General features: G+C 39.9%; 4 protein-coding genes and 1 long non-coding RNA gene across 7 annotated transcripts; 2 read left to right on the top strand and 3 right to left on the bottom strand.

Moving 5' to 3' along the window:
• The first annotated feature begins 21,673 nt into the window (after positions 1-21,673).
• On the top strand, positions 21,674-23,072 carry LOC147754292 (uncharacterized). The gene is made up of 3 exons (XR_015317360.1): positions 21,674-21,971; positions 22,101-22,198; positions 22,618-23,072. It is a non-coding gene; the product is annotated as an uncharacterized LOC147754292 (long non-coding RNA).
• Positions 23,073-43,976: 20,904 nt separating this feature from the next.
• Positions 43,977-69,144, top strand: LOC147754291 (uncharacterized). Of its 3 annotated transcripts, XM_086974664.1 has the most exons (7): positions 43,977-44,937; positions 45,365-45,556; positions 46,147-46,204; positions 46,777-46,981; positions 61,404-61,641; positions 62,017-63,963; positions 66,031-69,144. In XM_086974664.1, the coding sequence occupies exons 2-5, from the start codon at positions 45,412-45,414 to the stop codon at positions 61,431-61,433; spliced, it is 438 nt and encodes a 145-aa protein (XP_086830790.1). In that variant the 5' UTR covers positions 43,977-44,937; positions 45,365-45,411; the 3' UTR covers positions 61,434-61,641; positions 62,017-63,963; positions 66,031-69,144. The 3 variants fall into 3 exon arrangements, 2 of the variants coding, with proteins under 2 accessions (XP_086830790.1, XP_086830789.1); XM_086974663.1 differs by having other exon boundaries at positions 62,017-69,144; XR_015316875.1 differs by lacking the exons at positions 45,365-45,556; positions 46,147-46,204; positions 46,777-46,981 and having other exon boundaries at positions 44,021-44,937; positions 62,017-69,144.
• On the bottom strand, positions 47,538-49,231 carry LOC111254099 (histone-lysine N-methyltransferase SMYD3-like). The gene is made up of 2 exons (XM_022814603.2): positions 49,016-49,231; positions 47,538-48,709 (listed from the first exon to the last, which is right to left on the bottom strand). Exons 1-2 carry the CDS (start codon positions 49,229-49,231, stop codon positions 47,558-47,560), a joined length of 1,368 nt encoding a protein of 455 aa, XP_022670338.1. The 3' UTR covers positions 47,538-47,557.
• On the bottom strand, positions 51,031-53,099 carry LOC111254112 (histone-lysine N-methyltransferase SMYD3-like). Its single transcript, XM_022814634.2, has 2 exons — positions 52,757-53,099; positions 51,031-52,606 (listed from the first exon to the last, which is right to left on the bottom strand). Exons 1-2 carry the CDS (start codon positions 52,937-52,939, stop codon positions 51,176-51,178), a joined length of 1,614 nt encoding a protein of 537 aa, XP_022670369.1. The 5' UTR covers positions 52,940-53,099; the 3' UTR covers positions 51,031-51,175.
• Positions 59,589-61,542, bottom strand: LOC111254836 (histone-lysine N-methyltransferase SMYD3-like). Its single transcript, XM_022816090.2, has 2 exons — positions 61,408-61,542; positions 59,589-60,926 (listed from the first exon to the last, which is right to left on the bottom strand). Exon 2 carries the CDS (start codon positions 60,840-60,842, stop codon positions 59,589-59,591), a length of 1,254 nt encoding a protein of 417 aa, XP_022671825.2. The 5' UTR covers positions 60,843-60,926; positions 61,408-61,542.
• Positions 69,145-72,089: the final 2,945 nt, after the last annotated feature.

Raw genomic sequence — 72,089 nt, 5'->3', positions numbered from 1 at the left:
ACTATTCATTTTTTCCTATAGCACCAGTCTCAACGTTAGACCTATGAACTAAATGTAGAATTTGTACCAGCATGCCACGTCGTAAATAATGAATCAATTCCTTAACTAGATTTTTTATCACACGAAGTGTAACGAGATATCCATTATTTTCGCTTTTATTGATTATTGTCATCCAACCATATATCCAGTGGTGCACAAAATCGCAAATAGGTACAGATTTTGAAGCGCTAAATGGTAAAATTACTCAGTGCTAACTTTAAGGACAGCTCTTTCGGGTGTTACGATGGGGTTTTATGCAACAGGACAGAAAGCAATAGTCTTCCGCAACGGAACCTAAGGCCCAGCTTTCAATGTTGAGTGACTACGGCAAGATGATGTATTTAGAAATGCTATTTATTCAAAAATCGAAATATGGCGTGGAGATTGAAAGAAGATTCATTCCGGATCATTTTCACACTACGAAATAGTTCCACTATCAAAATCTGTTTTTGAGCAAGCAATATATGAAAACAACGTTCATATTCCCAATTTCATTGGCGACACGCGTCAAATGCGCGGAAATCGTGTATTTGAGGTAAGAAACACGTTATTTTTACTACACTATAGTCTATGCTTACACTTAATTGCTTACTTATATTTTATAAACTCACCTTATACAACTTTAAATAGGGAATAATCCTTTGATCTAAATGCATATAAATCAGTGTTTATTAACTTATCAGTGACTGCAATGCGTTGACCTTGAGTTAATATTTTAAAGCTCTTCCTTTAATCCCTCTTGTCCTAATGAGATAGGTTGATCTAACAACCCTATCTTTACCACTATGGAACAATTTGCCCCGCACACTTAAAGGACAAGTAACTGAAGGTATTAACGTCTCTTATCGCAGCTCTTGATGGTAGATTAAAACTATAGAGGTCTAAGCCATGTTTTAGAAAAAATGTTGTCAAGGCTGGAAAACTTATCATCTACAAAGTCGAAATTCGAGTATAGTTCAGAAAATGCAGACACGTTTTGAAGTTCTGTCCTAGAACGGGTCTTCTGCTGTTATAAATGTAATTTTTGTAACATTCACGGCTGATTTTACGATGATGAAAAGATTTAAAAAGTGTCCCATTAAGTAATAGAATACATGTGCTTAGATCCACTTATGCGTTAGTCTATATGAAAACGTAAAGATAAATTACGAAGACGAGGTAGTAGAGTTTGTCATCTACTTTCATTCTTTATGGCACTTGGTCGTATTATAACGCTCTTATTCAAAACTGAAGCAATCTTTGCTGAACCCCCTCTGTGAACAGACCTTGAGGGCCCGTCTGTTACAAAGTAAGATACACACATACCCTCCCGCCTCGTCCCTGTCGCGTTCGCTCAAATCAAATACCAAAAAAAAAAAAAAAGCAAAAAAAACTACTAGAGTCGGCGCAGTTTATGCATTTGGCTTACGAAAGTTATCAGTGACCCGCATCCAGCAAAAATAGTTCATTAAAAGCTAGAGCTATTGTGCTGCTACAGCTACTTTAGCGGGTTCGGCCCAGTTATGCGGTCGGATAAGGTAAAGAAGTCGAAAAAAAGGCCAACAGTGGGAACTTTTCGCCTTGTAACTCGCGGCTGAGGGGAAAAACGATCGTCGTCGCTCTTCCGTTGATGCTTACAGGAGAGAGCTAAAGGGATCTCTTTTGTCTAGGCTATATAGCAGACTTTGGACGTTGACGTCGTTAGCGTATGGTCTTCTTTCTACTCGTATAGCATAATATATATATATAAACTGAATGTCACATAACGACTAAAAAAAGGTTTTCGCCACGTGAATGGCAAAAAAGTACTGCAAAATAAATTGGTCTAGCAGACGATGAGCTATTAAAACTTTGTTAGTGTCGTCAGCTTTTGAATTACCAAAGGTCGTAAATAGACGAAATAAAGGAGCTATACGGATGCAAAAAAAATAGAGATTTATGTGATCTGGATGTTAAGTAATTTGTGATTATTCAGCCTCGAACTTTGGTTTGAACAGGTGATGATAAATTGGTGTCTGATTTGTTGAACTTAAAAGATCTCAAAATGAACAAGCATGCCATAAGCCAGATTAGATAGAGACGTGCCGTCACAAAGCTTAGTGGACTACGCTGTAGCAACGGTGACGTACGTCCCGTTACAATGTACGTCCCGGATTACACACAATGCTCTAAGATCCGATTTTTTTGCACCATTCAAATCCACGCACTCGCCGTACGTAGATGGCCATATAGTATGAGTTAAATAGATGAAATACATAGTTGCAAATATTGAATAGCCTTGTTCTTTTATTTACTATATGGCAGTCTTCTATTTACCAAGTGACTCTTTGTGTCATAACGGCGCAATGGTATTTTTCTTCAAACACATGCCTCAGCTCATATCCAGTCAGCTGTTTCCGTGTTAAACCATTGGGATACCCATTCTGCTATTTTGTCATTACAGCCTGAATATATAAGGGCTCGCCAGGCAGCAGTGAAAGGCACATAGTTCAACTAATGAAGTAACGTCTATTGGACGACACAGGCCTTGTATCAGCATAACGCTTTCCGAGATGCAAGCTCATCTAATTTGAGAAGTGCGTCGACTCTAGTGACTAACGTACAAGCAGTTTCTAGAGGCGCTACGCCTGTGGGACAATTAGGCAATTTGACGCAAGTTGTTACCCAGACAGCGCTAAAGGCCTCCTAAAACAAGGCCTTTGGACATGAATATTACACAATGTGGCAAGGAAAAGTTCGTTTCAAAGGAGGGCCATGGCTAGTAACATAGTGGACTAAGGCACATTATAATCAAAATTTAATAAGAATCGAGAACTACAGAACGACCTGCTTTTTTTCTAAACAAACTGTCCGTGTTAAACAAAATCGCCCATAGTGCTTTAGTTATTCAGATGGCAAAGTCCTATTTTGGAAACCTCTTGAAGCGTCAGAAAAGCTGCAATTGAACGAAGGCGCTTACTTTTATAAATCAACTTATGAAGTAAAATTCAAATGTACGACAAATTTACAACCAGCCTTCAAAACATTGATTGTGAAATTCCCCAAGTTACAGACTTGGAAAGCGAGGCAGACGTTGAGAATAGGCCTTCAGAAAAACATCGATAGGATATTAAGACTCTTCGGGAGCTTCTTTCGTCGCCAAGCCATTTCGATAAGCATAACGCTACGTAGCCTTCGTTTGGCGTAAACCTCTACTGTAAATAGTAATGACTGGTTGCTTAAGACGTCGGCAATGAGATAGGTGCTGGCCTAATTAACAGTACATAATGATTTCCACTCTATCTCTGGCAAAATAGATTTTTGAGATCTTGTCGCCTTAAATACGGGGGCACAGTAAGGCATCGAAATTTGTAGGCCCGCATCATATCGACGGTTACGCTCCTCATGGATCAGCGGTTATAGTAGGCACCTTATATTTTAACCTTGTCGCATGCAACACATTATATAATCTATGCGGAATGCTATAACTGGAAAACATATTTTATCATGGTTTGTAAATATACTCTTCTGCCATTTTCGTCATAAACATAGCATCCAACGTAAGATATTCGTTCGTTACGAACAATCAAAATTAGAGTACTTGATGCGTTTTTGTCAATACTGAGACTGTTCGAGTTTAAAAAATGACATCATTCACTGATGCCAGCGCTATGATAATATGTTAAAAGTCTTCCAATATGACAAACCGCACTGCATTGTCTCTCAATGACTCGACAGCATCAGTCTAGTCTCGTGCCCAAATTTGACGGCCTAGAAGCCAACATTATAGTCCAGCAGGGTATCGGCAGCAATGGTGTCATCAGACACGGTGTCAGGAACTGGGCCACCGAATTCAACACAGTATGTCTTGGCTATTTCTGATCTAGTATCAGAAAATTCACCGATGTTAAAGAAATCGCTTGTTTGGTTCTGCTGCGGCACCTCACATAGCAACAGAATTGAAAGCGATAGTAGTAGGAGTTCGTCGACGGTCTTTCTTGCTTCGCCAGCGGCTATAGTCCTCTCAGGTTTCTATTCGGCAGTGATTACAGATGGTGTTTTGGTTTGCAAAGACCCATCAAGCACAGGCTTTTTTTTGCACCAGCGTTTCATCTCACATACAACATTGCAACCTAACGGTTCTCAAACGATTTCGATTTTAGCTGGGGTATTATGAATAGGACAAAGGTGTCTAAAAATAACGAGAATCCATTAGTCGTTGGGCGTTTTGAATACATTGAGCAACTATTATTAGTAAACGGTTCTAAGTAAGATCACTGGGGCACTGCACTATATGTATTTATCTATATTGTAGGTGCATTAACCTATAATGATAATGCCCAGTGTTTGTACAAATTATCCTAACAAAAATTATTCAACCGTTAGTATAACATTGATACTGACCCTTCCTGCCCCCCCTCCCCCCCCCTCAGTATGTCAATATTTCAGATATTTGCCACTGTACTGTGGGGAAGAGTTAGCCAACTTTTTTTTGTTTTACCCGCATTCGAAGGCATAGAAGATTAGGCGATAACTTTGTGTTTGAGTTATCTATTTGAACGGGATTATAGAAAGTTGCCCACGATTACGTTACCGAAGACCCTCACGGAAACAGGAATGATAGATGAATTATTACCTGGTAAGATTGCACCAGGTATAAACGTTGCACACGCCTATTACCTCATTGTAAGCCTGCCAAGAGCATTTTCGGCGTCGTTGTTATGGTACAGAAGAGAAACGTGTGAAAAGTGGCGAAAGCAAGCGAAGGCAAAACAATATTACGGCCACAAAAAGTTTACGTTTTGCCAGTGATATTTTCCTCGAAAGTTACTTAATCGATTCGATCGAATGGAAGTTATAATTATTAGCCAATAACACTTTCTCATGGCATAAAAGACCGACACGCAAGCTAAATGTGACCCTCTCTATGTTGTGACACACAACTCGAATGACTTTTACAGATCGAATGTTCAACGATATGCATATGTAAGCTTTTATCTCACGGTCTCGATGCAACGATTTGCTTATGAGTGTCCTTTAATCTGGAAACAAAGTAGAGGAATATATTCCGACTAGTGTGAATCACATAGTGGATTCAACAGAAGAAAAATCTCAAGCAAAAAGGCACAGAATGTTACGAGAAGGGCATAAGAAGACGTTTTATACTTTGTCTGACACTTGTGCCTGCGGTCCTGAAATCAATATGAACTAAACCTCTTTCTGTTATTACTCCAAGCAGCGTGTCCAGTTATTCTCATGTGGGGGACTGCACTTGCCACTAGTTGATATAAAGCATTATCAAAAATCTCCATTTCATCCGGGTAGCAATCAATATGGCTGCGGTAGGACCGCTTACAGAGGCGGCCGTCTCTAGGTTCCAATGAACGACGACAGCTGCTAGCTGAATCAAGATCGTACGCTAAAATGCCCATTTACCCGATGTGTGCCATCAGCGCTGCAAAAATTGGTTGTAGTGTGCAAATCTTCTACAAGCAATGTGTCGGATGAATCATCGCTTTATACGCCAACGATTTAATGACGGGAAGCGTTATTGGTCAAATCGCCCATTTCTACGCCCATTGACGTAAAAGAGGTCGCGGCCCAAATTCTGGGCGTTGAAGTGTCGCAAAGCCGGCACATATGTTACTTATCCGAAGGATCTGCTCAGTTCCGTATTTTGTGTACATTCGTGGACATGCACAGAAAGAATATCAATGCTGTTTTTTTTTTGCTTCAAATGATATGATGACGACTTTTATCAGGAGATACTGAAGGTTATTTGCGGCGCGGCGGTGATGAGTGGACTGTGACCGGATGTGAATTATACCACGACGCGCCTCCAAGCGCTAATATGAATGATAGCAGATACAAGAAGATTTGGTTTTGATTTAAATAAATAGATAAATCGCACGCGTTCTTTAGGGTCAATGCGTAGAAGACTAAACGTGTATTTTCTTTTGTGTACAAAGCAATCATATTTCAATTACATTTAGTTTTGCTTTTCGTCTGCTAGAAAGATAATTTAGGTAAAAAACATAAAAGGACGATATGTCTTACACAAGTGCCCTCTGTTAGGTCAATCAAGATATAAATGTAATATCTATATCTATCTATATATATATATATATATATATATGTATGGATCTGTCGTTTCAGTTTCATATTGTTAGCGACAGGTTTATCATAGTTACGATAGAGAAAATCTTCTGTCATAGCAGATCACGTCAAAGGTAACGTACCTCATGTGGCATGTTGATTGACGTCGAGCTAGATGAACTTATAGCGTAACAAAATTATGAAACTTCCGAAACGATCCGACTATGGTAATAGTTCGATTTCGGAATATGCGTATCTCAGTTCCTTCATTTGCACGGTCCGTTTGATTCCAAAAGTCTTCATTTCATTTCCATCTAAAACACCCGCAGTCAACATCGGTGAAGCTGACTAATCAAGATACAGTATTCTTCATTTTTGGCGCAAGAAATCCCAGTCTACTAAGAGAAGATTTTAGCTGGCGGCGAGCCAACGAGACGACGCAGAGAACAGTATTAACGGGATATCTCTCGATATCTAATATTTAAGGATAACTATTACCGCAATAGCTAGACTCAAGCGTTTCAGTAAACATAAATCAAAATTTTACTAAAATTAACAACGATGAAGAGGCAATTTGTCATTTGCTAGTTGTTTGACTATCCTATCGGCTATAAAGCAATCAAATAACGCCATCTAGCTTCTTTGGACGATACCCTAGAAAGGCGAAGCTTATTGCTATCCGATTACTGAAGTTCACTTAAGCTTTCGATATTGCATACAGTTACAATGGATATTGAAAGAAATTGATATTTTATATTTAGCGCATAAAATGTTTCTCCCTAGTTTTGGTATTAGGATTCCTGAAACAAAGTTTTAGACTTTCCTGCAATCTACAGTTAGTATGTATATTCGCTGCTCTGAGGCATCATCTAGAGGAGGAATTCAAGCATCATTCCTATTACCTTATTTTTTATTATTCTTATTATTAAAGTTACTATTTAATTTCATATTTATTCTTCGCACCCCCAAGTCATAATGAAGATACACAATTTATAAAAAAGGTGCTCGATAATAATTGATTACCGAACCATAAGTAACCGGTTCCTCTTGTCCAGGCTTACATTGACGAAAGCGGCAATAAATAAGGAGAGCTTTACACATTTGCGTGTCCGTTGGATTCCGGCCTCTAATTACCTCGGTGGGTCGGTAACTAACATCACTACGACACCGTAAGAGAAGTGAAGCACAGGAAGAATTTTATCTAAGAATTTGAAATTTCGCGGGAATGCCCGATACGTCCCATTCACCTGTCACAGTTTAAGTGCGAACTCCTCAAGACTTATGAGGACACCACCTGGCAGATGACGACGACTAGAAATTGTTCGATTGTTGATCATTGGTTGTCCAGAAAATTGGGAATTAATCCTGGTCGAACCCTTATAAGTTTTAGTTGCCAATGAGGTTGTGCGAATGCTTTGTACTGCAAGTACGTAGCGTAATAATGTCTCTTGTTTGGCATCACTGACCATACTGGAAATTCATGCCGCTCCCTTAGGCTACCGATATTAGATAGAAAGCAAACTATCAACAAATAACAATATGACGCGGTATTGTATTCAGGCCATGCACGTTAAACTGGTATGACAATTATTCAGAAAATTGGCAAGAAGTTAGATTGTTTAGAGCGGAAAAAGAAAGTTACGCCGTATAAAGGTTTACTGCTAAATCATGCTAGTTGTAATATGTATTGACACGGAGGAACGTACCTTGAGAATGTTCATCTGGGTCCAGAGAAAAAAAAAATTGTCCTATTGGACAGCATATAATGTCTATTAGATTCCCTTCGAGGCCAAACACTATTGCGGAATTGAAATCTGGCGACGCATGTATAAATGAGTTTCAACCTGCTTCATAGACACGATTTGGCGATGTACAAACGAATGCTGTAACAATTAGGATTTATTATGTTGTAGACCAGGTTTTATCAGTTCGCTCATTGGGCTGATCAGTCGTAACTGTGTTTTAGTTGATCATTTGTTAATTGAAAATGTCGCATACAGTCCACAGCGGGTCTACTATAAGGCCGTATTTCATCAATTTTTAGCCTTAGAATAGATAGTACCATTCGCTAATATGGGCGTTGACCGCACTCTACCACCGTATCACGAGAAACAGAAGCATAACAGCCAATTTTTTCCTAGCCAATTTTATAGTCTACACACCTGGAATTAGTTGCTGATTTGTCAACTTTTCAATTTTTGACGATCCTAAAAAAGCTATCTTGGCCGACCGATGCTCGCTCACAAAATCCTAGCTAGACCTCTGACACACTAAATCAATCTACAGATACCCCATAAGGTAAACTACGTCCTATCTTCGCCGCCGTCAGCCTTCGAAATATCCTCTCAGAAGTGGCCATACGTTGTTAGGTCAATTAATCTGAACGCAGAGACTAGAAATCTCCGAGCTAGTAACAGAGCTACGTTTAGAACTCGTTGCCATAATTTACCTGCTGCATCCAAACCAGAAAGCATTATGCTCGAAGTTATTTAAGTTCATCACATAATACGTTCACTAATTATTATTATTTGAGCTGGATATGTGGCTAAAACCGTTTTTATCTAGGGTCAGTTTTTTCAAACCTCTGCACGATCTCTGTTACGCCAAGATAAAGCTTTTTGAGATCTCGAAGTTAAGTGGTAACGTTTAACGTATTTGACGGCCAAAAATGTAATTTCAGTCAACGAGCTGTGATAAGAAACCAGGCAAGCGATGGCTTTTATTATAGCAGATCACGAAAAAATTCATATCATTTAAAAATCACAGGAAGGTTTTTGGTATAGGAGGCTTTTCCAAACCTACAAGTGCCCATTGAGAAACGTTTCGGACTTCTTCTCTTCCTTTCAAAAAACAAATACGAAGAAAACGGCTAATGGACACTCAATCACAATGGTAGTATTTGACTCTTTGAAGCCAATGCGTTGACATCGATCGGGTTTTACTGCAATTATAAAGCTTCACATATTTTATTGCATGCACGAAACAGATGAATTTGTCAGATGATTTTCCAGCAACCTATTTCAGACTATGCCTTCATCAGAGGAAAATTCTATCTGTATTTCGGAATATTAAGTAAGTCTTTTGTATCTGCATTTGTTTATTCACGTAACTCAATAAAAAACAGACCACTAAAAAGGTCTGTAATTTCCATGGTAGGTCATTGGCGCACACTGTTTCTTTGCTCGAACGGAGAAATTATCGATCATCGACTTCGCATGGTCAGCAGCACAAAAAACCTATTGTATTCACTAGAAGTTAATCAATTTCGTAAGAAATATGTAGCTATACCATAACACTTACAGGTAAGATTGACTGTATTGAAATATATTCGTTTGTCCGGACCCTGTCAAGGCATGGTTTTTTGACATTTTCAGGTACCTCCTACGAAGGATATTTCGACCTATATGGTATTTTACCTTGTTACTTTTAGTATATATGAACAGAGATTTTAAAAACGCACCTAGATCCAACTAGATTATGCTTTTGGTAATATAATATATACTACCCGGCAAAGCTACTCGGAGTTAAATATTCTTTTCCCTTTCCGTTGAATAGCAGAGGGTCATATTTAGTCCAGGGCTTATAACACAAGCCCGTTTAACCCATAAGAAAAACACTGGGCAAGCAGAGCTTTGTGTCGTGTTACAGATGAACATCTGGGTTTTTTTACGTTTGGGTTCTATTGACATATGCATTGAGAATACACTGAAGATAGCTTTCCTTTATACTTGCTTAGCTACCAATGCGGTTGCTCATACACGGCAATGAACAAAAACACAAGGAATATTAGTTTACTATAACAAGATCAGTTGCGTATATATGTTTATCAGATCAAACAAAGAGGGATGAACACAAAACGACTACCTGGTAACGATATTTTTCTATTTATCTTTAACCAATCATCTACACGACTTTAATTAACGTAACGATTATACAACGCAACGGGTTATGTTTAGGGAGGGAACTGCATGTAGAAGACGCTAGTGCATGTAGACATCCTTCGGCCCCTCTAATGGCGGTGCAATCGTCGTGTGAGACGGCTGCGCCGCCATTAGCAAGGTTGGTCAAAGTAACTGACGCCCCCCTCGACATACCCTCTCTGACGTAGCCAGTTAGATCGAAAAGCGGGGTAGTCGGCTACCTTCGTCAGCACTTATATAGACGCTCACTATGTTCATGGGGACTGGGTAACCGCAGTCGCCTCACGTGCCATCGGGGTGCCACACGCTGGACCCACTTCCCAGCGTTTCCCATAAGGGTAAGCAGAAAACACGCTCTTCGACGAAAGCGGAGTAGGCCATAACCGTGGAGGCTCATACGCTGCCAAGGCAGACCCAAACACACTCACACACAGACCAATCAAGCATTAGTAGGTACAGCTCGCTAAACCACGAACAAATTCTGGTCGCTGGAGGTACCGAGGCAGACAAGGCCGCCTGAGCCAAATCTACCCTAGGCAAAACACCGCACGGAAAGCTGACAGAAGGGAAAAGGTAGACCAGGGAAATTACATCCCTTTGTTCTGATCACCTTCCAACACCGGCAGACCGATACCTTCCTGGCAACGCATGTATCCCTTGTTAGCCCGCGACCTAAGCTTGCTCACTCGGTGCTTTCTATTCGAGTCATCCCTACATCAGAACGTTGTCTGTTTGCCCCACTGCTGCTGCTGTCAGACATCATATATTACTGGTACTATACGGCACGGCCAGAGGTAAGACACAAAAGAGAACTATGGATGGTGGCGCATGGAGTCTGCAAATGTTGCCAATTTAGCATGTATTACATGGTAAGAAACACCACGAATCAATGCATTTTTGAGAATATCATTGGCATAGATGTGCAGTTTAAGAGATTGCTTAAGAATGCAGCGAAATTTGAATGAGCGGTGTCTAAGTTCTATGAACAGACATACACTTAAGTTGAGATAAGAGAAGGGTACCTCTGTACACTTCCACAGAGATAGCCATGGCACAACAAACGGGCATGATGACATTTAACTGGCCAAAAAAGTAGATATGACTAGAAATTTGACAGAAATAACTGGTATAAATGTAAAGCATTTCTTTCAGTGTTATATAATCTTTCTGGACCAGGACTTTGCGCCTAGTAAATTAGTAAACTCTCAATTGTACATAATGGTAACAGAGCTTGAGCATGTTATAGATCTGTTATTCCTTGTAACTAGGGCAACGTATACATTCATCATGTGTTACTGCATGTAAAGATACGACGTATCAAAATATTGAGCTTGTAAGTAAGTAAAACAACGCCAATCCCCGATACCCTAATCACCTATCGGTAATTAGTTAATGTGCCGTCTCAGGTAAGATTACGCTAGAGCTGTCCAGGACAGAACCACGAGAGGCGGAAGTTGTAGCAACATGATTTCATTAGCCGAAACGTGTAGTTACTTCGGGTAATGAGACAATGCGATAACGAGAGGTTGACTGAGACGAAAGCCTTTGTGGTAGGGGTCCAAGGCGTCTCGACTTCTTCTACCTTTTCCTACAGAAAAAAAACATCTACGTAAATGCGGAATGCTTTGGAGCAGTTTGGATCTTTTCGAAGTTAGTATTCATAGTGACCTTTATGCAATGGTTTTTTTAATATTGGTGAAATAGTAATAATAATAAATTTAGGTTATCGCACTGTGTACGCCTATACCGCTAAGCTGACCTATATAGATTTAAAATAAACTTTAGTCAAAAAATTAACAGAATTTTGGTGTTCTCAATTTTCCTAAGAAGCAGCAAGGCAAATACTAAAGGGTACGCTTGAAAAAGGATTTCGACACACTTCCGCGCTCCGCAAAGGTGAACTCTGTTTCTCTTTCTGCCATTTATTATATTGTGGATTTTACTGCGGTCTTTGCAATTGATCAGTTTCACTTATTTGATAAGAAGTTTTCGTAACTTTGGTGCAACTTGACTTAATAGAATAAGATCACAAAGGAAGAGTTTCTTTAGAATCGGATTATTCTTCCTTCTGACACTGAAGGGCGACGTGTTCTGAAAAGGGCCGAGGAATAACTTCTTCTCAAATAATATGACGGACTGAAAACACTGAAACACAAGCGAAGAACCAGCGAAGTAAACCGTTCGCCAAAGCTTTTCATACGAAAAAAATCTATTCATCTTGGCGGTAGCCTCTGTTTCGGCCCCCTGAAATAATCGGTAGAAAAATAAGGGCATATGAAGCTTTCTCTTAACATACCGCATTCGGTTTGCTGGCTTTCTGATCAATTTCGGGCGGAACTGGAGGAAAAAGCATGTTTGACTCTTTAGGTAACATCGGCCATAATAGCATCGTCGAGTTGATTGTACGGGGCGTGCGGAATACTTTGTTCTATATAATGACCTGGCAAGGTACGTGCTAGAAATAGCCAAGCAAGGATAGCGCATACGGAAGTGATCATGGGTGGTTGACGAAGTTCTACGGCCGAAACGTATATAGATCATTGGGCAGTCTACAAATACTGTCTTTGTCTGTATATTGATGTCGCCGGCACAACGAAAGGCTTTTTCGATAACGTTCATAACCCAATAGGTTTTGTCACGTTGCGTATCTTTGTCAAGTATCAAAAATAAGGCTATATTTTCTTTCATGAAAGGCGTAAGGTGCTAATGGACATTTGAAGTTTCATCTGAAGTGACATCTGAAGGATTTTCAGATTCTTTTAAGCTGGCAAATAAATACATTAACCGTAAACATAATTCAAATGTCATTATATTTTAATACAAACAGTTAGGTTAGATCTAAGTACATGCAGGTAAACGCCAATGTGAATTTTTCAAGTTGAAGAAATTCTAGTACTTTTAAACGTCGCTAAAACATTTAGTATAAACTGATTGGTGAGAAACGTTTTCAAAAATGAGTACTATACATTGCACCACTGTATTTTTCACCGTGTCTAGCGCTTTCAAATAAAATTACTTGATATGCTTGAAGTTTTACGTCCGGTACTACTACTAGGCATCGCCTTATACGGGTTGGTTCCAGCCAGTACGAGACAAAGTATATCCGCGACCGGTCTGAAACCTTGACCATGTTCCATATACTTAGGCTTAGTAGGCAAGCACATTATCACTGCTCCATCCCGGGCCAGAAGCTAGCGTTATGCCTTTATTTCAGAGCAATAGGTATATATCATAGATAGGTAATCATGAAGTCCGGCTCTGGCAGGCCATTTTCTACGTTTTGCAAAAAACTTTACCCAGATGTTTTAGAGCATGATACAGGTGGCTCTTAAAGCGTGTTCGGAATTGATATATGGTTTATCTAAGGAAAATGACCGTAATCAAAATATAATTTCGTGTTACCCTGCACAGTTTTGTTTAGGAAGATGCGCGACAAAAGCTAACATGTATTTTCATGCCGCATAAAGATACATGCTAGTATCAGTACCTATATAACACAGCGAGATATAAACTATCAAAATTACCACACTGGCAAAGGGTCACCTATTCTTGATGTATCAACTTTATCCAAATGTCTTGTATTACAATCAAGCTGCGGATCCATATAGTGCATCGCTTTCTCATACACCTGAGCCTGAAGATTTAATTACCCCGCATTTTGAAAAGGTTTAAAATAGGTGAATCTGCGTATACAACACAGTCTTTTAAGCACGCCAGAAAAAAAATATCACAACCTTTGAAAATTGTAATTTTTTGGTCATTGCAACAATTGTTCCGTATTGTACGGAAATTTTAATGTTCGATTTTATGAGGTTAAATTCAATTAGGAGCTCAAGTCGACAGACAGTACACAGTGTTATGTGTTTGTTGCAAAGGCCAAAGTGCAGACGCGATTTTAATCATTGCAGGAAATTCATCACTGGACTAATGGGAAATAGAACTGCCCTATGTCAACCTTTCCTATAAAGAGTCCGTAACACTATTAGGTGTCCGACTATTCCTGCATCCGGCCTGCATCAAGGAGTGACGTATAAAAAAGGAATGGGAACTAAAAGGTAATGATCTTGGTTTAAAAAAATCCATTCGTCAAGGTCGAGTCCCACACTCATCCGTTTCCGCCCCATCGTGCGTAAACAGCATTACGTAGACCTACCTAGAAAAACTGCGGGTAATGCTGCTCGTTCTAAATACATGTTAAGAGAAAAACAGAGTAACTTTAAACAATAGAGTGGCTCCAAGGAAATGGTGTTACCTGCCATTTAAAGATAAAATCATTGAAATAGAAAGTATTCTGTGGGCATTCCGTATTCCACGATGTATTCTGGCGGCTTTATTTTGCTATCTAACGCGATTGGGACTTCAGCTGTAGTATTTTCCCAACACTGACATACAATTAGATTTTCAAACTGCCAAAATATAAGGTTTTAGCGATTACACTGGGTCTGTGTAGACCAATCACCAACAATTGTGCGTTTCGTTTTGAGACCCTTGAAATCTCGAGCCTGAGTGACATAATACTTTTAATTCAATGACAACTATTGTCGTTCATGATATAATTGTGCATACTTAATAAACTGGCATTACTCGTCACAGTTTTTTTTACATATTACGTCATGAATTATTATATTACTACCGAAGAGACATCACACTGACCGAGTACCGACGCTGAAAGTAATGGCATCTCTTAAAAATAATATTTCACATAAGAGTTGGAAAGTATCGAATTGATCTTATTTCTTTTAGACATAGTCTTAGTTACACTGTTGCCAGTACTTTGCTTAACAGTTAAGAAGTTTTGCTTTAGTAGTCGAAACTTAAACTTTACATTTAAGTTTATGTCAAATGAAGGGACTTGAAATACAATTACAGTAAGTAAACAAGCAACTGTACCGCTAACTACATTTCTAACTTCCACAGATTCAAGATAGCTTGGTTGAAGACTCACAAATGGCCACATTCTACAATTATATCGTCATCAACGCCTCCCGTAACTTCTTCCTACCCTATGAAAAACTTGGAAAAGATGCGCCCAACGTGTAAAGACAGCCCTCAAACATCAGCGATTGAAGCCATATCTACGACCACTTTATTTACAAGTGAGCTTTCAGTTATCGTGTGTACCATTGAAGAGTATTCGTCTATCGTCTGGATCGATTGCCAATTAAAGGATCGTTGCTAAATAGACGAACGTCCTGTAATATTCCTGTTATTCTAATCACGCAGTATTATATATATATATATATATATATATATATATATATAAGAGATAAAATGTATAGGCATTCTTAATGATGACTTTGTATTACGATTAGTTTAAGTTTGATCTTTTTTTCCGTGCAAAGTTCATCGTATTTGTCTCTATAGCAACAATTTTTTTTGACGCTCAAAAAGGTGCTGGGTAAACGTTTGACGCTAGATCGCTTGTACATGATAACCGAGCGAAAGACTGTTCATCCTAAGCTATTCTTTTGGTCGTATACGCAAGTACACCTCATAATTGTGCTGCATTCTAAAATACTACACATATTGAACTATATTGGTTTCTTTTGTACATTGTTGATTTTCTTTCCAAGGGACATACCTGCACCCTGATACAAGTATGGTGATATTTTAGGAAAAATGACAATTCCTCTAATTATCTCAGACGAGTCGTAAGGACATTTGCGGAGTTTTTGCAAGAGCAGGCGAAAGGTAGTTTTTTAATGTCAAACCTAGAACCAGTACAGTGATCCTTTTGAAGTTTGATTCTTTACATCTGATCGTCTGAAGCAGGTGCTCTGCAAAGATTGTAGGGATCTGAAAGCGTTAAAATGAGATATCCGATAGGTTGATTTGTTGAGAAAGTTGAAGATAAAATAGTCATCGAAGCTGGCGAGAGCCTAAACATCTTAATAAACACGTCTATCAGGGACATCCCTGTTGGTACTTATATAAAATTGCGTATAGATACCTGATTTCTATTTATGAACAAACAGTGTATCAAGGTTTTAGGTAGAACCATTCACCCTCCTGTATCGAAAGCAAACACACGCGCATCGATTTATTTATATACACCTTACTAACACTAGTGTTAAAAAATAACTGCGGATAATTTTAGATCGAATGTATCGATTGGCCTACGAAGGAACCAAGAAAACATACACATATCCTTCGTTAAGGGATTTCTAACTTGGTAAAATAACAACTCGAAGTCTTCGTCTAGCAAAAACAACTAACACAGATTGATAAAGCACCGCGACAATTGTGCATTAGCTCTGTCTTGCAAGAAAGCCATCTCTAGAATCTCTAGAATATATATATAGAAAGTCATCTCTAGAATCTTCTATATATATCAATCACTTCGACCACAGCGCCGTGGGTGCACAAGCGAGATTTTTAGCAGTAGTAATATTCCGTCTTTGGAAAACTTCAGATCAAGCCTGCGTGTCTCGTACGCTCGAACAATTTGTCGTCCTTAATATGACACTTGACCTGTCTAATGCATCTGTACGAATAAATGAATCGTTTAGAGTCACAGGACTTCATTTACCAGCTTTAGCAAATAGGCCGCGATTAGCTATGGACGGATAAACCTAGGTACTGGATCGTAACTTTGTCTCCTATTGTGAACATTAGCTCTATAAGGACGTCTTCCATTGAATATAATAACTTACTGATTGATTAGATCTAGATCATGTATGAACAGTTAAAAATTGCAGCTGCGAATTGATAAAAATGAGGTAGGCAATGATTCCTTTTAGGATATACGGAAAAAAATCATGCGACAATTATATCTTGCAAAATAAATCCAAATGGAACTCGGTAAGTTTTAAAAGTGAGCGGACCCAGTAGAATCTTTTAGTTTCTTGAAGATTATAAGCATCGCTGACCTAAGGTCGGTGTAATTATAATATGTGTAAGCTTGAGTAAAACCAGTAATTTTCTAAGTATATTAAAATACTTTTTAAACTAAATTATTTGATAAGCCCAAGGTTCGCTTGAAAAGTGGCTCTGTCATATGTATTCCAATAGGCGACGTTTATCAACTACAGTTGGCCGGTTATAAATGGGTTCTCACGTCTTGTAATCGCTGACACACTGATAGAAGTTTATATCATTTCGTGACAAAAAAAAATTACCAAAATCTTCACTTTTTCCCTACTATATATCTACATCGTTTTCTAATTTTGCCAGAGTTGATAAGTGGTGGTCGATTACTGCGGTAAATAGGGTTTCACCAGGCACCACCGCCATGTTGACGGAGACGCCGGGCAAACTTTTTCTGCCTTTCAATGCATGACAGAGTCCGCGCACGACCCCTGTCACCGAATAGCTCGCAGTTTTTAAACGTTACACAGTTCCAGAGGAGCAGAGGGCTATCATAGGACGATCTTATATATGTATATATATACATATATATGTATATATATATATATGGTTTTGGAGCTACTTGTATAAATAAGTAACTAGACTTGTTCAAACAGGTCCTGCATCTCGACGTCGTTGGCAGGAACTAAGGCAGCCCCCCTAAGTATTTTTCTGCCAAAGGCTTAACCGCCAAAGTTACCGTATCGACCAATTTATTGCAAAAGTCTTAAAAAAGCTATTATTCGCTAACCAGTTTGATTATTTTCGCCGTAGCCTTTAAAGGGCACGGACCGGAAATGATGTGTTGCTGTGGCCTCATTTATAATGGAATGATATTGAAATCGGCCCTCGTACACAGAAGTGAGCAATTACAACCTACGGGAAAGCTGCATGAAAAGAAGGAACTTGCCAAATCTCCCATTGCAAAATCAGCACGAAACCGCCAATGAAAAAATGACAGTTCGTAATGAAAACATCTCAAATCGAAAGATTTGTAAAAGAGACTGCTGAGCTTTCTTCGGCTAAAGTCATTTAGTAGCTAGGAAATACCGGGTAGTCTTGTTATGTGCAGGAATCAGCTTATTGACAGTTATCTAGCTAGCAACATAAAACCGTTTTTTCTGCATTGCGCTTATAAACATCCGCAAAATCGATAACCCTCATTAGGATTACATATTTCTAAGTGTAAGAATCTCTCAGAGCTAATGCGCTGCATAGTACGAACTAATCCAAAAGCATATATCATGCTTGTGTGGTAACCTTATGGTAGTCATGATTCTTGAAAATTGTTAACTGTAAGCTCCGTATCGACATTTATGTCTCTGTGCTTGTCCCTATCGGTAGGGTTTGTTTGCAAGCTAAGATCTATTGAATATTGTGTCGAATATGCATTACTCCATAGAGGTAAAAAAAAACGTCCAAACATATAGAGAGATAAGCACGGGATCAGCCCGAGCGTAGCTCTAATTAACAACTAAAGTGAGTAAGATCCTGTCGCGATGGCGTGGAAAATTACTACGGCTATTGAACCACCTCAATTTTAATCTCTTTTGCGAAATGATTACCACCAACAAAAGTATAAGCATACCAATTTTCAATAAGAATAAATTTAATTAACGAAGCGGATACAAATTTGCCCATATTCACACATCCCCATGGTAGAATAATGTGCCGCCACTAATTTCTAAAGAATATTAGCAATAACATTTACCTATTCGTTTGCTTGAAAGATGAGCGTTATTTAGTGTAGGGGTGTTCGATTTTTTCCACTAGCCCGCTTTGTGGTTTACTCTATTACTCACGTTCTTTCCGGTTTTCCGGCGAAATGTTTAAATCCATATTCACGGAAACTTTACGATTTTTGTTTAGCAATTGTTTAACTAGGGTTTGAAGAATTTTCTTACTTTTGAAAATTTCTACTAAATAGCGTTGACGGTCCAAATCAAATGGTTAAGCAGAAACGGCAGGCCTTGAGAGCCCGATCACATATAGGTCAGTGTGTCATTCTTCGGATCTAGGACACTACTTTTTCTCTTCTATGATGATTCTGCACAGAAATCTCTTACTGGACAGAGTGTTCTAGTGTCGGGCAGAATGTTGAGTAGCAATGTCCTCTAGCAGTGACCTGTCCTGACGCAGCTAACTCAAGCATCAGCTTTTCAAGTGAATTCTGTCAAGTGAAGATGATAAAGAGGACGCCATGGTTACAGTCTGCCTTATTCCGCTCAACTGACGGCCATTTTTTTTTTTGCAAAGATACCTGCAATTAAACCCCGCAAATCTGATCGTATGTAGTCATCGTATGTTAGACTATGTCGGAGTGCTGTTGCGTAGTTTTTTCGCAGCAGCTCCTTTTATGCCGTCGAACTAGCCAAGTTTATCGTAAAAGGTAATAGCGACGAAGGCAGGTATTAGGGCCATTTGTAGATGCACGATATCACTATATAATTGATTTTCGGTCAATCGATATGGTAATACTTTTTTTTTTATTAAGTTATTTTATCGTATAGCGATCGTGACATGTAGTCTCAAAGGGCGTCACTATCTATTGGCTCCAAATTAGAGTAACTGGACACAAAACGTAGATGACTGCTTGAAGCTACACGATGCTCGAACTATACAGTGATACGGTCTCGCGATTAGTGTTCTGCACGCTTTCTTCTGTCAGCTAAACGTGGGCAGAATATACGTCCACGAGATAAAGATGATTCAAATTCAAAGTTGCGTTACCTTGTGAACATCTTTTAGTACAGGATTAGCTTATACGCTAGACCGCGGAAAATTATTCAAATTATTCAGAACGCCTGTTGGATACGAAGGGCTTTGCATAGTCAACCCAACTCTATAATCATATTTTTCTTAAAGCTATAGTTAAAGGAATATCAAACAGCACGCTCGTAAAGCAAAGATTTTTCTTGCTGACATAGAAAAGGTAGGAAAAGACAATTTTCTCTTCGTACGTGGATTCAAAATCGTACGTCCTCTGCATTATGCCAACGAAGATGTAAAGTAGACGGTGTAGCATATGATAAAACCCTATCAATTTGATTTTTAAATCATGCTTTTTATCGAACGGACCATAGTCTTGCATTTACTAATATTAAAGCTATACATTAATTGTGATAACATCTATTCTAACACGTATTCTATCTATCTAACACGTATAACTGTCAGTCGTACCGACACCATACACTTACTGTATGTACAGCTAACTTTTTGGGTGGGAGACCCAAGTGGCTGGACATCATCTGATATGCTTACTTGACTGCTAGGATAAAGTGTACGTAGGAGCTCACTCGTCTCTAGCCAGATGTAAATTCTTAACGATTCGGATTTAGTTTATTTAAATCCGCTACACAAAATAGTACGCCGACGCTTTCTTCATTGTTATTCACGGAGTTAGCGGTAATTACACCCTATTTACATGATATTCATATTGGAATTTTCGGTATAATTTATGAGCCTAATTAGGACGCAACGTCGGGCACCTTTAACGATTATATTCGGGAAGATCGATGCTTAAGACAGGTCGACATTAAAAAAAGCCTATGTTAGATAGCAAAAAACCGAATTGTGGATCTATGCACGTAGCTTTTACTAAAGGATAATTGTAATATATTTCCTGAGATGTTTGCGTGGTTACAATTATTCAGGGATTCAGGTTTGTTTCACGGATTGCATAAGTGATACAAAATCACAACGCATTGTTGGACTATAGGTTAACAATTCATCATTACCGAAACAGTATGTGGGGATACTCTGCACAGAATAACTGGCCTCGTTAAAACAAACGTAGACCCTGTTTGTGCTGAGATCCCCTTGATTGTCTGATGTGCCTTGTCTGATAAACAAATCATACCTGTCTGCTTTGCATAATTTCTCTCATATCCATAAATTACTATACTGTGTGAAAATATGTGGGAAGTTATTAAAAAAAAGAACAATGTTTTTCGCTTGCCAGTGAAGAGAAATGCAGTAAAACTAGGCCAGGCAGCAAGTTTGTACGTTTAAACCTTTCATCTACAACAATTGCCACAACAAATGGTAAGATAAGTACATTTCGATAGATAGTAAATGTTTTCCTCGATCGCTCAAGCTTCTTAATAACGAATAAGTACTCTTCACAAAGTTGGTTCTATTGATTTTCCCCAAAACAACACCTGAATGTAAGCTAATGCATCTTGAGAAGCAGGATATCAGTCAATGAAATGAAATATTTTATCTTTTTTCATGTATAACTATAAAAACTATAAAAAAGATGCGACTTCTTGCTCTGAACTATTTCCGATCCGTCTCGCACATGTTATGACACCATCAGCTGAACCTGCAGGTAAACAACACGCGCGCATAAAATCGTTATTATCCTTAAACGTTTCTAACAAATAGGTTTGCTTCTTTCAGATCGGTTGAAAAGGAATGATGAAAGTTAGTGTCCATGTAGATTCATCTCTGAACGAAACTAGGTTTGTCACGCGATTAATGAGGGACAATCGGGGATTTCTGTTTTCCTGCTGTGCAGTATTATCATTCGTCGCTTGGAGACGTTATGACAATACTAAGAGAATCCGTCACGATGCCAATTATACGTTTTTCGCTCACAACTCTAGCTACAACAGCAATAAAACCACTATCGACTGGTGTCGCGATCGCCGAAGTAAAATAGCCGCATGCCATGAAGCCGCGTAAGTAGAACATATATTTGCGCATGCGCCGTTGATCAAGACCTCGTTACACAACTGGACCGGCAGTTCCCTCGTAAGAAGGGAAGGGAAACAGCTCAGCGCGTCACCGCCCGAAGCGGTATCAAAGCTTTAAGAAGCGACTGAATCAGACCATGGTCCAAGAGGCACCCGCTACGATAAAGGTGACAGCCACCGGAAAGAAGCATCGAGACGGCGAATCTAATAGAATCTGACCTGCGCTAGCCATCACCACAAGCTACATACGCTGGAACAGGGTTAAATCGAAGCTGGACTTATGTTGCGCAAGTACTTAGCCGCGTAGTGGAAGAGCACAGCAGAGGCCAAAAGTGCCCTGCTTCCTACGTCCTTTACTAGTTTCTCTTGTCAATAGTAAGCAGATAGAAGCTGACAGGACCTCGGGGCTATAATGGTAAGGCAATAACAAGAACAGGTTGGTAGAAACACTATAATGTCGCTGACGGTGACGACGACTTCGAGTGATCATGAAAACACGAAGTATTTTTATCTCTTTTATAAGACTCAGTGATATGGATTCCAGAAACGCTGTAGGATGCTCAGTCGAGTGCTAAGAATTGCAAGCTCTGACAAACGCTTTGCAGGCCATGCGTATGGGAGGCAAGTAGATGCAGATAGCAGGTAAGTACCGAGAAAATTTATGTAGCCACAACTACATGTGGACGAAGAAAGATAAAAGAAATCACGCTTTAAGAAACCCTTTAAGTAAGAAACCCACAAAACCAATAAAAAAAATCTATACAAAAATGAAAGTAATACCTTATTTGCATATAAGTATATATGGTTTAGTAAGGATTTAGTCTCAGATTTGAAGGCTAATTTTTAAAACCAATAATAGTTTAATAAACGTATCCTTTTTCTCAGTCCTATTGTAAGAGAGCGATACCTCATTCTACCGTTGAAAGTAAAAATTTGCGAGAAAATGGTTCCGGTAAATAGTTTTTCCAAAAAAAAAATATGCAATTCTGCTTTGATTGAAAAAGTTAGAACATAGATCAGCGTTAATTCTAGTTCCCATCGCAAATTACTAAAACTTACAGGCATAAGCAGGAAAATTTACAAGGTCATAAACTTATATAAGCGACATATGCATTCTGTGGCATCGAGTGTTCCTCAAACTATAACCGGATCTAGTGAATGAGGTTCAAGCAATAGATAGATGTAGACACGGCTATACGTATCTATTTGAATATGCAATTTAAGAGTTACTGGATTCAAATAAGAAATGCCTCTTACTCGACTACTACTACTACCGCCCGACACGTGCGGACATCAAGTTTTGTCCGCTAAACATTATTTTGATAAATTCGAATTTTTGGCGGTTCTCTGAACTAATGTCCTTTGGCTACAAATGGTCGGCGTCTTAGAATATGATTACTAAATTCTATTCAATGTGACCCTTATTGCACTAGTGAAGACAGGTGATTGAAACATTCATATATATTGTTCAGTTTATATAATGGCTATGCTAAAAATAAAATATTTGTGAATAAAAAATAAAATTGTACAAATATAATTAAATTTGAATTTATTCATGACTAGGTTCATAGATAACTCTCTATGAAAACAAACTATTTAACGTCTAAATTCAAACAACTTGGAACCATTCTTCGCAGACAAGCTTGCTTTTTTGTATGTTTACCAAATCCATGCAATATATTAAATATTTTACGATTTGTTTTGGAAGGCAACTCAGATAAGAGCCTTAAGAAGTTGAATTTTTTCTATTTACGTCTAAAGACGATTCCACGCGCAAACCGACCCGACCTCAGTAGCGTTTGTGTGTTTTCTCATGTAAGATGACTAAACTTTAGAACACTATAGAAATTGACAATAACACGACTTTAGCAAAATTTGACATTTTAATTACAAATTATTCAAAGCTAGAACTAATAATTTTTGCTGCTGATCTAAATTTTTGGTTTATATGGGAATCGAAATCAGGTTCCGACGTAACTATTATGGTTTCTAGATTTTTTTGTCGAGCTGGCAGCTATAGTAATAATCTTTTTATTTAAAACGATATATTAAACTGTTAGAGTATAAGGCCATGCCTTTTCAAAGAGAAATAATTATGTAGTTTGTAAAAGAACGAAAGAATCCTCCAAATGCTGGGATAATGAGCGGTCGGTATCATTCCCAAACAGACTATATACTTTCATGTTATTAATATATAGCTTAAGCCGAATTCAAGCCGAAAGAATATCGAGAAGCAAAACAGTTAATAGAAAAAGCCAAAAAATAATTCGTTTTAATTTGATTTTCCCAAAGGAAGTTCCGTAAGGGAGGGCACTTCGATAACTAAGCATATTAATTTTAACACTGAACGATCGATTCGTTAAATAGCCTCTTAGCAAATTTATGAAACGCCAAGGAACTCCTAATGAAATCAGCTCCCCAGTTGATTATAAAATCATGATGAACTTGATCGAAAATTTCGAAATAATCAAAATAAATGCATTAAAACTTCTCGAAATAAATTTTAAAAATACTCATCCCCGGACTATTTTAATAAGCTATGTTGGCGACTTATCTGGATGCTTTACCCTCCGCGAATTCAGATTGGTTAATGTCTGAAGGCTCTTCGGATGTAAAATAAGCTGAACTTTGATATGATTTTCTGTTTCATATTGAACAAGCTAGAACTGTTAAGCTACCAGGCGGTAGTTGTCCACTAATAACTTGATGCCTTTCTTGAAAATAGCGCAACTTCAAAAAAGTCAGGAACATCTTCATAATATCAGGTCTTTGTTACGCAGAGGGTCTCGACAGAGGTACTCCAGGCTTTTATAGAAGGTAGCCGGATTTCGTCATGCGTGAGACAGATCTATTCAGCGGTCTTTAAAGTTACGGGCGATAGTATCTGTAAAGGTAATTAGAAATGGATATTCAGTATTGTTTACAAATGAGGTGCTCTCCTCCCACACAGAAACCGAAGGAAAACTTGAACAAGCCTCTAACTGCTCTCAGCAAAACCTAGAGAGTTACCACCTAAGTTTAGGCATGCTAGTGCTACTCTCACGTTTTCTGATATGCGTCTCGACAAAAGTCGCTCAAGATTCTGAAACAGGAGCGATTATTCTTTCAGATTTCGAGATGAATAGGAATATTTGCTTTAACTGAGAGCTCAGATGAGGGGAGGGATCGCAATCGACCATATTATTTGCAAATAGCGCATTATTTCGTATTAATGCCGTGACGTAGCGTCTTGCGTGATCACATCATAGAAACCAATAGAAATTTCTGCCTTGTCCGGCATCAGTCTGGGCCTCTCAATTAGTGATTTGCTGGGATCCTCATTATACTCCGAGTAGACAAGCGGGTCAATTACGGATCGATTGCCAATGCGAGAGAGAGAGAGAGAGAGTACTAACTCTGTTACGATATCAAAGACTGTGCTACCACTGCTACCAGTGTGACGAGAGAACCCTGGCTAAATCAGTTACGTCCTAGACAACCTAAAAAGTACATGAAATGCAGAAAATCGGACAAGATTACATCTTCGAAGGAGTTGTCACCGACCTCTCCTTATGACCAGTCAATGTCAGCGAAATTAAATCTTTATATATGGATACGAAGTCCAGACAAATGATAGAGATCGATTAAATTTCTAATTCTGTCGACCCGTAACAAGGCGCCACCAGCATCAGAATGCATAGCGGCATACTAGCCGCACAATGCCCTTAACGACAACAGCTCCTAGGTTATGTACGATCTCAACTCGGCCGCACTTCAAAGTCTCCTTGTTAAATATTATAATTCCATCCGCTTTTGGGATTCGATTGTGACGAAAAATTTAGTAACAAGTACCAAATGACAGATCAGCGTGTCTCGTAATTGTTGTAACGTCACCTGGTAACTCATACAGCATTTAATGTTTCCTTGAATTTTTTGAATATACTATACTGCGTTTAAAAATGATATAATTATAGTTCTGCTTAACTAAAACCTATTTCAGTATTTTTCTAGGTCCATCAGTGTGTGGGCGACAGCAAGGTAAGATTCCTTCTAATCTAGGTAATGCTTAAACAATTTAATTTTAAAGCGAGCACATAAACTAGTTTGATAGCATTAGAACTTCACCATACGATTATATAAGTTTCATTAACTAAATCTGGTACGAATTTCAGATAGATTTTTGTTTAAGCGCAAACCGTGCCTCGATGGCCTTTGTCGAGGCACCAAATATAATACAACCTCAAATTTCCCAAAGTAGTGTTTTTACAGTTTTCTCACAAATTAGAAGCTTAGCTCAGGTAAAATATTTAGGCGCCCCATGGCCTCATTCCAAAAGACGCTTCGTTCACTGAACCATATCACTCCAAAAAATGATTGATCTCGGACTTGCTCCTCAAACCTGTATGTTACAAGCCTGCTTTTTACAATAGGGCGATGTATATGTTGTCATCCTTGAAAACATAAGACACAGCAGGTGAGCTGGATGTGTGCAATGTATAACAATCACATGCTGGGCAGAAGTACCGAGAACTTCTTTGCCTTGGCCGCTGGGGATATCCAGACGACTTTTCATACGATGCCTGGAAAGCGGCGTGCCTCAAAAAGTTCACCGTTGTTCTCTCTGCGTGTTCGAATGCCTGTCGGGAAGGTGACTGTTTCTCAGCGACAGAGTGTACTGACAAGGATGAAACGGTATAGAAAAGCCTCTATAATCATTTTTAGGACGGTTAACTATTGTTCCAATAACAAGCCATTATCATAGTATAGGACGCAGCTTCAAACACCTCCTTGTGAAATTACTGTTCCAATATTTAACGACAATTTACTCCCATACGAAAAGTTAGCTAGTAACTAAATCTACTGTTTGTACAGAGGCATAACTTGCTGTACAAATTAACATAGTACTTATAGTAACATAAACATATTAGGGCATACGGTACCTGTTTCTGCTATAAATCTTTCGCTACGTATTCGTTTGGATGTGGACAACGAAAGTACCGAACTCATCTTCCCACATTTCCTAATTTTAATATAAATTACTTAGTTATTAATTGATAATTGCAGCTGTTTTACTACACAACAGCCGACGACAAGCCTGAAGCCTAAATTTTATGGTGCGTTCGAGTCCTGATTCTACTAGACCGCATCAGAAGGGAAATAGTTGTAAACAGGCTAACGAGAGGTCATAGGAAAATGTATGCAGATTGTTTTCCTAACGCTGGCCATATTTTGCATAAATAACTCGCGAGTGGTTCAAAGGTGCTATGTATTCATACCTGGATCTCTTGCACGAGCGTACCGAATTTAGTGTATATAAAATGAGATGTAAATTCTATTAATTCTTTGGGTGCCGCTATATATTTGGTCGTCCGACGGATTCCCGACCGACATCGAAAGTCGCTAGTTCATAAGACTCATCTAGCAAACAGAAAGGAAACGCTTGGTAGATATGCGCGGTTTTCCCGTGCAGCTGACATTTTACGTTCCGTCGTCAGGCGTACGACACGCTACATATAGGGATACTTCTTCCCGCTCTATAAACACCGAAATGAAAAAGTGCTATCGAACGACGAACAATGTATAAACGTACAGCTTCTCTCCTGTTTATAAACATTTAAAAATACGTCTGAAAATTGAGAGGTTTTTGCCCATAGCGTTGACAGGTTATGACTTTTCTATGAAAAAAGTACGAGCATCAATTTGAGGTCTTGTCGTGTCATCTGTGTAAAAAAAAAAATGCATACCAATGTATCTATTATTCATTTTCATACATTAGTTCCTGAATTCCCGTTGACAGAACAAAGGATGTCCCACGCGGTTCATGCATAGTTGAAAGCCCTCGTCAATTTGCACACGGGAAGTTCCTGCAGGGACGTAATCTTGTATAGATAATTATATTATAAATTCCATCGAACACGTCAAATATTGGATCAAAAACTGCAATGATTGAGTGCCTTGCCAGTTCCCTATACAAAATCTGTAACCTGTAGAAAATTTCTGACTGCATAACCGACTGTGTTTTTTTGTATTGCGGTTGCCTAACTACGTTCTAGTTGAATAAGACGAAATAAGCAGGTTCATCTTCTGTTTTTTTTCAAATACCCCGAGTTGGCTTCCTCTGCCCGTTTCGAATGATGTTATTCACGAAAGCCTATCGACAAAACTGTTTTTTGTTATATTGTTCTATATAAGTTCATATATATATAAACTTAAATAGAATATATAACGTATTGCAGACGTTCAAAATACGTCGCTGCTTACAACAGGCTATTGATTTGTAGACATGTCGTCCCGTGTACGTGTTAAGGCAGATTTTTACGGCAAATTCAAGTAATTGGCACCAGTCACTGTGTTATCAAAACACGGACAGTCTGTCGTTTGCTTCGAATACGGCACTACAGTATAAGATTCATATCGTCTTCCTGTGGAACTTATGTGGATTTTACGGTTGCCCATTAAGTGCAATTACGTCTATTAATTCCACCATTAAATTTACAGGTAGCTCTAAACCTGAATTGCTCCCTGGATCAGTCAGAAAGTTATGTGTGCAGATTTTTCGTGATACGCTGCATATAATTACATAAAATAAAGGTGTGTCAAAAGGTGACGAATAGTCTGAAGGAAGTCCCTTCGTAGCTGGAGAGTCTTCACTTTTACAGTAGCATTGTACTATAAGATAGCAGAATCACGGTAACGATTTCCGTTTATGATATATAGTGACGCCACTGCACCAAAACATAGTAATAGAGCAGCATATAGACAATCATAGAATGCCCCTGCTAAAACGTATGAATCCGTGTTTACTGCAGTAATTTCAGTATGCAATTTTTTTTTTTTCATTTCATAGCACTTCGTATATTTCGTGTTACTTCAAAACAGTCTTCATTTCACAAGTGTCTACCACTTGTGAAATGAAGACTTTTTTTTTTTTTTTTAGCTGTTATGGGCCTTGTTTCTAACTATCCAGTAAGTTTTGGCTCACGTTTTCTATATACACGATAGAATATTCAACGATTTTCGCTAGTACTAACTGAGCACAGTTATTTTTGGTTTAGAGCAAGGTATAAAAATAGTTCGGAGGGTACGGCGTTGGTTGATCTCCGCCGACGAAAGTAAATAACTTTTCTTTCGTTACTTACTACCAGCCAATAACTACTATCACAATGATCACTTCCAGTAGATAGAGGGATGCGATAATTAAATTTGTTGAAACAAAAATCCCAGACTGCAGTAAAGCCAGCATGATCCAATGACGCGCCAGATGTCATCCAGAAAATTCCAATACGAAAACAAATTACGTCAACTTATATACTCAATACGAGCCATTTGGCCTCGATTCTAACGTACAGTATGTACCTGTTTTCTAATAAAATGAGTGAATGAAAATTCTTGATAAAAAAGCTAAATCAACACAGGTACTCCCGTCAACATCGTGCATCCCAGTGCTATCGACCGTGTTCCCGCAGAGATTTAGTGGTAACGTGTTTACCCGCTAATGTTAGAGGAGTGTGACGGTTACAGATTTGAAATCGAACGTAGACACACCGCGTGCTAGCAGTTGGCCGTCAAGTAACGATTAACGGCAGTACCCGGCCAAACTCGAAAGTACATCGACTAGCATCTATTGAAATCGTTGCTACACTGATCGTTTTTGACAATGGTATTATAGAACTGTGGTTCTCTTTGGGATATTTCTGAAGTAAGTATTGTATTATCCAAATTTTATTATTGCGTACCCATATGTATAAATCCTATACGTTCTTTGTCCAGCTATCTCCTATGCTCTATTAGTGGCCAGCACCGAGATAGACCCGTTAAGCTAAACGATTGTAGGTCATACGATATATTTGCAACATAGAAGCCTCGTACTACATTTAGTCAAAAAATAGAAACCGTTGTTTTCACTAGCACCACTCAATGGCGGCAGAGATAACAACGATCGGTCAAGGATGTTAGTCACGAATAATCAGTGACCGACACAAGTGTTTGCCTGTCAGAAATATACTTGTATTTTTGTTGGGTTCTCACTGTACGACGGTGGGTGTATCCCTTCTATATAACGTCGGACTGATAAGGCTTTCACTATTTATGAGCAACTCACCGAATAATTATCTAAGCGTTGTTAGTTACGTGTAATACAATTGTTTATTCAGAGATGCTTTGATATTCCATATTGACGGTGCCCTTTTTTGAAGGTTAATGTATAACACTCGCTTATAAACACTTCACGTATAAGCGTTTACCTTTACAGGGTGGAGCTTCAGCTGACATTCTCCAATTCTATTAAACTTGCGCGTCTTTCTATGCCGCGGCCTGAGTTAATGTTTACTGTAATACTACTTCCACATGTAATAACGAGAACGTCTAATTCAAGGTAGATAGGTTGCAAACCTAGTTAGTCAATAAAAGGAATATATCTGAAATTCTCTATATTGATAATATAAACGGCTCGCTCGCTTTCTTTGCTATAAACTAGTGACACAAGACAGCGTATTGTGATAGTTTACACAATGACAACAGCAACATGTTGGATTGATGGACGAACGCAACGGAAAGCACTGAAGTTCCGCTATTCTGCCGCTCGTCAAGTATTAAAATCGCACTTATCAAGTTACCTACTAAAGATTTTGCCTCGTTTTCTCTTTCTTCCAGTTCCGTTTGTGTGTTGTTCTGTTTTACACGGTACGTGTCCTTGCTTTCTTAATATATAACGGTGAGTTTTGTGAAAGCTAAAATGGTTTAAATGTTGTTTTCGAGGCCTGCTCGGAAGAGTAGGTGGTAACTTCCGTCGACTAAATGGATATTTGCCATATTATCTCATGCTTCCGTCAGAATCATACATCATCATCATCATCATCATCAGTTATTAGATACTATATTATATTTTTCGTTTAGTATACAAATATTCTGTTCGAAGAGGTAATTGCCTAATTTTACCGTTTTCACTGTCGCTAAATTTCGGCTAGATTTTTTTATTGACCTTTTTTTGTCGCGTTAATTTTTCGTTGTGTTTCCTCGAATAAACATAATTGACTCGTCCTATTAGCGTGCTGTATTTGGGTTTGGAAAAAACGTAGTATTTCAATAGAAATAGGGTTTCAAATGTGTGCGGTCCAAGTGCCTTTTCGACACCTGTTTTACCCTTGCCGAGATTAAACTTCGTTCAAAGTAGGTCTAGTACGGACCTGTGCTGAGTACGGAAGGCATTCTATACCGAAAGCGACAGGTAAGCGTTTGTTTGTGTAGTTTTAGGCCTGGAAAATGTAGCATGGTATGTGCAATCATTCGGGTTTGACAAGGATAATTTCAGGACGCTACTAAGGAATAATATAGGCCAAACGACTTATGATTGACGACAACACGGACTCGATTACGCTAAATGGGGTGTACTCGATGTGAGCTTACCCCATTCATTAACCGAAGAAACAAGGAGAGACAAGTTATAGCTGCCTTGCAACGGCTAGTATGGTACCGAGAATTACGGGGTCATTACAGCCGGTTTCCGTATATAGAATTGTTACGAGCGATGAGAGGTTAAATGATAATACGACAAAACTTATCATTGAGTCCAACTTTAAATTGTGACAAAACTCCAGCCACATGTTTGTTGGTCCAAACAGATGCCGCTGGACCTTCTCGCCTGTTTATGCTGGCAGAGTGTACAAATAGAAAACCATTTTAGACGATTGCAAAAGCGTACCCTTGAGACTAAATCGCAAGGAAAGGAAATACTATTGCTAGTATGGTCGGCCTTAGTGATAGCGCTGCCTTCCGGAAGATGCCGTTTGTCCTTCGGATTGGTTTTCTGTAGAAAAACCGTTTTTCATCCTATAGAGAGGGAAGAATATTTTGAGGGGTTTAAGAGAGCAGCGCAACTACCGACACAATGGCCATACGATGTGAAGTCCCTTTTAAGTCTGACAATAGTCAGTCTTTTGCAGGACTTGAAAAAAATAAATATTTACACTGGTTTTTGTGAGGGAATTTTTTGCCCAATTTAAAGCGATATCATGCGAGTGCATTGTAGGAGAACAGGACGCAACTTAATATCTGGAATTAATATGGTTCTCATTACATGCCACTTAGCATGTAGAAAGAATAAAATGTTTTCGGAAATACAAATCCAAATTCTTGTAAAACTCAATAAGACAGAACTGTGTAGATAAGACGACTCGTTTAGTTGGAAAATGTGCAGGCCAGTTTGGTAGTTTAGTTATACTGTTTGTCGAAAATACTGCAGACTATTTTGTGCCCAGCCATGACTGGGTTTGTTGTATGTGCATTTGTGTCATGGTTCTTTATAGCTTAGTATCTAACCCTTACTTTGTCTTTGATAACACTGTTGCATACACTCTTCCCTTCATGTATTCCAATGCGGGGCAGCTTCATATGTCCCGTAGATCTCTTGTATCTTTTACCCAGTCCTCGTAGCAGCAGTAACTCACAAATGCTTCGCTAGTCACGGGAGGTTTAACGGGTTAAAAACGCGTGATCCTGCAATTTGCATGCAGCTGACGTCTGTTCCTGCAGGAATATCATCATCATAGATTCCGTGGTACGTAAAGAGCTTTGGACGCAGAACCGAAGCAAATACAACACCGGCAATACATCGGCACACGTGTACGAGACAGTAATGAACACATGAGACTTCAACGAAGTCGTATGAAGGAACCTGTGGCCCAACGAATCAGCCGGTTAACAAACAGAAACCTGAGAGGAACTGAAAGTCAAAGACAAAAAGGGCGGGGTGGATATGCGTCCTAGTTTTATAGGCACAAACGGGTCGAAGATCTGTGCGACCCTAATCCCTTACCGCAAAAGACTGATCATTTTTTAGAGCAAGAATTACAATATATATATATATACTGTCATATTTAAGATGTTGCAATCTTTCAACGTGCTACTGAACATAGGTGGGACGGGGAAAATGAATCAGAAAATAAAAAGCAGAGGGGAGAAAACTGCATTAAACCCGGTAAAGCCCGAAATCGAGCGAACATTTCGCTTTTGTATTGGTAACTCCCTCTGTTACGCTCGTTACAAACGGATAATCTGACCTTTTTTTGCAAAGTTGAATTGGCGACATATGTACTGTGCACGTTGGAAGGCGTTCCTTACGGCCTATCGAATGGTGGCGTATGATGTTAACGCGACTGCTAAAGCAAGCGCGAGCTTAAGCTTCGCCCGGAGCTTTCAGAGAAGAAGCTTTCTCTCATATAGTGTTTAGAAACGAGGCGTTAACGACATTTTCATTTGAACTTGTCCTGTCTGTAGTAACAACGTAGTTACTGGCTATTTGTGTTTATGTCCGTGTCAACTAGCTAATTTTTTTCAATGTTCAATATGGAATAATTTTCAGTTGTACATGCCACTTAAGATACTCCCTGGAACTTACTCAGGATCTAAGTTCTGCGAACATTAATATTTTTTGGTAATAACGAAAACTCCCGAAGGATTATATAATGCTATGAATCACCTCATTCGCCATTAGCTGTGAGCGTCTTATATTTGTTGTAGAAAGCTTGTTTATGAGTTGAAACTAAAGAAGCCCAGGGGACCTGAGGTCGCTGGGCATCTACCTATTGGCCTATCGAAACAAACGTTGTCTTTAAGGGTTGTTTTGCTCACAACACATAACTCCCACTAGACACGCAAATTTCCATAATATATCTTTTACTGAATGAAGAGATTACAGATGTGTCGGAATAGTTTACATCCAGTATATGAAGAATGAAAGTTATCATATATATGCACACGCCACGCGTTAGTAAGGTACAGTAGATCATGCGTGGTAAGAATTTAGTATACTGGCAAAGACGTTGGTGTGCCTTTGTGCTCTAGAGTTTATGGCCTTATTTGGCCTGCTCAAATGTTATGCCTGTCGAGTTTCACACAACGCAGCGCCGCCTAATGAAAAACGATCGAATCGTAAAGTAATACAATAACCTAGACATCTTTACCGTCAATGTTTGCGTTTCTGCCTGATTGCACATGAGTTTAAATTTTACATTGAATTCTGCCTCTGCTCATGCTATAAGGGTACTATGCGGTCGAATAAAGGGTTTGTCAGATAATAATGTGTTTCATGCATAACCCATAGTAACTACTGTTTGTTTTTTTATTTTGCGACTTTTAAATCTGTCTTACATACATGTTCATATTGTGCAATCGAAAAACTCAAACATTCATCGACGCGTTCTTTAACCGATGGCGGTAGCATCGCACCCAGATTATACGTTAGACAGCAATCCCGTCGCCAACTGAGGTGTTTACCAAGTCACACTTTGTCAGTTAGCTCTTCCTTTTTCATCTTGATCTCCTTCTTCTGATGACTTCTGCTATTGCCGCACACTCTTAGCGCAGTTTTTTTCTGGCGATGACGCTGCTGTTCCTACTTCTCTTCCTTCTCCTGATTGACTAAATCGACTAAGGCTCTGCCGCATACGCAACCCTCTATCAGGACAACGTTTCCTCTTATCTTCTTTTAGAACCATCGTCCAGCGGGTGTCGGGGATCCGATAAGCTTCATCGACTAGCGACGAGTGCCACCCCTTAGGACTAACATAAACCCCACCCTCTGCCAGCATCCTAGCCGCTCCGCGAATGTGCAAGACTGGTTTGGCCACATTTCCTTCACCTCACCCTCAGACGCAACACATTTTCCTCTCTAGCCTCAAAAAGGACGACACTTCGTCACGTTATCGCAATTCCATTAGTGTACCGAGCGGATGCTACGAAGCGAGCTGGAATGACACGAAGGAGGATGGCGTCGTCGCAATGGGGAGTCGAATCTGAGGCTCTTGTTTTTTCTAGTACTCCTCTTTGCACAAAAATCTGCTCCCCCTTTATTCCTATCTACCGCGATAGACTCGTGATGTGCGTGGATGCATAGGAATCAGGACGGCAGCACGCTTAATTTCGCTGATTCTGCTGCTTGCGGCGCGAATGTAACCGTGTCGTTTCCGGGTGCAATAAGCAGTGCTGAACAGCTAGGCTGTATCGCTGACTCGCTACGACATGGCCGTAGTGGTAATGGAGAAAGTGGTAAGAGACCAAGGGTTGCTTTTGTTTTCAGCACGGTGTATTAGAATTTCTTCTCCAGACAAAAAGTTCATAGGACCCAAGCTGATCTCTATCTGGTTAGATCTTGCTCGTTGCTTATTATGCTTATGTGAATCTCTTACTGTATATTGTCGGTGTTATAGAATTTGTCTGTCGGTTTATAACTTAAGACTACGAAGCAGTTCTTTGTAATAACCGAAGGTAAATAGGGGAATGTCTTCCGGACAGAATCTTTGTTTGTATGATTAGAAATTTATAAATTTTTTGGTCTATGACACGATGCGGTCAGATCAAGCGACAAAAGCAAAATTAGAACTTGACCTAATGGTCGATTGCATCATTAGCTACCCTTTTGCTGTTGTCGCTCAGCAAATCTTATCGTGTTACAAGCGTACATTTTCCTGTTGTATATGGACATACATATATTAATCTATCCCAAGTTAATTCCAGATTGCTACTGTTTTCTATATCTCACAGGCTTCTGTAAAAAAAACTATCGCAGTTGTGAGTGAAACATCAAAAAATAAGAGACATAACTAGAAAATGTTTTTTTTTTTTCGATATGTCCCTTTTACGTCTCTACAATACAGTAAGGGTTCCCCTAGTCGTTTGGGCGAGAGAATCGTTGCCAGTATCGCTAAGTGAATTAGTCAGTTATTTCTCACTGTGGGATCGACACGATGACATGGGTCAAGGGGCAAATAGTGGAAATATGCAGGCGCTGGCAGAAGGAACAGCAGCAAAAAAAAAAGGGACCTCCGTCACAAAGGTTGAAGCCGTAATGAAACCAGCAGCGATAGTCTTAATATTAGATGGTGTTCGCACTATTGATGGACGACGAACGCATTTTCTCGTCTACTTCACTAGCATGTTCTGGTCATCACGGTGCACTAACGAGGAAGTCCATCGCCTCCGATGTCTGTTTGTCGGCTTTTCGGTTAGTTCGCCTGACTGATGACCTTGTCATATGAAGGTAGGCTTGGACAGCTTGGTTCTTAGCCACTTGTTAACGGTACCCATTACCCGCTTCAGTAGTTGTCTAGCCACGTTGAAAGGGTTTCAACGGACTTCACTGCACTTCCCTCAACTAGCTACTGTCGCTTCTTGACAGCCGCGAGGAAAGTGATGGCGGCGGGGGTAAAAGGTATCATACAGCAAAGCGTAGGAGGAGAACCAGCAGACGGGCAAAAGACAGATCGACCGGGCGTGTTATGACGACGCAGTAGCGACGGTCGCTCGAAAAAAAAAAACGACATATATAGATGCATCTATGCAGAACGAGTGCAAATGTGTAAACCTTTGTGTTAAAGATTTGCGCTAATGGATGCAACGGAGCGTATATCTGGTGTGACTCTACGAAAACCACCCGTGTGCACCTTTTCTTTGTTATCAAAGCTAACATGCGTTGGCTAGAATCAATTATTAGAGGGGATTGTGTGGTTGACTGTACCGTAATATGGCTTACCTAGACAGTATGAAAGAGTTTTAGCTTTACAACGAAATATCTCTATTCAAATCACGTCCTTAGCACTTTAACCTAACTAACTGTTTAGAAAAAATAGACGTTCTATAGCTTGACCTAGCTAATGCTATCGTATTTACAGCGTGCCGTGGATGGCAATGGCACGATGTACTACGACTGCTTCACGAAAATAATAATAATTACATACTATCCTAGATCAGAATGATAGCTGCATATACGTACGTTGGCCTGCTGCCGTTGGTGACATTCTATTGTAGACCGTTAATGAATTGGTTGAACTTCTTAAGGGCAGGTACATATACATTGGATTATGCGATCGGGCTACCTTTACACGAGGTACCGTTTCTTCTAATAGCTCGAGCCGAAGTCTAGGACAAGTATAATGATTTACGTACGTCTATTAGTATATGTTCGATTTGTTGCTTGCTGATGTTACTGCTAGTGTTGCACCGATCACTGTAGCATTGTTATTATTGTTCGCTAATATTTAACGAAATATTGACATACGACTGCGTTGGTGGGATCTGTTGATTCCGTGTTTATTTCGTGTTTCCTCTCAGTTTCTACCAGTGTGTAAGAAATGTGTCGTTTAGGTTTTTCTAGTTGTAGCACATTAACGATTCAATGAAAACATCAAAGTAAGAAACACGTTTACTATAAAACGGCACTCGACTTGACGTCAAAGACGTCGGGGACACGTTGGTCGTCGACGACTTTTTCCAGAGATGGCCCGTTAAGGCCAAAGCAGTTCACTGTAATATGTTCTAATATTTCAAGTGAACGCTAAACGTTTTTGCTTATCACTGCCTATCCAAGGGTACAATCGCGGGGCTCCATCGTATTTCCACTCTGATTGGAATAGCTACTAGACCTGTCTCGCCGATTTTGTTACATAAAACGCTTCTAGTTTTTTCTTCTAACACCTAGGGCGTTAGTCCGACATGTCTAGCATTTCTGAATGAGAAGTAACACTTGGAACAACTGCAGTGTTTGCATTATCATATCTCGTACATTACTGAAATAGTGCATCGCCTCTAGCGGTCATGAAATCGAAAAAAAAAAAAAAAAAAAAGTTGTTAATATTGGAACAAACTAAACCAACCGGTATAATCATAAGTGGATCAATTTCTTAAACTTTGAAAAGTTGTCAATTGATAAACTCAATAAGGTTTATCTTACTCCTTACGGCAATGTATTTGGTTGGGTTATTAAACCCACAAGACCCGTTTTCAGGTTGAACTGCCAAACTTTTTTTCATAAACAAAGTCTTAGCATTTCGGGACTTTTCGCTATGATATTAGCCGCGTTGCAAAGCAAATTAGATTTTGGGCATGCTTTGAAAAGCCCAGCAAAGAAACCATGATATCTTTATTAGACAATGAGATTTTTGATCATAGCAGAAAATTATTGGCATAATAATGAATTTCTGCCTATCCTAATCCTTCATTGAGCCTTATCCAAAATGTGGACCTGTAGCCCTATATAACCTAGAGTATGCTAACAATAGTCTATCACGTTTGTAAGTGGTCGTTGTTCAGAGTTCAAATCGTAACTACGTATTTTTTTTCTGTCATGAGCAATTTGTTTGTAGCAATTGTACGATTAGTTATAACAGTCTGCACAATAAATTAGCAAACTGTGATCCCATAACAAGAGAATATAGTGGTGATATGTTTAGGAGTATTTTATCAGAAACTAGCGACGATGACAAACGTTCCTGTTTTTATTTTACGTGTCGTACCAAACAAACGTCACCATGGATGCTGCAGTTTGTTGAAATGTTTTCTTTCTGCCCGGCATTACTAACTTCTATTAGGTGATGTGCTCGGTTGCGACCAGACGCCTGTATGCCTCTGCGTATCAGCACTAATTGTAGATGTGTGAGAATCAGGCGGATTCCTTGATTTTAATTGCATCATCCAAAAACGTGAGCTGCCTTCAAATTCTACGAGGCCGACTGATTCGACGTTTTCGTCGTCGACGGCTCGTTGTCAGAGCCTTTACTAAAAATGGCAGTACCTCATCGCAAACCTGATCCCTCGTTGTTTGTCCGGAACCCTCTGTTAGCACTGGGGTCGACCGTAAAACTAAAAACTATGTGTGCGTCATTTACATAATCAGGTTTGCGCGAGCCAGCAAAAGCATGAGATGCAGACACGAACTAAACAAGGTAAATGCCCCTTAAGAATGCGTGCTTTTGCGCGCTCGGTCCGAACGTCTTGAAAGATGTTCGATTTTAAACGAAATATTTAGAGCGTCTAAATCATTACTAGCCACTGGAGTGCCAGTAAAAGCATACAACCATACTCGTGCTCCGGAACAAAACGCGACCTGCAAGGTACCCCCTAGGACAGCATCAGTTATTCAGATGTTGTCCGCTCATGAAATGCAGGTTAGGCCTTTTCTAGCCATTATCGTATTTAACTGATTCCCATTTAGAGTATGTCAAGCATTCAAGATATTTGCATATTACTAGAATCGTATTGGTTGTTAGTTATTAGTGAAATCTACGTATCAAAACCTTGCTCTTGAAAGATGTGATCCAGAAGCGTTTCTAATTTTATCTAATTTTTATCTAATTTTATTTATGATGCGTGGCCCCATCAACCAAAGGTTGTTATCGAGTACGGAACCACTTAAGCCTGCCTTACGGATAAAAGAAATTTTGTTATTTTGGTATTAATGGCTTGAGCGGCTATTGCCTATCACTGTTAAGTGACGGGACTTAAAATATCAGACGGGCCTAACGTTAGAACAGTTCAGCGAGCATAGTTTATCCAGTTACTGTCTGTACCTGAGCCGTTAGCTTCTTTAGAGTTAATCAAGTTTACGATAACTGAAAACGTTTATTATCCAAACTTAGATATTTTCAACGTAACAAAACGCGTCAACTTGTTATGCATTTGAAATGAATTAGACACCTGCTTAAATACCGTTTAGGTGCTTCCACCTGTGCTACAGTGTTAAGCTCGCATAAGCCGAAACCCTTGAATAAGGCTGGGGAAAAGCACCTCAACTGCTGGTTCACGCAGCTAAAACATCCTGACTCTTAGTCGAACGTACTTTTCTCTAATGTGGTAAGAAGGATCTTTTTGCCCAGGGGTACCTTTATCGTTAAACGATAACCCTAATCAAGTGAGAAACCTCGTTCCATTGGACCGTTATATAGAGAATATTAATGCATTCTGATATAAAAAAAAAAAAAAAGAAAAAAGAAGTATCTTCTTAGCTCGACGACTTTTTTGGCTCCGAGTCATACCTACTAATTCTGTCACTGACACAATTTTGCTCGTAGCTAAGCCACTATATGGTTTTTCTTTTTGTTGTTATTCTGCGTATGTAATAATGGTAAGCACGCCCGTTCATGGATACCGCAAGCTGTGTTCGATTACTAACGTATGCACGAGACGTATTTTTTCAACATTAGCTTTCTTAGATGCTAGATTTGAGTCTAAGCATGGTTCGATTCGTGCTGGTCACCTGGTGGAAAGCTTAGCGGCGGTACCGAACGTAAAACTCAAAATATTTAGATAAAGTAGGCTTCGTCCTTTTAAATTGGCTTTACTTTCAATTGATTTAAAATTGTAAATTATAGTACAAAATAACAACGTTACGACCGAAGTGCTCATCAAGAGTAAGAAGAGGAAGTCAGCGAAAAAGCCATCAAAAGGAAAAAAAGGGAAGACAACAATACTTTTTTAGATATTTAGGATGAGGGATTCACGTAGGTAGGACGGAGCAAGCGTAATAGCATTGGCAGAGTGATCGTTTTCCGCAGAAGAGAAGGTTAACAAATAACCATATATATATATATATATAGATCAAAGAACACATGATATCGTTTGTAGAGTTGTTATATATTACATACTCAAAAAAAAAAAAATATATATATAGCGTGTTGAAAATGCTAGAGTATTTGGTACAATTTGTGAAACCGAGCGAGCGGGTAAGCGGCCTGTAATCATGCAAATGAGTTAGCCTCGATACACGATTCAGGAGCTGCAACAGCCGTACGCGTACGTAATGGAAACGTGCACGAACATAACCTTTAAAACAGAAACATCTCTACGACGTTTTCACTTATAAAACGCCACTAATGCACAATGGCAATGTTTGTATATCATTTGTATATACTATGTCAGAAAATGCTACTTGGAAAATTATTTTTTCAGTCAACAAAGATCAAATTTTTATTGAATTCGAGGACTGGTCGAATATTTTTTTCGAGAGAACCATTAAAACAACCGTACGTTTCATGTTATTTGCATACGGTATGCGTCACGGCAATCTGTTTAGCTAACATGAAATATACTCTACGTTTTGTTCAAGCTTTGCTAGTTGGCTGCCTCAAGACAGATAGTAGATGGGCGACTTACACGTAAAATATCGCCAGCCATAGCCAAATACCGTTCTGCCCACCTAACTTTGCCGCGTTTGAAGAAGCTCGGAAATCAAATGTCCTTAGCAGAAAAAATATGCGCATGTTTGTGTGGCCTACTGAAGTACCTTTTTCTTATTTAAGCAAAAGGCTGGCTTATTGCCTAACCTTAATAGTGTTCGTTTCACCGATCACCGAGATTGAATCTCATGACAGGGCGTTCTCGAAATTCATCAGTCGATTATTGTTGGGTTTCCTTTTTTTCTTGCTTCCGTTTCTGTTGCTGCTATCCCGAATCAAAACCCGAAGAAATCACCTATTTTGTCCCCCAGCCCTTTTTTTCGTGGGTCACGCAATCCGTCATTCCGGTACTGTTGCCATCAATGCCGCCTATACTATGCCACAAGGGCCGAAAAAAAACGCGCACCTTGACTACATCTCTCTATGTCTCGAATTTTACATCCGGTATCGCCGTTAAATATTCTATCAGACGGCTCGCTCCCAGCACGAGATGAAGTCTTTCTATATTCGGGTTTGAAGCTAGGCCTTAACGTGTCCCTGAGATTAGCGGCTAAATACGTTACCCAGCAAACTGCCTCGGAAGCAATTCCCACCTACCAAACTCTGACCTAACTGAGCATGCTCGACTCTGGTGCAGACTGCTTGGCTCTCTAGAAAGATAGCGCTCAGCGTGCTGCGTTACAGAGTAGGAAAGGGTCTAATTTGCTGTAATGTACGGAGCAACAGCGCGGTTTGTTGACGAGATGTGGCACCTTGTGTAGCAACGCAAGAGCGAGTGGCTAAACCCATCGATTTGAAAGATGAAAAAGGAGAAAAGAAAAATGTCTAAGTTTTTTCTTCTTTTTTTGTTTTGTTCTTTTCGCGTTCGGCTCTGTAGTTTTGTGGGGAAAAAAGCTTCCCATAGTTACCGTCGCAGGCATCTAGATCTATTACTTTCGTCACTAAAACAACCATCGAACTAGCCTTCAGAGCTCATAAAAATATGCTGATTCCCCAACTTGAGCTGTAAGCATTTTCAAATCTTGCTCCTTCTCGATGGTTATTACCGATACCCTGGGGTTAGTCTGTTTAGTGGGCTGCATGGCTGTGTGGCTGACGCCCCGTTGGGACGTTTAGGCTTCTCTCTGGAGTTCTCCATAGGTTTTTCTTTTCCTTCTTCTTATCCTCTTCATCCTGTTTTGACCTGTACACGCACCGAAAACTCAATTTTGTGGTCGGGGATCAGAAATTGGGATATGGCTAGATACAAGCGGAAGCAGAGACGGACATTGGTTGCCCAAGGCCATTCCCTACATTTTCATCAAATACCTTTTTCTGGACGGCGTCGTCCTCATTCTCTATTCATTCAACTGCTATGGATGCCGTGGTCGCTTATTTCCTTGCGCTTCCTTTTCTCGATCCAATTTAAAGGACCCATGAACGGGTGACAGTGGTCGCCGAGAGGGGATGCGAGAGGGGTGGGGCGGAGGGGGGGGGGGTAACAACAAAAGAGGATGACAACAAAGTGTACAACACCATAAAATGCAGATAATAAAATGAAATATCTGAATTACCATTGTATAATACGCGTACCTGGAATAGTGGTATCATGCCGCCTGTGCTATCTTTGTAAAACGAACGTCGAGTACAAAGTATTTTCTATCTTGTTTCGAGCAATTCGACTCCTTAGTGGTTCGAAACAAATGCATACAAAATGGGAGCCAATTTTATTCAAAAATGAAAGGAAAAACACTCGATACCGAAACACGTGTTCATGCATATCAATATACAGTCAAAAAAAGCTTTTGTATTAGCCAGATTTACTTCGTCACTGGCCGCTATACGCTAGAGTCGGCAGACTGGATAACTGATCTTAATCAGAAATTTCCAGAAAAAACTCCCAGATAGTTTCCATTTCTGATGTGTACTCGGAAACTGATTGGTTCGTCCTTGCAAGAGATTTGACAAAACTACATACTTCCTCTAACAACCTTGAAAAATACCTCAAAGCAGCAATTAGATCAGATAAACTCTGGGCTGTCGTCGAGACTCGAGCAAGTCGGTGCGACATGATCCGCGTGGGTTACATTTAAGACTGTTTGATTAGAACGACCAGTTCTGTGTTGTTCGATGACAGCTCAGAGATCTGCAACGTACGCCTTTGTTTAGATCTAACTTCTAGATCCGATCCATACTATTCGTCATAGTTTTCGCTTTAGTTGGGAACAAAGTTCTCATGTGATTTGCTTTACGGTTCGTAGTTAGTCCATTTGTAAAGTTCTTCTATGCAACGTTTTTTCTATATCTTAAATAGGCCTACAATGTCTATTGTCTATCATTAATAGTAGTTCATCGTTCGGATTTAATTTATATCGATTCTATGCCCAGCGCATCCTTTCATTTAGATCTGGCAGCAATGCAGAGTGCAATATGTAAGAAGATTTTTGTAACTGGGTTTTATGTACAACAGGTGGCCACTAATGGTCCACGACCTGCTAACTTTTGAAGTTCGTCGATAAAGTTTCTTAGTATGTGTGCAACGTGGAATAGGAATAGTTACCTGGATGCGGTATACACGACTGAGCTAACAAACTTAAGTTATTTATTGTTGATCCTTGATGTATTCGCGTTTCTTGCGAGTTGGCGGATTATGAGATTATGTTTTTCGGTATATGACACTATCTATAGTGTGTATTCTTTAATTTATTATTGGGCGCTAGAAGATACATTATGTCATGAGCGCCCGGCCCAAATCATGTTGAATTCGCTATCTTCGCTCTGTAAATAACACATGCTTTAAAAACAAAGAACACCTAATTAAATAACATATTACTCCGAAGACCCCTTTCAGGATTTCGGCATGAGTTATGCGCTTCATTCCGTATGGAACTACTCACTATAGTTTATACCGAAATACAAACTTATCGCTGCATATAGATAGATGATTTTGAATTTTTACATCCGGCGTCGGCGTTAGATATTAGATCTTGTGCATGGACAATCTTAAGGAGCTGGATTTTTTTGGAGGCAGACGACCCTTTTTTGACGTACGTTACCTTGGATAAGGGCCTTCAATCAGCTGATCAGATGGGCCCCGGGATAGGTTCCAGAAAAATGCACTCACAACGAGTCCATAGTGAATTAAAACAGATAATTTATGTTGTTGTGTATCAGACACTAGAAAAAAAAAACTGCACGGCATCAGATTCCGAATCCAATTTTACCACTAATCCATAGCTTCGCTCAAAAATTAAAGTATTCTAGTGCCTATCTTACTTTCCCTTTTGCTTATTCTTCCTAATAGCTAGGTACCCGTATTTATTGGCAAATATTCGACTATATCACTGAACACGAATAGTGCTTTTTCGGTCTACTGCCAACTGTTTAGCAGCAACCACGATCTAGTTTAACGCTATCCTTTCCACCTGGGACGACTAGACCTACCCAGTAGCCCAGTTTGCTTACTAACTACGCTGCCTAGCCTCGTCGAAATGCCACCGGTACCTTCCGACAACAGTGAGTTACAGTAAGTGCTTAGTACAACGGGCCGGAACATTTGACCCTGATCGAGAGCCATCGTTGTGACCCTCTCCGCCACTTGCCTCTAGTTCCCTTTGGTAGAGCCTTTGCATCCTATGTCCGCTCGTCCGGGAAGCTGCAGTGGAGGGCATTGTGCCAGCTATAAAGACACTTGTTATCGTCCACTACATCCTACGCTCCGCCATTCCACACCCGTTTCTCCTGTTCTATCCAGCTTTCTCTTCTCGTTTGGCTCACCGTTTCCCACCTATATAAAAAGAAGTTTCCGCTTGGGTCTTCCCTCGGTTGAGACCTCACAGAGCGTACACACACAGCAGTTTCCAATCGGCCTCGGCAACGCGCTAGACTGTCTGTTCTTTCGTGCTGCTGCTGCTGGTAATGTACGATGCCAGCAACGTACACCGAGGTTGTTGCCAGTTCCGGCCGCAGTCACTGTGCCCCAACCCAGTCTAGCAATGGCCGACATTTCCGCGTTGTTTCCCGAGAATCACCCAGCACTTCTCACCCAGCTGTGAAGACACTATGGTTACGCCAGGATAGCATAGCAGCAGTAAATAGGTGCATGGAAAAGAGTTGCTGAGCAAAAAAGAGAGAGAGAGAGTCACTGCGAAGCTTGAGAAGCTCTCGATTTTCTTTTGGTTGGCGAAAAAGCGGCGCGTTAGTGTAGTGAGCTATGCGGAGGCCGCCGCAACGCGACCTGCTAAAGGATGAGTGCGCGGTGGTAAAGACGGTAGTAGTGAAGAAGGGACACATAAATTACGACGATGACCGGACCATAAGACCTCGCAGATTCGAGGACAGAACGGCCATATTTTTGATGCGGAACGAATAGATTTTTTTGTGATGTGGTAAACCTATACCTACCCGTGTATACATATGTTCTGTCTATGATATACGATTACAGTGACCGCTACATTTGATTATAGCTACTGAAAACAGGTAAAATTGTTTTGTATAGTACTTAATAAAGCCATAACTCATTTATTTCAACCAACAAACCTCGTAGTTCAAAATGCTTTAGCTTTTGACCTTCACTAACAACGCTCTGAGGTACGTAAAAAATGAATATTTTCGAAAAAAAAATATCCACAGTTAGCAACCGGCATTAATATGTTCGTTGGAAGAAAGTTCAGCTTTTTGCGTAAATTTAGTGATCCTGGCAAGGGGTTCGCGTCTCCAATGGTGAGCAGGACCTCTTTTGTCGAATATATACCCGTTTTCTTAAACAGCACTTGATGAAATATAGTGATCCACTCGAATTGCTCAAATGTATTAGTTTGGCTTGCACGCATTTAAAGAGAGAGTATTAGCTAAAATGCTTTTACCATGACTGTCATCCATCTTCGCTCAACCTTATATTCGCCAGGAGAAAAGCCGCTGAGGTTGGCGAGTGTTTGATAACGATAACTCTGTATGAAGCTCCTTCTCGATGCGAACAAAAAGATCAATCAAACCGGTGAGATGGGATTCATTTGTCTACGGGTCGATGTTGGGGGCGCCACTCCTAGCAAGAAGGCGCTTCGTATGCACAAGACCATCGATACACCCGGTTACATGGGTGAGCACCGCCGGTTTTAAAAAACCTTAGCGAGCATGAATGACGTACAGGTAATCTCCCTGCCCGAACAAACGTGGATACCCACGAACGATGTCCTTTTAAAAAAGTTTTTGACGACCCTAGTGAAACATTGAATCTACTTTTTGACCTTAGCTGTGGAACCCATACTATGAGAGGACTCTCATCCCAAATATGCACGTCCTGTGATAGAGTCTACGCGTGGTTATGTTTTTTTGTTTATCATGAACAGTTTGCGACTAAACGTGGACTACGTAAATAAAGCGTGGATGGCCTCAGCACAGCGGCTAAGAGGCAAGGCGGTCTGAAGCCTACCAGTCCTGCCATACACATTTAGCAGCACACTGTCGTACTTCGATATGAGCATGTACTTCACTACGTATTGAAATGTAAATATCCGACGAAATAGTACGCACGACGAGCAAGTCAACATCCACCCATATAACCATTCCATAGGCAAAGCCGCCTAATTTGAAATTGGTTGGCCAAAAACTAAACCAATGTCCGTGTCTCTTTCTCGTAAGAAGTCTACCATAATTTACGTGGGAAATACTCTGTTTTTCCCAATGAAGACTTCCAGGTCAATCTCAGACGATCGACTGAGCGTGAGACAGCGTCTAGCTTCTGCAGGTAGCCTGATCGACAGTTCTAAATAGAGTTAAAAAAATACACAGTGTTGAACAATATACATCGCAAATGTTCACCGTCGCACCGCTGCGCGTCGCTATATTATAGCAGAGTGGTATGAAAGCAGCACTTATTAGGAACTAATCTATTATACTAGGGTGGTTGCCTTATAACTCCAAAAAATTTTATCGCATCTAAAAAATCATTGATTTTTTAGATGCGATAAAATTTTTCGTCTAAGTTTGCAAGTTTCGCCCACGTGTGTTCTCGCTTCATATATAATATAGCTTATTTTAAAAAGCTGTAGATCAATACTATGAACTTTATATTATATATATATCTTTGTAGTTGCGCTACCTGGCTACGAGGGATTAGAGAGAGGTGTCAAAAGTTTATGGGCATAACTCGACGTAACTAACCTGACAAAGATGCCACGGCATATTCCTCATCCACTTTTAAAACTGCATCTCTCGGTTCCACGGTCTAGTTAGTAGTTACACAGCAATATTATAAACGATGCTAGTGGAAAGCAATATCATGTACATCAATTTTCTAATCGAACCGCAGTGTTATAGGTCAGACCGTGGTGGAACGCTGAATGCTCAACGATTAGGACCATACAAGATCAGGCAAAAGAACGAGCTGTTCAATGCGACATGTGTAGCTGCTGCCTATCCTCAATTTTTGCTCAACACGCTCCATAGGCGCACCTTAAAACTCACGTCACCACAGGCAGGAAACCAATCTCCTAGCTTAAGCAGCAATACGGCCATACTTGTGGTTAGTGAATACGAGAAACTTCTACAGCATGTCTTGCATACCGCGATAGAATTATGATCTATGTTTACATTATGTCTCTGTATATAACTTTGGACTAGTTGTGCCGAGTATAGCCAAATACAAATGAATACACAGAGAGGCAGCACAAAAAGTGTCTCTAAACATAAACAGTGATGACTCCTTTATTAGAAAGGAGTCATCACTATAAAACAATCATTATAGTAATGATTATCTATATACTGTCTGTGCTCGAGTACAATTAACCCGCGCAGTCTCGGCAAACTCGGTAGTTTGTTCTACAAGTGTTTGAGCTTAGCCAGCCTGCCCCTTTAGAAGATGGCAGCCCATTGCAGTGACTCTAATTGTCGAATCGAAAAAAACCCGTCTTCATCGGCGAGTGTAAATTTACTATTATAGATGGGATTTTCACTTACTATTTGGGTGCAATGCTATTAATTTTATTAATGAATTTGACGTATGTGTTCGAACTGTACCTGACACTGATCCCCCCCTCTCTCTCTCCCTCTCTCTCCCCCTCTCTCTCTCCCCTCTCTCACTCTCTCTCTCATATCTGCATCAGGCCGACGCTACTGTAGTTTTACCAGTGTCATCCTTTACTACTGATTCACTTAAGAGTTTACTCGTGTCCTTATTCTTAAAAATCTTCCTCCACCATGAGCCACCTTTCTTCATGACGTCGAGCGAACGTACGATTTTGTGGTCAGATCCATGGGTAACGAGATATAAATCCTTTGCCATTTTGATAGTGCTCGCAAATCGGGGATAGTTTTCATTGTGTCGTTTATTCCAACCTAATTTTACCATCGATTCACAAATGCTAAATAGAATTGGTTCTAATGATAGTATCGATTCAGCTCCTTCTAATGCCCGCGTGCCGTATTCAACGCTCTCGTTGTAACGGCCAAGTTCAGCACAAGTCCACTGCATTTGAATGAGCAACCAGTAGACATAGAAGTTACTATCTGGTTGATTTGCAAGTTCATTGAGAAACTCTTTTCCAATAGTTAACCAATCTTCATAGCCGTGGGACACTTCAAACGTATGCTCAATCTTTGCGACGAGCTCTTCGTCAACTGCACTGGTTTCAGGATGACGAGACTGCCATACGCACTTCGTACAGTTGCATATAAAATAGTAATTGTTAAGTAAACGATTTTGACGGGTCGCTAACGGCAGCGTCGGTGGGATGTAGTGTACGGTCAGCGTTAACGGATCATGAACTTGTATGTCACGGAGTGCCCGTAGGGTATACTTTCGTCCGTCGAAAATTTGCACATAGTCAGTAGGACCACACGAGTGATTCATCTTCGAAACGCCGAGATACACAGCTCGCCCTCGAGAGAAGTATTGCGGTGAGTTATGGTCGACTAGGGAATGGCAGTTGATGCGACATCGCTGGAGAAGGTCGAGTGTCTCCTCGACTGTAGTGACGATGTGGCTTTTGATTAAATCAAATATCATTTGTGCCCGGCTTTCGGCATATTTACGTTCTTCAGCTGTCAAATGATCGATGTGTCCGATAAGATCCTTGATCGTGCGTCGACAACCGAAATAATCGCCGACTGATTCGCAGCCAGTACGACGCTCGCGGAGACAACGATCGATGACCCGGATCACAAGGCGCGTTTCCTGATCCGGCAGATCGTCATCCTTCCCGCAACTCTGAAGGACCTTACATTCCAAATCGTGGTAGACTTTGTCCTTTCTCTATATATTCAGAAAAAAGCAGGGTCGAAAGGTATAGAATTACTTCAAGTGACATAACAGCCAGCGACAATGGTCCTACCGCCTATAAATGATTACGAAACCGGGGCAGGGACAGGTATATGGCCAATTATTCATACAGTGCTACAAGTTCCTTTCTGGAAAAGATCCCGATATCAAGTACGCATAGCAGACGCGCATAGGACAAGAGCAGTACTTGCGAGCTGAGCCTGAGATAATTCGCTAACAATAATCTCCAGGACCAACTATTACGTGAGGCTACCTAACCTAGCCATTTTCATCAGTTACCTTGCAATCCTTATTACAATAGGTTATCCAGTTACACCAGGAACAACGAAGGCCGAAACTTTTTTTAATACAGTAGCTGCAAACTAGTCCGAATAATTCCGAATCAATCACATAGGCATACGGGTCATCCTCAATCATAATTTCACCCGCGGTGTAACGAAGAGGTAAGCTAGGTCCGCCATTTGACGTCTTCGACCCATTCCACTTGGAGAGCATCGAATATGATACAACTGCCGGCCGCCGCGAGGCCCGGTTCGTTGTTGCTCAAGATGGCTAGTAAGCTTATGACTATCACGTGAGAGATATGCAATTACCACTAGTAGGCCTGGACAGAAAAATTCAAAATTCGTTCAAAAATCCAGTTCAAAAATTTAATATAAGTAACGACGTTTAGATAGCTTTCAATAGGGTTAGCAGTTCGTAAGTTAATAACACTTAGCAGTTTGTTATTGCGGTTTGTTATTGGGAAAAAAAATAGCAAATATCCGGCATCGACGTGTACTGTTTTGTATTTGAAAAGATTCGTATTCACAACGTAACTCGACACAATGTGTTTTAACTACTGGTTGAAAAATTGTCTGTTAAAGCCATTTTGTTAAACAAGGCTATGGCTAAAAATCGTATGATAGCCATCATTTTTGTTATCATGCCAACAAAAAAATGAAGTGTAAGAAACTACCGTGTGTTTATTGGCCTGCTATACGTTAGTAGTAGGTCGAAAAAAGAGCCTTCAACAGGCTAACTGTAATCGTCACCGCATCTACAAAAAACACTTATTTTTTATATATATATATATTAAAAATCCCTTTTTTAAATAAAACGTGCAATAAATATATAAAATTGCAAATAAAATTTGTGTGCTGAAGGCATTCAGGTGAAGTGCGCGTCAGAGATGTAAAGAATACAATTTGTGCAATATTCTTTTATCTACTTATGTTTTATTCTTATTTATTATTTCATTTTGTTACAATTGTTACTTCACAGAGCTAATTACTACATATTGATAATTGATTAATATGTTATTGACTAATAATTTAAGGTACGTATAAACTAACACTCCTTCAAAACACATGAAAGTGCGATAGCTAATATAAGACTTTCCACGATGATCATCACCGGTACATCAAAATCAGACCTCATCGTTATACATCAGCGCCCTCATTACTTCGCCTCTGACCAATGTAGTCGGACCTATTTTACGCTACGCTTGACAACGAGCCAGTTGTGGATTGGAACCAATCTTACTTCTTGATACTGTTAAAATAGCTAGGCGTGCCGTAAAGTTTTAACTGTAATATTGCCATAAAGCCTAGGACATATGCTCACGGCCCTCCTAAATGACGTCCTTAAAGTCTTCGCCCCATTCGTGGCCTAGGCCGCCTGACTACGTAAAGCATTCACTCTTGATGAGGTCTCCTTCCATATTCCTATAAGTCCTGAGCTTCGAGATCGCTTGTGTGGCAGCACGACCTTCCCATATGTCTCTCCAACATTGTTTGAATGCTGGCAGGGTTCTTTTATCTCCGTTTTCCTATCCCGTGTTGAGTATAATGAACATTTAGCTTGCATCGTGAATAGGCTAATTTATAACTCAAGCTTTCTTCTATTTCTCTACCACGTCGCTGTTCACCTTACCCTACTTCCAGAAGGACAACAGAACTGCAGTGAAGACGGATCATTGGATTCTTAATAACTGCCTGATGAGCAATGATGAACAACCAAGAATATTTTAAAAACAAAATGTCTAGGCACTATGTTTCCAGTGTTTGCGAACCAATTTGAACAGCTGTAGGCGGGTCATTTATAAATCGTAACGCGGAAGAACCTAGGTCACAAAGTGTCCACGGAAATACATCGTAAGAATTGATTTTCTGATTCTCTAATCTTTTCGCTTTGTTTACGTATACGTCGCTCAACCGTGTGCGTTATTATAGTAGTTACTATCTCCCATACCTAATAGCCTTATAGTAATTGCACGGCATTGAGAATCAAAGGATTATATGTCAGAAGCAGACTCACGGTAAAATCTGACTTAAGTTTATTAATTTCAATTCGGCAAAGCCATACATTTTTAGATATCATTGAATATCAGATTAAATCCTGTAAAGAAGCATATGCGTCAGGTTTGATGGGCAGGTTCAATGAAATACGAACGGAAGTTTAGCTTAATTGCCGGATTGGGATCGATGGACGTATCGGTGGAGGATTCGGTGCCGAGAACCTTCCTGTGGGACTGGGAAACCTGGGAAGCTGCTGAATGATTGGACAGCGCGGGGTAGTAGGATTTCCAGTAGCTAAGCACGGCCTAGATGGCACCTGTGAGAACTGTGGGGGAAGCACAGACGCAAGTAGCCGGGGTAGATAAGTCATCCAGGGTTGCCAAGTCATGGACGGGGTAGCGGCGCCAGCATCGCCCAACTGATTAGCTCCTGGAAAGGAATGAGCGTATCTAGGTCTTCCCGACTGACCAAATACCGTCGGATTACAAGGCGGCAAAGTGTTTCCGCGTTGGAAATCACCTGCTTGATGTGCATACTGATACGCGTCTTCGCCAGCTTTTTGCATGGACTCCAGCGCTCTATATAGTTTGTGATTCGCGCCATGAGTTAGTACGAACAGACTCTTGGCCAACTTAACAGCTTGGCCGAAAGCTATCTGCTTTTTGCTCTCCGGTTTATGCCATCCCAACTTTATCATCGATTCGCACATGCTAAACAATATCGTTTCGATGGTGGTAACTATATCAGTGCTTCGCAAGGCTCGCGACCCGTAGTAGATACTCTCCTCTAAGTGGCCCACCATCGTGCACGTCCACTGCGTATGTGTTAAAAGCCAATTGACGTAAAAGTTGCTATCAGGAAGATCGTGGAGCTTCGCAAGAAGCTCTTTGCCGATATTATACCAAGCGTTGTAGTCGGGGGCTGTCTGGAACGTTTTCTCGATACGGGATACAATCGCTTCATCAGCCTCTGGTATTGGGTGTCGGGCCTGCCAACAGCACTTAGCACAGTTACATATGAAATAATAATTGTGCAGAAGATGTTTCTGGCGTTGCGCAAACGGCATATTTGGAGGTACGTAATGTACCGTCAGCGTGAGTGGATTATCGACCCGAATATCACGAAGGGCCCTCAAAGTGTATTTTCGTCCGTCGAAAATCTGCACGTAAGGAGCTTCGACACAAGAGTGATTCATCTTCGATACAGCCAAATAAAGAGCACTACCACAGCAGTAAAAGCGAGGTGAATGATGATTTAACAAAGTAATTTTGTTGATACGACATTTCAGCAGTATTTCAAACACTTGGTCTCGTGATGTGTCAACGTGCTCCTTTACCAAACCGAATATGTAGTTAGCTCGTCTCGTGGCTTTTTCACGCTTCGTCAGGTTTAGATCAGCGGCATGACTCTCTAGGTCGTAAATCGTGCGTCGATAGCCGAAGAAATCACCAATGGAGTCAGCGCCTTGCTTGCGTTCACGTACACAGCGATCGAGAGTTCGTATCACAAGGCGCGTTTCCTCATCTAATTGTTCATTGATTCGCAGCCTAAGGACGTTACACTCGAGATCGTGATATGCTTTATCTTTCACCTGTGAAAGGGTAGGAAAACGTTGTGTTACCCAATTGCGTCAGAACGACCTATGGTTCTATCTAAACATTTATGTACGTTTTGTTCAAAAAGATGCGGTAGTGTCCCGGCCCGTTAGGTCGGCTTAGGTTCAACAGAATCATGTAATCACCTCACACTCGGTATTGCAATACTTCACGACGTTGCACCGAGAGCACACAACGTTTGGCCGCTTACGCACGCAAAAGCTGCACATGATTTTTAACAGGTCCTGATCGAGGCAACAGGCATACGGATCCTCCTCAACGATCACTGAACCCGCTGGGAACCGCAAGGCCGAACACATATCGGACATTCTCAGTTCAGTGAGATTCGTCCGCAAAACTTCAACTCGGCTCGGCTCGGCTCGGCTCGGCTCGGCTCAGCTCAGATCAGATCAGATCAGATCAGATCAGACTACCGATTGGTTTTATCTACTTCGTAGCTTCGTCCAAAAAGCAGCCGGCGTATACGTATATTATTGTAATCTGCTAAATACTAATAATGCTACGCCTATTCGGTGCGTGTTTTTTTCGAGCGCGCAATTCATGCAGACATTAGTTCAATGTATAAAATCAAATGTCGCTAAAAATTCAAATGTTCTTTAAATTACTGCCACAGTATCAATGCCGAACGATAAACAAGAACGTTGCGATTGCTTAGCGAATAATATACGGAGTTTTTAAAAAATGGCGGGAGGTTTAGTGTCAAGCTCAACCTAGAAATCAGACATTGTGTGGGGGCGTAAGCTTCATTGACTGTTTCGTTGGTGCTTAAGGCCAACTACCAGACATTAACTGAGCATAGGTATTAAAATTCGTGCAGACTGTGGCGAACGGAACAGCCATTCATGATGGTTCAGTTCATAAGCGCTTCCGTTTATTAATTAAATCATGTATAAATAGGGCTTTATTTGTCCACATAAACCGTGGATTGTTTGTCTCGTTGGTGCGACATGAAGCAACGATGCTTCGTCCTTATTAGTCGCAGGCGCTTGACCCTGCAAGTGACCGGAGCAGTCATGTTCCATGTAATTACCATGACGAACATACACATATACGCACATGTTATGTTATTGTTACAACTCGAAATTTCGGCCGCTTCACAAAAAATCAGGAAACGACTGGTCTGAGTCATCTATGCAAAGTGTATCGTGCAGCAGCAGCAACAACAACATCTTGAGCAATTGTCAGAATCAACAAAGGTCTACTAATAGATTACCGCTTACCTCGCCGAAATGGCAGGATGATCGGTAGACTCGGCTAAAGCATTGCCATGGGGAAACTTAAAAAACTGCAATACATTAAAAAATTATTAAATGCAGCTTACCCTACTACCTCAGTGTCCACGTCAACTTTTTTAGGTACAAGCTATTTGAGAACAACGTATAAACAGGGAAAAGGCAGCATATCTATGTGTGTTTTTTACTGCTGAGATATTGGCCTTTGTGGTCGTGACCAGACCTAACAAGGTCCTACCTGAATAGGCCAGATGGACATTTAGGGTAGTTCTATACTTGCGACAATATTTGTGAGAACGACTAATAGTTTTCTACTTCTAGATTGGCCAGTCTAATATAATGTAAAGACGAAGTGGGATTTTGCCATTTCGTAGCCGTGCGTGTTACACAAGTGCTTATCTACCGTATGAATCGCATTTTCTGCCATTTTTATACATTTACCTAGTGCTTTTATTGAAGGTCTAGTTGAAGGCACTTCGCCAATCCAATTTTTATAATATCCGGTACAGCACTTAAATGATCATGGGCTCTGGATTCCATCTGGAAACAGTAGGTCTCAAGTCAGCATTTAGGTCAATCAAATACAATGTCTCAGCTCATGAGAACCTAAAAGCCTAAATAGGTTATCTAAATATTGACGCAAATCTATAATGTAGAATACCGAGATCGAACAAATTGGTAAAAATAACAATGTGTATTAGGTTAAAACCGCCTATAAATATAATAGAAACCATTGCGGGAAGCGAATCGAGTACGTGTTGAAATACGCGCGACTTTAACAGATCTGCACAGTTTTTTTTCCCTGAGTAACAAATGATCGCACTCAATAGCGTACGGAACTCGGCATGGAGAACAAACTAATGGTAAACACAACAAAGATAGCCTTTAGCGTATCTATGCTTTCAATTACAGGGTAAAGATCTTTATTTGAAGCAAAATGATCGATGAGTTATTCCTATAAAGGCAATTTATACTTTAAAGTAAATTAATCTAGTTTTTTAAAATTTTTTTTGAAAAATTTATTTTTCACAAAAAATATGACTTCATCTACTAAACAGTCTGCTGTTCTCTTTTAATTACTCATATTATAGTTATAAAAATGTTTAATCAAGAAAGTGTACATTAACCAAAATCTGAAAAATGCCTGTTGGCTGTTGAAGCTTTTACCAAAGTGAGCTGTATTATTATTAGAGTAAAGCTTACCATCTGGCTGCTATTAATTATAAGTTCAATCAGACAATGATCACAATTACTCAGCGATGATAGGTAGTTAACTAGTAATATATGGGTTAAATATGGGCGGATATAGCCCGTATAGGTTTTGCATGGGGTAAAGGCGAAATAATTGACTTGGAAGTTATGGTGAATGCCTGCTAAAGTTAGCGCAAAGTAAGACCCGTTCTTTCGGTGTCGCTAGAGCGAGCCAGTGGTAACGGTCGTTCGAGAGTTTCGCCAGTAACAGTACCTGAAAAGTACTACTTCAATAAATGCCATCCAAAATCTAGCATAAATTCGCATAAAATAAATAGGATCAGGTTTGTGCCCAGCGTCTTTTACCATATTCGATGCCTTTGATCAAGTTGCTCTTAGTTTCATCGTTTCCAGTTAAGTTAGGACGTAATTGACAAAGAACTTTGTTTCTGTCGGATGTGTCAGTTGATCGAGGAAGATCATTCCCTACAAATAGCTGTTTCGAAAAACACGCGTAATGCCTCTAGCGACGTCCTTATGAACCTCTGGTCCATAAGGAACCATAAATAAACAGGTAGTTTGTTAATAGATGCTTTTGGGCTAATAAAAGATTGGCCGGAATATAATTAATAACAAATGGATCATTAACTTAGACGTCACGGAAACATCTGTACGTAATTGGTACGAAGGTAGGAACGATTGATATTGGAAGTGGCGAGGTAAACAGCGCGTCCTTGTATGACGTTGTGTGCTATCACGTTGTTAGCTAGCTTGTGGGCGTTTATACGGCACTTCAATAATAACAGATTGACCGTTTAACCTAAGTATGTTTCGATGTAGCTCCGAAATGAATCTGCTATACGTTCAGCTTCGAAGTTTGGCGTGGGTCACAAGGTCGAAAAACGTGCGTCGATCTTCAAAGAAATAACCGATTCGTTAGATTCCCGGCGTTCACTGACGCAGCGATTCAACATGTAGCATGGCTCAGTATAAATTATGTAGGATACTTACATGTTTTTGGACATACCTCACACTCATCGCTACTATAGTTAGTGTGATTACCAGATAGGCACTTGATACCTGTCGCTCGAATGAAGCGGTTGGCACACACGTCAGAAACGAGTTTTATGCAAACGCTCCAGACATAATGATCACCTTCAAAAATGATTTGCCCGCTATGAAATAGAGGGATCCCTGTCATTATATCCTGTCACGGACCTAGTTGACTTCAAAAGCGTGAAATCCCCTTTAAGAAAATACTATATACAGCTTTTTCGTTATTAATAGAAATAACTATTATTTGTCATGGCTTATTGAACGTCAATAAAATGCATATTAGGTAAATACTTCAAACATTCACTTGCTCCTATATCTAGCTCATGCAGAAACACTAGAATCACGCATAGGCCTTAAATTCATGCTGCTCGTAGGACCCGTAAATAGGATGCTACCATATTAGCTGACAGAGACCGGTCCTAACTGGTGTTGATGTGCGTTCATAGGTGTGAAATAGCAGAAACTATCAGTCGCGTCCCGTTGCGCATTTTCAGCGGTCTTGATAATTTTATAGCACTGATAAGATTAAAACTGTGGTACAATTAAATGCAACCTTACCTACAAGTCTATTTCAATGTGCGCATAGATAATTACGAACTTACGGATTTTAAGTTACCTGAGATGCTATCTCTGAGCATAATTTAAGCGTCATTTTCTTCGCTCGAATTGAAGCCTCGCTAGTTCCCTAAATTTTCTGCGGAGACTATCTAATGAATGGATTGTTAAAACTGTCTTATCTGTTGGACGCTAGATATCGCTTGTACCTCTAAGTCTACTAGTTCTTAAATAATTTTCTTCGATGAGCAGTGTTGAAAGGGCCCCTGAAGATTTGAATCTTGACACCGTTGAAGATTACAGGAATGCCTGCTACGGCGAGAGTATTTTGATTATATTCCTTACGTAGACATGACGACTATCATGCTTTATGTGGATTTCGTGCAATTAGCGTTAACTTGGGCAGCTTTTTATTGTGAACTAGCGTCCAAACATTCGATGACTACTATCATCATGCAGAGTGTGAGGCCAATAGCAAGTTGCCTGTTTTGAATGCAACGTACTTTATACCATGATGAAAAGACGAACAAGAAAAGAAAAGAAAAGAAAAGGGTATTCTGCAAGTCACCTAGCTCTAGTGAATAGATTTGTTTACACAACTGTAATCTTACGAAATTATTTACTTCGCTTCCACAGTATAATAGTGCTTACTAAATAATATACTGGACAGAATATGAAGGTATAAAATACCCCCTAAATTGTGATGTTTTGAGTACTTAAGCTTTCCCACTGTGGGCCTTGACGCTATTCAATAGGTCGTAAGTTAATAAAATGAAAAAGTTCGATATGTGACCCCCGAGAATTTATGCTAGGTGTGATATTATCATTATTATAATCGTACAAATATGAAGTTGGACCGAATTTTTTGCTGTTTTTTTTTTTTTTTTTTTGACTTAACTATATTCTCATATGTTTTCTAACCGTAACACACTGTTGTGGGGGCGTGAACACCGTGAACTGGGAGTCGTTCCAGACTCCATAGCTACACATGTATGCATAGAAGTAATCAACAAATACTCTTATAACCATTTCTGGTATATATAGAGCCGACACAACGATAAAGACAATATAGTGCCACTTTAAGCTCGTCGCATGACGCAGTCGTGGACACAAAGTGAGAAATCGAACTCGTTACTGCATAAACAATACTGATACGATACTCTCAAAACACAGTAACTTTTGCAACTGTTTATTTCATATTATATATAGGAACAAGAACGATTCCCAGGCGACTGGGAAACCATTTAGAAAAAAAACTATCGAAAAACTAATTTTTCCGTTGGTTTCAGTTTAATAAGAGCTGATACATCCCAATCTATAAGTTAGTTTTAATTTGTGCATGTCTTGAGAGCCGCTAATAAGGTGGTGGTAACGTGTCCTCTTATTAAGTATAGGGGCGTTCATTGGCCTAGGTTCAAATTCGAGCATAAACACTGCTTCGCATTGTGCTAGAAGTCAGCTGCCCGCCTGCTGGAAGACCTAACGGCGGTACTGAACCTCATTTCATCCCTAAAATTATAAAAAAAACAAATATTCCATCTATAAAAATATCTTGTTATCAATATCTTTTGCACGGGTTCAATTTTATTTAAAAAGAAAAAAGCATTCATTCTGAGGGCCTGTTTGCAGCTTTTCAGTTACGGTTGTTCCGCACGTGGTCTTCTGTCATTCTCTACGTAGTGTATTTAATTGCATTGAATGACTGGCCTATTATTCTCATGCCCGACTTGTTTGGAAACTACTTAATTCGCGTAGACAGCAACCTTGCCATTATACACTTTATTCATCTGCAGCTGCCGAGTATGTAAAATGTACAAGGGTAGATGTAGATAGGAAGAAATAATTGTCCCATACACAGGAAACGGACTGCGGCCATTGAAAGGTACACAGGACACCGTACAGGTAGTAGCCGCTGGAACCCGGATTCATTTCCCAATTGAAACTTAGTCACTTCATGATGATTAGGGGGTAAACGGACGGACACGTTTGACACATTAGCTTTGGAGTGGCCCCTTTAGGTGCTAAAAGCATCAGTTTTTTGCCAAAAATTTTGTACTGCAGCCTTTGTTAACAATTGCTAATTCCTATAATGCAGAACTTATTTTACATGCGCTATACATTTTGAAAATCAAATTCTAAAAGCGGTTTCTTCAGACCGAACCTGTAGATTAATGCCAGTTTACAGTGGTATGCTTGCAACAAGAGCGAGAAAAACCCAATCGTACAACTGCAAAATGATAAGAGCAGTGACCGCCTTGTGAAGCGTTTGCTTACGACTGCAAAAACTTGCAACAGACTGCGATTGTCGAACAATTTTCCTAAAACAAATGAGCCTTAAACTAGCTATCGTAGTAATTGAGCATGGCAGGCAGGCTTCTCTAGAACGATACGATAAGTATTACTACAGCGGTCATAGACTTATGTCATAACGCTTTTTGTTGTACACTGCTCAAAGAGCATTAGCTTATCGGGTAGATGAATAAACCTAGTGTAAACTATAAACTAAGTTTATATATATATATATATGAAACGCATTTTACTTGCGCTCTTTTTTTACATCTTTACTTTTTGGTGGCAGGCCTCGGGGATGTCGCGCCTACTAGTCTAATCTAGTTTAAAGAAAAAAGAAAGCAAACAAGACCGGCGAGCTTAATCGTTTTCATCAACATTTTCGTACACTAACCCGGCTTTTGGTAAACTAAATTAGTTTGTAACAATTCTAAATCCTGCAACAGCATATAATAATGGATAACATTAAGGACGTGTAAAGATCTACGGACCCCGTTTGTCAATGTTTGGACTATTCAGTTTCTAAATACCTGCTTTTCGTTGCGATAAACTCGTAAATCAAAAGTAAAAGGTCGCAAGGCTTGAAGCAATTTTGTTTAGTAATTGGATTTTGGGTTGGGATTTGCCTATAACATTATGGAGGCATTTTCCTAATGGAACTCATACAGTGTAGGTGATGCGGACGAGTTCGTTGCGTCACAGGCCAAGATTGACCATACGGCCGTTGATAAGCTGAAGCGTACTTCGATCTTCCGTAAGGAAGGCAAGTTTCCGCCCCTCCACCGCGAATTTTGCCCATTGCGCTGTTCTTAATTTGTTCTTCGAGCATTTTCGCGAAACGTAAAAATGGCGTCGGAAGAGACCGGTACCAGTTAGCTGAAAGGGTAGTTTCAACCTCCGGGCTCTTTTGCTCGAACTCTGTAGCGTCAATCATGATGTCAAGCGATCGCATAATACTATGGTTCATACCATGAGTGAGCTTGTATAATTCTTTGGTAAACTGACGTGTTGTTAAAAAAGTTGTATGATTTTTATGTTCAGGTTGGGTCCAGCCCAGCATAACCATTGATTCGCACATGGTGTAGAAGATGCGCTCCAAGGATAGTACAGAGATGGAACCAAGCAAGGCGCGTGTTCCATAAAATATGCTCTCTTCGTGGTGACCCAGCTCCTTGCAAGACCACTGCATTTGGCTTAATACCCAGTTCACGTAGAAATTCGTCTCGGGAAGGGCCTTCAATAAATTGAGAAACTCGTGCCCCATCGTGTACCATCTGGAATATGGATATCGATTCTGGAACGCGGCTTCAATTCGAGTTACCAGTCGCTCGTCAGCTTCAGGTACATTCGGTTGCTGATTTTGCAGCTTGCATTTCGGACACTCGCAGACGAAGTGATAATTTTTAAGTAGGCGTCGCCGGCGGGTTTTAAACGGTAAAGTGGGTGGCACATAGTGAATAGTTAAACTCAACGGATTAGTCACTTCAATTTCAGTGAGAGCCCGTAGCGTATACTTGCGTCCGTCGAACACCTGGACATAGCTGACATCCACACAGGAATGATTCATCTTCGACACTCCCAAATAGACGACGCGACCCCGAACGAACGCATGGGGTGAGTTGTGATCAACAAGAGCGTGACAGTTGATTCGGCACTTATCCATAATGGTCAAAATTTCCTCGGGTGTCGTTTGGACATGATCTTTTGTTAGAAGAAAGAGGGTATGCGATAATCCTTTCGAGTTCGTTAGCTCGTTCGGCGAAAGTTTATCTAAATGTTGCATCAAATCATCAAAGGTACGCTTATGACCAAAGTAGTCACCCACAGACAATTTTTTGGAGTCACGTTCGCGGATTGAGCGGTCCAGGGCACGAACAACTAAGCGCATCTCGCCGTCAATTGAATGACCTCCTGCGGCACGTACCGCTTGCAGCACTTTGCATTCGAGGTTATGATACAAAACATCCTTATTCTGCAAACACAGTATAAACGTAAAGATGCGCGCGATCGAATCATCAATAACTTCAACTTTCAAACTACGTCTTAGCGCAGCAATTATTCAAACGTAGATTGAGGCATAACAGTTTTCAGTATACTAACCACAACTTACTACGACTAACCTGTCGATGCTTTCGAGAAATACAACCCCTTACTCTTCCACCCCCCCCCCCCCCCTCCACTCCTCCATTAATATTAGCTTTAGGAATTTACGTCTCGTTGAGACAGCTAGCTCTCACCATAAAATTTTTCCCGTTTTCAAAATCGGATCACCCTCTTTGTGGATACTAAAACGCGTATGAGAATGATTGCAACGCAAAATAGGTACTGGTTAATACTAGCCAAATTATTTGAAATAAACGTGTAATGAAGAATTCTTGAATGCACGATACATTTTTAATAATGACGTACGTGCTGCATCAATATAAACCGATATCTACAAACCCACCAGGTACCTTGCACTCGATGCTGCAGTAACTGAGACTATTACACAAAGGACATCGTACGCTGGACTCTCGACGGATGCAATAGCTGCATACGGATGCTAAGTACTGCGTGTCAACGGCGCAGGCGTAGGGCTCCTCCTCGATCATGATGTCTCCGGGCTTATAAACCCGGTGTAAAGCAGGGCTACCCTCCATTACCGTAACAGTTTTTCCGACTTGATTTAGGATTTGGAAATTGACAAGGTAAGGAAGATTTAGAAGTGAGTTTCGTCGTCCAGAAAATTTAGCGAGTCCAAAATCTCTGAGAGCGTTTTTACGCACATATAAAAGCATTCAGTATGCAGATGTTTGGTGCTGAGTATTTTTACGAGTTTCCCGTTTGGTCGTGCAGTTTTCTGATAACGGTAGAGCTGGTTAGCCTGAATGGGCACGGGCTTTTCAGCAGCACTCATCTTATTTTCAACAAAGCTTGGCCAATCCAGAAACCCAGCTCTGTGGCAAATGCATCCGACATTGCTGATCAATAACAGCGTATCGCAGCAGCTGGTATTGGTGTAGATTTAAGCCGTATTGCACTAATCTATTTATTTCATTAATTTGGGTTTGATGTGGTTTCAGAACGGTTCCAGTATCATCATTACCATTATAGACATTCACTACCCTTCGTTTAATGGTGCCCTATAAATGCTGTCGGGATTCGTGGCGAGCCGCAGCAGAAGCTCACGGGACATATGCAAGCATTGACAAATCTTGGGCCAACTTCCAATTTGTGCCCGCTGCGGCTTGAGTGAGAATAGTCAACTGTGATTTCTCCTGAGACAATACACGACGAAAAGACAAGTCAAGAAGTAGACGCGCATCGCTTTCTTCTTTTCTGTTTCTAACTTCGAATGTGCGGATAAGTGCTTATTGTTATCACGGCGCCGCTACGCCACAATTTCTTTTTATCCACGATTCTTACCGTTTTGGCTGGAAATCGTCAGTAATTCTTCCCTCAGTGAGGAAGTTTTCATTGCCGCGCCATAGTCTTTTTATCTCATGTTCCTCCAGGGCTGCTGTAGGGGCTGTTTTCATTTTACTAGCTAGCCAGCGTGCAGCAGACTCAGGCAAACACCACACGTCGTCCAATGGTCCCGTTTCGATTTCAACTTCCTCCTTTCGTCTAGAACCGGCTGCCTGGGATAGACATTGCACCAATTTGTAATTTCCACTTTCATAAGAACCCCTCGTAGTAGCTTTGTGTGTGTTCCACTCACTGTGTTCAACCTCGGCAAAATGCTGTGCTAGTGATGCCCCTAAAGTCTTCTATATCGAGTCGAGCCACGTCTACAAATGTAGATTGAGTAGGGCGTGGGAAGGAGAGCTGCGGCAAGTGGAGTACCACGACAAGATAGGACAAGGGCAAGTTTTGCCGCGAGTTTTTTTTGCCAGTGTAAGCGGGCCATGAAATGTCATTGTGCGATATAGATGGGGGCAATAGCCTGGTCAACAGAGGCTCCATTCAGCAATTTTTCAGCCCAACAAAAAATTTTCCTAAAGTTCAGAGGAGCTTACGACAAATGTCATGCTTCAGATTGGATGCCTTCCTTTTCCCATTTCTGCCGAAACAGTTCCTTAGCAAAGATTGTCCTGCAGTAAAGCACTGCTTTTTATTACTAAGTAAACAAGAGACTACAAAAAGTTAGATATTAACACCGTTTTGATAATCGAGTTTAATGTGGTCAAACTATCTCTTAATAGGCGCTCATTGCGATACACAAACACTTGATATTAACAGCTCACTGTGACGTTCTCACTGTAATTACGTTTGACAAACATGAACGTCATCACAGTTTTTATTAATAACGTATTCGCAATACACACCATATATATATATATATAACAGAACCTGCTGCAGTCGGGTTTGTTCATAAGATAATTTACTTCAAACTTTTAACAATGGCTGTTTAGAAACTACTCCCGTGAGTACTAATTACTAGAGCTAATCCGTGAGTTTGCTATTTATTATTATTATTACTACTGCGACCACTATTATTACTGTTATACTCTTCGGTAGTTATACATGAATCGCTTCAGAATGACAGTACGACCAGACGGGAGTGCTATCTCTTACTTCTGACTAATGGTAAAATTACTACCGCATAGGGTAGCAAGCACTGACATTACTAATCTCGATACCTTGAGAGCATAAGAAGGCCACTTTCTCCTATATGGTCGGATACAAACTATAATTTTAGGAACTTTACAGAACATAAATCGACCAAATAAACGGTTTGTAGTGCTCATTTTCGCATGCACCAGCCAAAGGCCCGCACTTCTGCCAGCAGTCAAACGGCATGTACAATGGCTTTTGGTTATATAGGAAATCGCAAGCTCATCAAATAAAAGATGGGAGCCGTTCCATGTAAAAGGAGAACGCTAACGGCACGCAACTAATGGGTAATTCAACGTTAGCGCCTTCATGTCCTTCAATCTCACTGTTGTCTTGTGTTGTGACCGTGGCCTGAGCTCGCTAGAACATCCAAATTCGTTTCTCGGCCTGTTCTCACCCGGTGAGTCCCTAGGGTAAGTACAATATAAAGGTCATGGGAAATGTCATATGTTCTGCTATATCTAATGTGCTTTATTCAAGGCACGAAGCGAGCTATGCACGACTACTTTTATCCCAATATGTGTGTAGCTTAGGCTGAGCACGCGCTGGGTTATGCGTTTTCATCGTCTATGTCTGACTATGTTTTTAATCAATAGCTTTTTAGTTAGTCTTTAGTAGAAGGAAAAACTGCAGTATATATTACTGCGATTCTTCCATGCGGTTGCGGCAGGAGGAAGCTACTTTTTTGCCACTCAATTTCTCTTGTGAGATATACAATATTATGAGGTTCTATATATTTTCTTCATTACGGAAGAAATCATTGTCAAGAGGCACTTAGAGGCGCAGATATAAGACATATGTTAAATTGCTTTGTTTAACTTTTCAATCTCTAAATTGAACTGTGGTAGCTGGTACACAGTTTAGGTATTTTACGAACGCTAACTTACCTGACTCTCGTTCAACATGTAACGCATGCATGCATGCGTTTTTTGCTAATCATATCTTGCTCTGAAGTTCAAATTTGCTTAAGGCGGATGAAGAAAGCGATGACACTGTAGTTCTTTGAGATCGAGGTTTTTAGCTCTTCCCCTTATACGTGCATCAGTATCAAATAATATGGTCTGAGCATTTTATACGCCCTAAACCGCAATGGTGTTTGATTTTTCTTAGCAACAATATCGGCGTGATACTAAAAGGTAGATCGTTTTTCAACAATGTTACGCTAAACACCATTAATCATTCCGCTCGCTAAACCTGTACTCTGGTTACTCGCGGTATTATACCGTGACTCATTATTATACATTAAATGTATTTTGAGTTTAACGTTCATTCCAATTATTCGATGCATGAGGTTTAACTCCATCGATCTACGTCACTTTCCATTCACTTAATAACGTTTGTAACTCCAGTCTATAAACTAAAACAACCTATGAAGTACACTATATCCAATGGTGTACGTATTTTTGGAGTAGCCCTACTAAAACAAGGTGTGCCTTTCCCATGCTTCGAACCTAGACCACAACGCCTACCTAAAAGAACGGCTGACAACTACTATACTGCCTATCTACTCACCCTAATGCGCGCTCTACACCGGCTGAGCAAGCGCGCGTGGTCCTTAAAAAACACTATGGGCGATATTACATTAGGTTACGCAAATGGTGTAATTGCAGCGTGGAAAAAAGCTGACAATTACTAGCTGGCCGTATGCACGATAGTCGCTTTTCACAAGTAGAGAAATTTTCTGTTCGGTCATATTGTGTTTATAATCTTTTAGTTTTAGTGAGTAAACACTTGTCTAGAGAATCCCCAGATTTACTATACGGCTTATAAAATAACCGATCTGAGGACAATATGAATGTATTATGTTAAAGTGATACATTGCAAACAGATACCCGTTACAAACAGATAGAGAAAAATGCCAGTTTCAAGAAAGTCAAATTGGATTTTTCGGAGTAAGTTACAGATTTCTAAAAAGCTAAGAACGTAACCGAGATCAACAAGCTTCTTTTGAGGTTAACCTACGTTTAGTCGACGTGTGTAGGAGATCGGATATAGCATTGCGTGAAACAATACCAAAAGGTTTGCTAGCTAGGTGTGGTGAGTTGCTAATCAGACAGGATGCTTATGATATTCTTTCACAATCAAGCCAAACACCGAAATCTGCATATAGGTAAAATTACTAGGTTTCATACTCTTTGATATACGACATCGAATGAACCCTTTCCTTAACCTGTCTTTTAAACACTAAATTATTAATTTATCATTGCAACGATCGCTTCTCTTAGGAAATGCGCATTTTTTTGCTACACGATCAGATAAATCCTTGGATATGTTAGTAAAAATAAATCAGCGTAAATATTACCTGTTACGTGACTTTAATAAAAAAAAAAAAAAAAAAAAAGTATTATGTATATGATGATTCAAAACCAAATGAGACCCAGATACGAATGTGTCTGATGTTAGACAGATGGCCGTGTACCAACTCTAGCTTTACTCTATATGCCGCTTTTGTGGTTTTCTTTGACACGTTCGCAAACCAGGGTTCGGACAAGATGCAGTTCGAGCGGTTTTTCGACCATCGGATTGCACTGCTTGTGATAGTCGTTGGGTCGATGTGCACACCCCCGAACTCTGGAATCAGCAGCAGAAGATTATTGCACGACTTGACGAGCAGTATAAGTCCGCCCAGCCGGAGCACGAGGACGACGCAGGAGTTATAACAAAGGCCAGATGAGCCATACTAGTTTTAACATAAAAAGTTGTATGGGTCGCCTGTATCGAGGGCAAAGTAACATCACACAATTATAGGATGACTTTCAAAACGTCAGCTATTCATGTACACGGAGGACACATGGTCGTACGTTGGCTAATTAAAAACTCAAAACACTTCTTCTAAAAGAAAATGTAGAGAGAAAATTCAAACGGACTTCAGACCCTGTTTAAAATATCGAAAATTGCTATAATTGAAAAAATTCGAATTTAATCACATAGGAAATTAGATTTTGCTCACCAGTAGATGCCCCCCACAAACTACAAATGGAAAAATTTGGTAGGTAATTACTGTGCGCTGTGCAGCTTAATTCGGAAAAAAGGTGTTTGATCCTTAATCAGCTTAAGTTGAAAACGACGTATTGTTTTTTCACCATATCAGGTTTGTTGTTTCGTTCTAGAAGGAATAAGCGTTCTCCTAGTACGAGGAATAAAAACACACGTATGCCCGTTACGACAAACAGTCTACCAAGGCTAGTCCCAGTTCAAGTGCCCTCTATGCATTCAGATCTATATATGTATACATATACACTAAATACCAACAATTGTAATCTCGATTAACTATAGTGATACTTTCTCATCAACTCCATATTAGAGCTAGAGACAAAAAACAAAGACCACAGAAATGTAGGTTAACATGATTACTGCGCAAGCCTACTTCCATGCCGCCGAGCTCTTTTATACCGTTAGCGATTGTCGAATGATTTTCTCAGTAGCAACCAACAGAAATCGGCTGATTAGGGTGCGTTTGTCTATAATGCATTTTTGGCTTGATTCTTAAGCCTTCTTATTAAGAAGGTTATTTAGGAAGTTAGAAAGATGCAAACAGTAAAAAAAAAATGGCGAACTCACGTACTTCTTCGTTCTTCAATGTTTCTATGTGTTAGTAGCACATTTAAGGCGGGCAATTTGAATTTATTACAGCACCGAATCCAGCGTTTCTAATTCTGCTTCAACTTGTGTCGAAGTTGTGCCAATGTTACATGCGCACGAGTTGCCGATTTTGCGAAACTTACAAATTAGTGAAGAATTGTTGCAAACTATAAAAACCGTGATTGTATTTTCTAGTATAATACTATTTTTTTTTTATGTATTTTATAGTATGACACGAGACGAACTTTGACTTTAGTTGAACTTGCACATTCAGACATTTGTGTACAAAATATTCCGTACCGTTTAATAGGTAAACATTACTGCTAACTATTTCTGAGACTTTTAATTGATCGCCCGCTATATTGTTCGAGCGTTATTTTCTTGATAAAATGCTTAGAGTTTAGTGCATCGTGTAAAATAGATCGATATATGACGGGGGTGTCATAGTCAAGTTTCTGCTCTTGAAGGTAGTGTTACTTGGATACTAAGAGCAGTGGCTAGGTGAAGAACGACTTCGTATTGATAGAATGAAAGGTAACAAATGTCTTTTCCAATCGACTACATGGGAGATAGATGGTGGTCTCATGGGAGAGTTGTAGATTTTAGCTCGTACTATTACCGTATGCCGTAACCACGGCTTGACACTGCAACTTGAACATTAATGCACTCGGTAATGGACCAAAACCGGTCCTTTTTTTCTGTCCGAGACAGCCAAATTTCGGAGAATGAATCTCATTTAAGCGTCGGTGTCCACGACAGCGGTGCGCCAGCTTTTCAGCTATGCAAAGATCAATAATACAGCCAGCCGGGCCAAATCTAGAGCCCAAATAGTTTTTGAAAAAAAAAAACAGATGTAAGTATTCTCTTAACTGGCTTTAGCCAAATCAAGTGTTCGACCAAGCACGCTTACGTCCCAAAAAAGAAAGTTATTTCATGTATTATGAATGAACAGTCAGCCTTGATGAAACACTTTAGGTAGAATAGCCAACGTAGGGGGCAAGCGCCTATTCGATCATATGAAATGTCCAATAGGATCGATATAGTAAAAGAAACACAACGGCCTTCTGATGCAGAGTTGTCGCATAATCGACTCAAGGAACTTCTGTAAGAGGCGTATTTGTCAGAAGTAGCTCTAATCTTTGCTTCACTAAAAAGTTGGACATCTATACGTCTTGCAAAAAAAATTCCATTCTACAAAAAAAAGAAGAAAAATTGACCTATTTAGGCAAAAGAAGATGATTCGAGAGATAAAATATGCATACGATAAATAATATCAGTAAAAGTGGTAGACATTAATGTTGCACTGGCAGCAGGAAGATAATGAGAGAGGGAAGTTCCTGAGAAAGGTATATTTAAACGGATAATCAATATAGTTACAACTTGTGAAGTCTGAGGTTACTGAAATAATGACAACTGAAGCTTTCCCAACAGCAATATATCCTAGTGTAAAGTAGATGGGATGCATTTGTTACATATTCAGAACATAGTCTAAGTTGCCTCGCTCATACTGAAACGTTACGTTATTATGTTTCAACGTCAGCTAATTTGTAGAATCGGCAAAATTGTACCTTCCAACTGTACAGGCAACGTCAGGGTTAATCCTGATTCTGCTCCTTACACAGTTTATTTGACTATGTGGACCTGAAATACTCAGTTTCATGAGCGCTATAATAAGGGAAAATTCTATCGTTCGGATGAAGCTTGGGAAAACCGCAGGAGACAATGAACTTCAATGTGGTACAAGATGGCCAAGACCATGTCTTTTTGCATGTACGTCTAAAGGCTGCCTGGGTCGCCAAGTATACCAGAAAGTAATATTATGCATAACGATGTGACTACTCTATTGTCTATTTGTATACAGTTCGATAGGCGGCGTTCAAGAAACGACCTTTAACAACTAAATCAGTAAATGTATTTTATAATAAATAGGTAACTTGATATAAACAGCTAAAAAAAGGTATGAAATAATTAAAACATACTTGCTTCCATCATTAAATATGGCTAAAATTTGAGTCAGTGTCTTTTCTATTTAGATAGAGCAATGTTACCCAGTATTTGGACGTGGTTTAAGGTGACAGTTCAGCGTCAGAAAGATCGCGTTCAAAAAAAGGGTTTTACAAAACATTATGACCCAACTGGAGTTACAATACAGAGGACAGCTCGAAAAACCAACTAGCTACAACAGAGCTTTATATAAGAGCTTAGAAAAAGAACGAGTGTTTCTTGGACAATGATGAGACTCTAATTCTTAAAAGGCACCGAGAAGAACCACTTTGTTTTAAGTTAAACCTTATTGTATTTCAGGTACTGATTGATTAATAATAAATGTATAGCCACGCAAATCATATTTGTCAAGTCGTTTAAGCAGACATTTACATCATTTCTAGGAGGGCAAGCTCATTCATGAAGCCTTTAATGTGGGGCGTCAATACTGTTATTTAGCATAGCCGTATCGAGTGCTCAAAATACTGCTGTATCCTGATGCTTTTTTCGATGGCTTCGAGGCAGCTCGTTGTCGATATATCATTAGCTTAAAGCGAGCGTTCCATAATGTGTTTACCATATCATATATATGATTGGAGGCGAGGATATACGACGGTCGTGTGCTAGCCAGCACCAATGCGTAAGGTGTCAGCATATTTCACAAGCCGGCCAACTACCTATATTCTTCGGCGAACCAGTATAGTGTTAAAATAATAGATTAAGAAAATGTCTGTCTCCCTGCCCCGGGGACAAGAGGTCACTACAAAACATGAGGTACGCTCTGCCGTTAGCAATCTATAATACCCAGAAGGGCAGTCCTGAGGAAAAATGGTGGTAAGAATTGGTGCTTAAGGTTAAAGTACAGATACAGATATACATTTACGTTTACAGCCTAATACGTACCTGTATCTGAGCTAGAGTACCGGTCAGATCAACAACATGGGTACCATAGTCAAATGTACAATAATGTATGCGTCCTCGATATACGGTATCTGTAATCTCGTTTTTACATAAACGTACTTGTTGTATTAACAGGTCGAACAACTGCATTTGAAAAATCTCTAGATCGATATTTTCTTCAAGCGAACGGTTGTTCTTGGTCATAATTTTATCCCTGTGTGTTCCATGATAAAATCTACCAATTGGTAACTTCAGATCAAGTTTGAATGCATTCAACGCTCAGTATATTTTTTTTATAAGAATTCCAGGTCACATTGCAGTTATTTCATTCTCACCAAAACATCTTGCAGAGCTTGATGTACGTAGTTTAGCTTTTTACTACATATATTTGTAAAATGAAAAATTTGGGTGACTATTATATATCGATAGAAGCAGACGATGATAAGCATTAAGTTCTCGAATACAGAACCTCATAGATTAAATCAGTTACTAACATAGCTTCACCCGTACCGTGCAGCTTCTCTTTGTTGCTTGCAGTAAGAAGTTTGACCGTTTGCCCACTTTTAAGGGCTAAGCCCTTCGAGGCTTATCGCCACCTCAATACGAACCACGACAGTGTGAATTCAACTTGGTTTATTCAATGCAGTCGAGCTAATTTAATCAACAGTTAAGTTTCAGCTATAAGGTCCTAGTACTTTAGCCGCTGCCCCTGAACACTATTACGGAATCGCTGCGAATTGTAGCTTCGTGACTGGTTAAAGGTTCACTCCTAACCCCCATTTAGTCCTCTGGCAGTTAGCCCCTAGCCGAACCTTTAGTTATAGTATGATTGGCCTAGGTAGTTGAATACTCAGTAGAGCTCGTGACTAGAAGACATTGAAAGAATTTCTCGGTGAAACAAGTTCCTTGGTTAGATGTTCAAGTTACTCAGAAGCATTTAGTCGTTCCTTTTAGGGTATACGTAACCATCGCAAGTCCTATGTTGAAAGTTAACACGATAAATCAGTTAAAATTGAACCGAGAATAAAACTTCACACTTATCGTCTCAACCATTTTATATCGCTTCCACTTTGGTCGGAGCTTGGGCGTGACTGTACATTACGAGATGGCGTAGTAGGAAGCATTTGACCTTGACATGAAATCTGCCAGAGGAAGAGAAACTACTGACGCACCTAAAAGGACAACCCTAAGCAACATACAGCTAGTTATAGAGGCCCTATGCGACATTAAGTAGATCACAGATAGAGTAAACTTTTTTTTTTCTACATATTTCAAATGTTCATTAAACTAATTTACTAGGAAATGCTTTCAGGAATAGGTAGTTTATGTAGCATAGGTAGTTTATGGTAACATGAATATCTTAAGAAAAGTTTGTAAAAGGCGAAGGCAATCAGGTTCGCAGTTTATCAGTGATTATCGCAAGCCACATGTGGGTAAATTGTGTTATCTATATAATTTGTTTACAAATACAAGAAGGGATACATTGGAACGACAGTAACTGTCTACTTGTACGGACGTCTGCTGCGCGCCTCTGTTACGAAGCACGCTCTTTGCAGAATCGATGATATATAGGTGCAAATTTACTCTTTTATACTATTTTTTTTTTTTTTACTTTATATTATTTCTTAGGTTGTTTGTTTGCTCTGATACCTTCTAGCGTCTAGGCTCATAAGGCATAATAATACGTAGGCACTGGATACTTGCTCACCGTTAGCTAATCTACAAAACTGTGAACGCGAAAAACGACACGCATCATTCGAAGGCGGGTATAACATTACGTAGTTTGTCGGTTAAAATGAACTCCAGTCTTGGCCAAAATACGGCCTATAATTTAAGGCTCAGTTGCATTGTGAGAATACATTAGGTTATGCATAAATATATTTTGGCTTCTGTTAAGGTAGAGACTTAAGGCTACAATAGCCCTGAGTCAGAACGCAAGTCATTCCAGATATGCATACATTCGGTGACAGGTCAACGTTAACGCTATGATGTGTGTTACAACTTTAACCACAGATTAAGGGATTGACGTCGTCCAAAACTATATTTGGATACATTGCTACGTATACGCACAGAT

This window comes from Varroa destructor, unplaced genomic scaffold (assembly GCF_002443255.2).
Source record: "Varroa destructor unplaced genomic scaffold, Vdes_3.0 BEIS01000007.1, whole genome shotgun sequence".
Classification (NCBI taxonomy): domain Eukaryota; kingdom Metazoa; phylum Arthropoda; class Arachnida; order Mesostigmata; family Varroidae; genus Varroa; species Varroa destructor.
The sequence above is the reverse complement of the archived record's forward strand: the minus strand, read 5'-3'. Positions and strand labels throughout refer to the sequence as shown.

Excerpts from the sequence above, each read along its gene's own strand:
- LOC111254112 (XM_022814634.2), bottom strand. The coding sequence starts at position 52,939 with ATGTCCGATATGTGTTCGGCCTTGCGGTTCCCAGCGGGTTCAGTGATC. Across the intron at positions 52,607-52,756 it reads ATTGCAATACCGAGTGTGAG|GTGAAAGATAAAGCATATCA; the intron begins GTGATTACATGA and ends ACCCTTTCACAG.
- LOC147754291 (XM_086974664.1), top strand. The coding sequence starts at position 45,412 with ATGAAGCTCCTTCTCGATGCGAACAAAAAGATCAATCAAACCGGTGAG. Across the intron at positions 45,557-46,146 it reads CGATACACCCGGTTACATGG|ACTTCCAGGTCAATCTCAGA; the intron begins GTGAGCACCGCC and ends TTCCCAATGAAG. Across the intron at positions 46,205-46,776 it reads ACAGCGTCTAGCTTCTGCAG|GTCAGACCGTGGTGGAACGC; the intron begins GTAGCCTGATCG and ends GCAGTGTTATAG.
- LOC111254099 (XM_022814603.2), bottom strand. The coding sequence starts at position 49,231 with ATGCTCTCCAAGTGGAATGGGTCGAAGACGTCAAATGGCGGACCTAGC. Across the intron at positions 48,710-49,015 it reads ATTGTAATAAGGATTGCAAG|AGAAAGGACAAAGTCTACCA; the intron begins GTAACTGATGAA and ends CTGAATATATAG.
- LOC111254836 (XM_022816090.2), bottom strand. The coding sequence starts at position 60,842 with ATGCGCTTAGTTGTTCGTGCCCTGGACCGCTCAATCCGCGAACGTGAC.